At 40.1% G+C, this 72089-nt stretch overlaps 3 protein-coding genes across 3 annotated transcripts; all 3 read left to right on the plus strand.

Annotated features, from left to right (window-relative positions):
• Positions 1–12010: 12010 nt before the first annotated feature.
• pskh1 (protein serine kinase H1) lies at positions 12011–22386 on the plus strand. The gene is made up of 4 exons (XM_063477720.1): positions 12011–12326; positions 12980–13707; positions 14374–15291; positions 18042–22386. The coding sequence occupies exons 2-4, from the start codon at positions 13639–13641 to the stop codon at positions 18357–18359; spliced, it is 1305 nt and encodes a 434-aa protein (XP_063333790.1). The 5' UTR covers positions 12011–12326; positions 12980–13638; the 3' UTR covers positions 18360–22386.
• Positions 22387–24584: 2198 nt separating this feature from the next.
• Positions 24585–52022, plus strand: mbtps1 (membrane-bound transcription factor peptidase, site 1). Its single transcript, XM_063477719.1, has 23 exons — positions 24585–24772; positions 28973–29525; positions 31762–32025; positions 35938–36153; positions 36319–36429; positions 36843–36952; positions 37058–37174; positions 38360–38427; positions 38865–38967; positions 39963–40114; positions 41934–42095; positions 43301–43445; positions 43623–43811; positions 44051–44223; positions 44308–44423; positions 44603–44759; positions 46130–46254; positions 46379–46456; positions 46652–46792; positions 46874–47005; positions 48219–48345; positions 48833–48963; positions 51080–52022. Exons 2-23 carry the CDS (start codon positions 29297–29299, stop codon positions 51277–51279), a joined length of 3246 nt encoding a protein of 1081 aa, XP_063333789.1. The 5' UTR covers positions 24585–24772; positions 28973–29296; the 3' UTR covers positions 51280–52022.
• Positions 52023–56178: 4156 nt separating this feature from the next.
• slc38a8a (solute carrier family 38 member 8a) lies at positions 56179–72077 on the plus strand. The gene is made up of 10 exons (XM_063480508.1): positions 56179–56376; positions 58980–59178; positions 60421–60577; positions 61417–61521; positions 63640–63697; positions 67410–67524; positions 68967–69114; positions 69344–69546; positions 69627–69678; positions 71426–72077. The coding sequence occupies exons 1-10, from the start codon at positions 56179–56181 to the stop codon at positions 71526–71528; spliced, it is 1338 nt and encodes a 445-aa protein (XP_063336578.1). The 3' UTR covers positions 71529–72077.
• The last annotated feature ends 12 nt before the right edge of the window (positions 72078–72089 follow it).

Genomic DNA, 72089 nt, shown 5'->3' on the forward strand with positions numbered 1-72089 from the left:
CTTTGCCTTAGGGAAATTAGGTGTATTTTTCAAATGAGCATAAGTTGAAAAAGGTACTGAGTGCAGGTAATGTATGGCAGTGTTTTATTTCTGGGCATTCGAGACAAATGGTTCAGCAGACTATGCCCCAGATGCCTCCTTATTTTGGATGTTGCCACCTTCATAAGATGCCTTTACTGCCTGCACAGGTCTCTGAGAACAAGCCTTTTACTCCCTCAGCTACAAAGATGGGAGTACAACTACAAAGCCACACCACCCGAACAGGCTTTACACTGCTTTTTTCAGTCATTTCTGTTCAGTTTCAACCACTAGTCTCACAAAATAAGTAGTCCTCTGAGTATTGCACCAAGATGCTGGGTCAAATGTTAAATGGGTGTTGGCTGTCTCTGTTGGGCAAATACTGCACTGGCGTACCTAGTTTTCCCAATACCTAACTTAGAAGAATGCATGCCTTTACCTCTCTTCATTTTCTATTCAAAGCTGATGCTTTGGATTTTTTTACTTTTAGGGCAAATACATACTGGCTAACACATTGCCTTAACAAAGTAAATTATTAAACAAGGCTTAATTGATGTATTTTTCATACCTTTAGAAAAATGGCATACATTGTGTTGCTCTGCAGAAGTGAATGTTTAAGTGATCACAATGCGTGCTTTTTCAGAATAATTTAGGTGTTATTAATTCATATAAAACCAAAACTGAGCACAGTTCCCATATCTTTAATATATTCCATTATACTGATGCTCAAAGTTGGTAAAAGGACGAAATCATTGAGGACGAAGAAAAAATGAAGATTTTGGTTCTAGATTGTGACACTTGGAGTGGGTCTAAAATTAATTAGTTGTAGTTTTCAGCAGAGCTTCAAGGAGTTTTACAGCCCTGAAAATCTCATGTGGATATCTCCTTTACTTAAGAAAACACACACATACAAAAAAAAAAAAAAAAAAAAAATCAGCTTAAGGGACCAGGTGGGAGGGCCTCATGGATTGACCAGTCTCACTCTCTTCTGTTTATTTTGCATTCTCCCAAATACGTGGTTGAAAACAGCCAGAAATTAGTTCATTCATTTTGTTTATTTATTTTTGTAAGTCTTGTTTTGCTGTTTAGCTGGTTGACATAGCATTAGCCCACATTAATAACTTCATGTCTCTGTGTTGCAGTCTCTTGAAACAATAATTCCTTTAACATTAAAAGTAGAGTGTGTAAAATCTCACCACTAGATGTCAGTAGATTGCAGACTGCGGTCAACTGAATTCTGTTTTCTTACTCCGCCCACTTCAAGTACCTAAACCTAGCTACTGTGGCTGCTGTATAACAACTCTGACCACTGTTCATCTGTAGTGAGTGTAGGCTGTCAGTGTACTATTCACCTCCATTATCAGTATGGCAGGTTCACAAGTCTATTTTCTCTGGAGGCTGTAAAACTTTGTCAAAGTAGTCCGATACAAGTCGATGAGACTCACTTCTGTTCAATGACAGCGATACTGAGGTGTGTTAATACACATTAATCAATATATATTTGTTAATACAAGCTTAAAAAATAACCTCAAAACTTACTTACTCTAAATTTATCTACAGCCAGTTAAAATGTATATAAAAAAACATAAAAAAACACTCGGATTACAATTAATTTACTTTACCAAAAGTCATCTAGTGCTCTAACTTTAAAACAGTAGACTCCCCTGTGTATTGGAACTTACAACTCTTTTACGTCTTGTTGATTTTGCATGAAATAAAAAATCTGAATGGTTCCCAATGACTTAATCAAGAAATTTAAAGGATTCCTTTTTCATTCCTTTCAGAGGCCTTGTAAGGGTGCACTTCTGTTTTTCTCTAAGGACTACTGTCCTTCCATCTAAATGTTTTTTTTTTTGTTTTTTTTTTTAACAATGCACCATGTGTCAACAACGTTATTCAGTTAGTGATTTCAAAGGCCACAGACAAAGTCTCCTTTGAATGCAAGATCTTCACACAGCGCCTCACTCCTCACTGCATCAGTGATAGGCTGCTTGAGCAAATCTGGCCTGAAATTAATGAGAAACATTTGGATCTATCTCCAAAAAGCCTGAAAAATGTCGACAAGGCCATTTTAAAGAACCTTGGCAAAATACATAAGTGCAAGGAAAAAGATTTGATTTTTAGTCTGAGGGAACAGCTCGATAGTATTACTGTCCCAGTCTTCACCAAACACCTGTTAGCATTACCAAAAAGAGTACTCAGTGTATCTAAAAACAGGGACGAGTACAGAGAAGCTGTGGAAAACTTCACTAAAGATCTGGTAATACACGGTATGGGTGAACTAAACGAGACGACGAGCTGGTATTCGGCAACATTTGACTTCATTATACAGAGGTTGAGCCAAAAGATCTGGAACCAAATTTTGTCCAGCAATTTTGAAATCTCCCTCGAGAACATTGAAGAACTCAGCTTGACGGTATATGATGAGCTCCACAAAAAGTGGCTGCATCCTGGACAGCTCATGAATACAAGCAACCCATTGATTGACGAAGTGATTTTCCAAACCTTCAAAAAGCACGCCATAGTGAAGAGACAAAGTATCATCTCTTGGGCTTCTGCTTGTGATTTTGTGGCAAAACTATTAAACTAGGTTAAAATATTCAATTAAATTGGGCAATCTAAATGTAGTTTCAAAAACCAAGAGTGGTTAAAAATGGCCACTCTTTTTCTCCTGTCTCCCTTCCCTCATTCCCAACTGGCCGCGGCAGATGGCCACCCCATCCCTGAGCCTGGTTCTGCTGGAGGTTTCCCCCTGTTAAAAGGGGGTTTTTCCTTCTCACTGTCGCCAAAGTGCTTGCTCATTGGGGGTTGGATTTTCTGTGCATTATTGCAAGGTCATGACCTTACAATATAAAGCACTGTGAGGGAAGTGACAGGGTTTGGCACTGTTTCTTAATTTAAAATGTCCAATTACAACAGGACATTTTAAGTTAAGAAACAGTGCCACATCAAAAAATTAATTAATTAATAAAAGAAAATGTTAAAAATAAAATGAAATAAAAATACATTTGTGTTTTGTTTCATTTGCTGTGAATTTGCTGAGAATAGAATATCAGTTTAGAATGGTGTGTCTCAATATAAAGTATCATAGCATCATCCTGCAGACTAATTTGAAATCGATGTCATAGTAATGTCATTCTGCATGTGTGTGCAAACTTTAGCAAAGTATAATCAATTTTTCAGGTTAGGTGGTTACATTTGTTTAAATATTCTACTTTCAGTGTTCCAGATTTGATATTTTTACTGAATGGTCTTTTTATTTTATTTTATTTATTTATTTATTTATTTATTTTACAGTGTTTGTTCTGTATGCATTGCTATTTATTAATCGTCCTGTGTTATATGGAAAAGTGTCTCAACTGTGCCAGAGTAATAGCTTGTTAGTCACATTTGGTTTTACCAGTAGGGGCTCCCATATGAAAAAGTGCATTTTTACAGCAGTGGTGGACTAAATGTCCCTAAATAGATGTGGTCCTCCTCCGCATCTGAGTCTACGGTTTCTGAATACTGTCTGCTCTCTTTATCTCTCTCTGCCTGTGGATCCCTCTGTGCCTGCCTCACTACACCTGTCCTCTAAGCTGGCTGCTAATAAATTAACACCTCCACACATTGCACTACCTAAGGAGTTCTTAAGTACTTCATCACCAGAGTTATTTCTTATTTACTTTTACTAAACTAAAAAGTTTATCAGGCTTTAAGTTTAACTGGAACATGTTTCTTTTGTAGGATACCTAAGACACTACTTTCTGAACTCTCTGAAATCTCACTCCAGTGGTATCACAAGACAGTAGTTGACCTAGAGTTGACTGCGTGTGTCTGCCCTTCACTCTATTAACAGCTCTGTTGCTATTCATTCATTCAGCACATCTTAAATGCCAGTGTAAAATTTCCACCCACCCGGTTTTTACCAGTCAGTTCTTTCTGCATTTCTTGCTTTCTTTCTTTTGGCTTATCTCTTTGTGGAGGCCAAGTTGTCATTTTCCATTTGGTGTCTGATGATTAAAAAGAAAAAAGCTACAGATATCTGTCAGTCTGTTTTCTGGTGTCATCTGTGGATGAGATATTAAAGAAAAGAGCAGTATACCTTAGTGGAGTAACAACAGTTGTTGAAACATCCATAGAACAATCCCATTTCATTACAAAAGGCAATTTTCTATTTTTAACAGCATCCTGATTCAGATCAGTTGATCGCTTTTGTCACAGTTCCATGTCATCACAGACATTGTGTTTCATGTGTGGCTTCAGTTGTGTGGTGAGCCTAAATTTGCAATGTGAAGTGACTGGGTTCTTGTGATTTTTTGACTGATTTTCTCCGTTTTAATCTCGTAAATTCTACATTTTAAATCTTGGAATACTGCCCCCATCCCCCTCTCTGTATCTTTTCCCTTTCCCTAGAATGGCCCTAATGTACTCAGTAGACACTTCCTTAGGTACACCTTGATGCTGCTGGTTTGGACTCCTTTGGCCCTCAGAACTTTTTTCCCCTTCTTTTTTTAAACAAGATTTTGGAAACATCTTGTCCATATTGCCATAATAACATTGTGTAAACTGCATATCCATAGTGTGAATTTTCTCACTGTCATGTTTAAGGAACCAGGTTCAGATGATCTGAGCTTTGCAACACAGCACATTAACCTGTTACAATCAGCTATCAGACAATGTGGTCAAAAAGGCACAGACATAGCCACAATATTCAGGTAGGGTGTGGATTTAAAGATTACCATTTGGTACCAAGAAACCCAAGACAATCCAACAATATTACACCATCACCAGAACTTGAACCATTGCTATAAGGTAGGATAAAACAATTTTTTCATGTTGTTTGTGCCCAATTATGACCGCGCCATCTGAACTTCAAAACTGAAATTACACTCATCAGACCTGGCAAGGTTTTTCCAATTTTGGTGATTGCATGCAAATTGTAGCCTTATGATCTTCTGCTGCTGTAGTTCATCTATCTCAAGGTTTGATATATTGTGCATCCAGAGATGCTCTTCTGCAGAGACAGTTTTCCTCTGACCTCTAGCATTAACATTCGCTCACAATCCTAATGCTGCTAACTGCTAAGCTAGCATTTGTATTTGTTAGTAAAATCAAAGTTATTGATGCAAAGCTGTGAGTTTTCTAAAAAATTAACTCTAAAAAACTGTCAAAAAGACAGACTAGACTTGCAGGAAGTCAAAGAGGCACCTGATTTATTAACTATGAGAGACAGAAAAGAGAAAGAGAGAGCATGAAAGATACCAACAATGACCTGAAAAAGACAATAAAAAGGCAATAAAAACTGAATAAATATATAAGAGGGAGAGAAGTACAGTCAATCAGACAAACCTGACTTATATAGCTGACTGCTAGTCATTTCTATGAACGTAGAACAATTTTTTATTCAAACTTTATCGATATCTGTTCCTGTCCAGTCTTCTTGTTGTGTTTACACCTTTCTTCAATCATACCTGGTTATCTTCATGCGTGTATGGCTACAGAGTTCAGTACAAGCAGGTTAAACAAGAATTTACTAGTTGGATGTTTTCGTGTTGTGAGCATCTTCAACTTTCAGGGACACCGGGGACCTTGAATCTGTTATATGGTGATGAGATATTTCCCCAGCGATTTTGCAAAACTCTCATAAAATGCCAATAAAAAATAGACACAGAAGCACTTACTGGCCATCAGCTGGACTGTAAAAGTTAGAACCAGGTGTCCCAGACATGCACTATTCAACAGGGACCAAATAAAAACCCTACAATATCTGTGACACTTACCATGTAGATACAGTACCTCAGGACAAGAATAAAATTCCTGTAATATTCTCGTGATATGGAAACTAATAGCTTGCGTATGGTGGTCAATAATATCCTGAGAAGGAGTATGTTGTAGTTTATGATATTTTTATCTCCTGTGGTGTCAGTATAGTAGTCACGCAATATTCCTTGAGGGAGTAATGTGCCTGTGGTAATCAATAGTGAGTTTACTATCACCTGATTGTACTGACGGCGTACAGTAGTGATCTCGGTCTGGATGCAGGGGGAGTTACAGAAACAGAAAAATCCTACGACAAGGATCAAATCTGACACAGGATGTCATCTTCTAGAGTTTCTCCTTTTGTCTCGCAGCATCGGACTACTTCTATGCGCTCACTGGAAACTCTCACGGGCTCTTACTCATCCTCTGCAGAAACATGCGGCACACACTTTAAAGCTTTTCTTTCTCACAAACCTACACCCAAATGAGGGGGAACTATCATGGGGATATTAATAGAGACAGAGACACAGATGGAGTCAACGGAGCTTTTAATAGAGCATCTCCTCCTTCTCTGTAGTGATAAATAATACAGCAGTCAGCAAATTTAGACCTAATAGATGATATTGACCTTTGAAAGGGGAAAATAGTGTGAGTAACAGGACAGCACAAGTGGAACTAGAGAGAAAGAAAGATGTGGGTATGGAGCGCTGGGAGAGTAGTGATGGAGAGGAATATACACGAGTGTCAATAGAAGCAGGGCACTCAGACAAAGCATCTTGATCAGAGTGCGACAAAGCGGTGATCAATCACGAAGATGACGACGTAGCAGAGCGGGCTGCAGCGCTGGAGAGGCCCTGACCTCAGCTGCACTGCAGATAGAGCAGAGAGGCTGGATGGGCAGCAAGAGCCCTCAGAGGATCTCTTTCGTTGCTTTTATCTCTCTCTCTTTGTCTCATCCTTTTCTCCCTGTCCCTGCCTCATGGCTGCAGCGGGTCTTCTTCTCTCTCTCCTTATCTCCTTCTTTCCGTTTTGATTACTCTCTGCTGCTTCGTCTCTCTACCCCCTCTCACCATTCCTTTCTTCCTATATTTCTGTCTGGTACCCACCATCTGTCATCCGTTGTCTTCCTCCGTCACCCCCACCCTTCTCCCCCACTCATTTTCACTCCCTCAATCCAATTCAGGGAGCTTTATTGGCATCATAAGATGAATTTTACTGTCTCTGCCTCTCTTTCTGGAACATTTGTCTTCCTATTACTAATTCTCTATTCTTTTAATGCTGCTCCACAAAACTCTGCTGCACCCTGCACAAGTTGCACAAGCCATGGTCAAGTGAGTCTACAGCACTGAGTCCAGTATGCTCCATCGCATCAATATCAAAGCCAAGGACCTGCGTTGTTTATTATACTGCTCGTGAATCAAGCAGGGTGAAATTGAATGTTACTCATCCCAGTACAGTGGAGGCATGTAAAGAAACAGTTATTCTAATAAAATGGCTTAAGAGTACTTTACAGTCTGAGGCGGCCTTGGAGTGACTTTTATGCTAGCAGTGACACCGTGTGGAAAAATCCTGTACTTCACTGATGCAAAGCTCAGCATATCAGACTACAGCTGATATGCATTTTGTCCTGCAAATCTATATCTGTAAACACAACCAAAGCATATAATTAACCACATGAAATCAGTTTAAAACAAAAACATATGCATGCTTTCATTTAATTTTGTAGAAACTGCACGGCAGGGAGAGCTCTTCGACATATGGTTTAGTCCTGTATAAATTATGTTTTCAGAGTGGAGGCAGAGTGAAGTGGCCTGAATTTTATCTGCATGCCTGCATTGAATTAAATGCCCAAAAAATAGCCCAAAGATCACCAGGGGTTCCCCAAAGTGCCTCAGTGGGATACCATCACATAAAGGAATAATAAAACTAACTATAATGTATAATTTTCACTTGCTCCACATCATTTATATTTTGCTCAGATGTCTGCGGAAAGCTGCAGCAGCTATAACATCACAGATTCTCTCAGATGTTGTGACTTGAGGCATGTCCATATCAAATGAGGGTCAGATACTAGTCATCCTATGTGTAACTCCTTTAGTTGGAAGCATAACTTCTAAACTTTCTTTTACTGTTTCAAGAAAACAAAAAAAAAAGTCAGAGGGACTTCTTTCTGTATCCAGGAAGTGACGGTGAGGACTTAATGGGGTCGAAACAAGCCGAGGGAGGTCGTCCGATTTTACAGAGGAAAAAAACAGAAAAAAAGGGGAGAAAAAAAGGTTGGGTGGAAGAGGAGAGATGTGTACAGTTAGACACAAACAGGTAAAGTGCACAGGAAGCAGAATGATATAGCTTTCAAAATAAGAGTAGACCAAGAACAATCTCCTTGAAATGTCAACATGCAACTATTGTTAGAAGATTTGCTCATGACCGAGAGCTCAATAGAGCTTTTAGTTCCTAATGACCACAACCACACACACTATGCGTTACTTTTTCATATTTGTTTGGCATCCGTTTGTGGTCATTTTGTGTCACTGAGTGTGTCTTTGTACTCATTTGGTACCACTGGGTGATCATCATGCAGCTTTCTGTGGTTGCTTACAATCAGTTTATGGTGATTTTGTGTCTCTCTATATTTGTTTTGCATCTTTGAGTTAATTTAGTGCATCTTTACAGTCATTACGTGTCACTTGTGATCATTTTTATGTTTCTTAAGTAGGAATACACTAAACGATTAGATCACGATCAGTGGCAACAAGCCAATCTAAGGGGGCAATCTATTCAATTTTGTGTGTTTGCTGAACCATGCCACCAGCACTGTAGCATGGAGAAAGGTAGCTGCCAAAGGTCTTTTTAGTCCTATGACAAACTGAGGTGATGCTGTAAACTCTTTATTATTTCACTCCTCTTGTCTTATCTGTTCCACTCCATGTCTGAGGAGGAACAAGGGCAAATCATTGACTGTAGAAAACATGGACGACGCGACTCCGCCTCCTCCCATTGTGCAAAAATGAAGCCAAAATACCCCGCTTGTGGAGGCTGCCATCTTGCAAATTTGGAGCCAGAGTCTGCGCAGTAGTGACTTGAGGTGGAGCGACTGTGTAACGCTCCCGCCCACACACCCGCTGGACGTGACCGCAAACACGCCCCCCTACACTTTTTACGTAGCCCGGCTGCTCGAGTTTTTTGCTGGTTTACCGCGACTGACGACTCGTTTAATTAAGGTAAATACAACCATGTCACTGTTATAAAAAAAAGACACACAGCTTATCATCTTATAGTTCTAAAATCACTTTGTTGTTAATTCGTTAGCTAGATTAGCCGCTAGCATACGCGCTGTGTTGGAGGCTTGTTGCTAGCTAGTTAGCGATGCTACACACCTGCTACTCTAATAGTCTGTGTTATTGAAGGATTCAGCACTTATGTTTGTTTTTATCCATTTTTAGACAGCGATGAGATCAGCTGCACACTCTACAGAAGCCCAGAGTTACTGTTAATATCAAAAATATAATGCTGTCCTTTGAGATTTTAACATAAGACTGTGAGTGTAATGGATCTAAAACTGTTTAAATCTTCAGAGCCCTCTACATCCTGGTAACATGGAGACTTTTAAAAACATCAGCAGAACGTTTCAGTAGTGTGGTCTAATTTGTTCTTTTCATTTAATAATAGAGTCCATATTATATCAACAGCTACATTCACCCTGGAGAGAAACTAGTGAGGGAGACCATCAGGACCAAGCTGGGTTTCCTGGGTGCAGAGGTTTGGAGAAACTTCTTCCTTTTCTTTCATCACAGCTGTCCTGTGCCAGATGTTCTGTTGACCGACTGAGAGAGACTTCATTTAAGAAACACCAGGAAGACTGAAGCTCATCGCATTGATCAAGCAGGACTCACGATCTTCACCAGCAGCTCCCTCACAGGGAAATCTTCAGCATGCCTCTGTAGGCCCGATCCAGGAGATGGATAAACCCAGCATTTCATGAACACTGTGATGGAGACCTTTGGTTTGTGTAATGTTATAAATACTCGGGTACTCCCCAGAGGCTCTGGATTTTTACATAAAGATATTATATTCAGTCCTGTAGAAAGTTATATATTTAAAAATATATGATCCTCTCTGGTTACTCTGGTATGAATAACTCTGAATCACTTTATGGTAAATAACACACTATCTGCAAAAAACTGTGAAAGAATTCCAGATGACAAGTTTGTAGTTCAACATACAAGTGACGACCTTTGACCTTCATCAGGTTTTATTTAATTGTGTCAGAGAAAATCTCATGTGCTCTTCATGCAGCTGAGTACATCAAGTGTTTAAAACAGAAGGTGTGCAGGTCTGAGATCAGCAGCTTTGTGAAACACCAAACTGAGGTCCTGTTAATGCTGATATATAGTGACACAGTTACATGAGTGATTAATCCTTTTGTTTTTTTGTCTTTAACTTTATCAATAAAGCTGCAGCTTTCACTACAGCACGTGTGGTACTTTAACCTTTGCACTGTTTTCATCAGTTCATTTTGCAGTTAACATGTGAACATGTTGGATGATCTGTCTGCTGTCACTGGGTGGTGCTGAGGTCTGAATCTGAGGGCAGCTCCTGTAATCACAAAGAGAACAGAATCATCACAAACTCAAATATAAATTTTATCCCTCAAAATTGAAATAAAGCTGATTCTTCTGTCCTCACACACTCAGGATCTGAAGTTCTCTTACATTTTTTCAGTATTACAGTACACTACAGTACTTTAATCCATAGTTCCTGATTAATGAGGAGTTACTGAAGTACAAGCTTTTAAAAAAGATGTTACTGTCTTTACAGATGTGGCAAGAGACTGAAAACATGCTGTTGTTTGCATATATTTAATATTCAGCTCTGCACAGGAGCTGAAGCAGAGTGCAGCCTGTTGCTTTTACAGTATAATACTTGTAATAAAAGTACAGTAACATTAGTGACTGATTAGCCCGGAACGTTTCTCTTGATTTCTTTAGTAAATTCATTCACCTGCACAGATTAGCTAAACGAACCCTGACAGCCGAGTGCTCATCTTAGCTAGCTAGGTCTCAGGAGCTAGCTAAGGACGGTAGTTACGGATTAGCTTACAAACACGATTAACTTACCGAAAAAGTGCAGCGGGGCCTCGGGTCCTTCTGTCGGGTAGTCCAGTTTACTGAAGAACACCTCAGACTGTCAGGTTAAAACACTCGGTCGTCTTTTCGTAGCGTAAACGCTGGCCCGCCTCTCAGAGCCTACGCTCTATCTGCTATTCCCGAACAGAGATACGCAAGTTTCTCCGTGACTGCAGCTGTCAGTCAAAGCTGCTATGATGACGTTACACCCCAATTTAGCATCACCGCGGTAGGAATTAGAATCAAACTTATGGGAAAGGAGACCCCTTGGACATCAATCAGCATGATGAGAACTATTGATAACAAAAGAAAGAAAATTATCTAAGGAGAATAAATTTATTTTAGTCTGACCCCAGTCCCATCCGCTAACATGGAGGAGGCGGGGTTTATGACCTATACTGCAGCCAGACACCAGGGGGCGATAGAGACGTTTTGGCTTCATTTTTGGGGAGCTGTGGCGTCGTCCATGTTTTCTACAGTCAATGGGGCAAATCAGCATCACCATAAAAGTCAGCACAGCACAGCAAAGACTTTTACACTGCGCTGAAATAAGACTATAGTGCAAATGCATGAGCTGACTTTTACATTTCATTCATCTTTGTCCCTTCTTGTGTTTGAATTTTTAAACACAGATCTACTAAATTTTAATTCCTGGTTGTATTTACAAAGTTAGGAAAGCAATTTGAAAGTCAAGCTTGATGTTCCTTTATATATATAAAAACGTATTTTCAACATTTACCTCAACGTAAGCAATATAGTTTTCTATAGTATAGTTTTCTAATTTTACACTTATTTTGTATGGGTACTTGGTATCTGCAGATACTAGATTTCAAAAGTATCTATATTTTAATGCAGAAATTAGAATCACCTTACACTTTCTACACAAGGAATTGTTTTCTTTGCTCTCAATGCACTTAACAGAATAGACGGACAATAAGAAGAACACAGTGCAGACATGAAGACTGTATATTTCCAGATTTATATGTGTAGAGGTGCATACTTATAAAAATAAATAATGAGTGGATGGCTGGATACTAGTCTTTTATTTAACCATAATCTGCTTTATTTTGAAAGTCTAGACCGGAACGCCGGCGCCTCTTGACGCTTCTCTGTGGGTGTGGGAAGGTGGTCCTGGTTGAAAAACACCGTCCAGAAAAGCAACCGACGGGATGACTTTGAGTGTTCTTGTACACTTCTTTAACATTTTGTAACACCATGAAAACAAATTAGCAAACTCTAAAAGTGACAAAGTGTCGCCAAGAAAGGCCGTGATGGATTTGAGTTGTTTGTCCTCGGGAGTAAAGTTGGGAAACTACGAGGTGAAAATGGAGAGCCCAGCTGAGTGAGAGTGGGGTGAGGAGGCTGGATTTGGCAAAAGTTGGGAGTCCTGCCTTGCTGCTAGCAGGCTAGTTAGCGTGCTTAGACACTTCGCTATCTCGGGTAAGTCGGGAGGTGAGATTCAGAGTAACTTTTACGCTTTTAATGTCTGGGTTCTTAGTGAAAACTTTTAGAGACTACCCTAATGTTACTAAAGGTTGGAGAAAATCAGGTAAAGTGGGTTTTATCATAAAAAAATAAACACGAAAAAGGCCTTCACTTAAAAAAAAAAAAAGAAAAATCTCAGACAAAGTTAAGTGTAGTTTTGCTTTAGGTTTCTTAAGTAAATGTACCCATTTTCAGTTTTATTAGTTTCAGCCTGTAACGTACTCCTTAATTCTTGTTTTGTGGTAGGTTGCTAAACATTTTGTACAAACAAAAAATAAAAATAAAGTATATCAACCAGCCTTCCAGCTCAGATATGTGACCATCTGTGACTGGTGCTCTCTTTTCACAATGGCAAAGCCTGTCACATGTCGTCTTAGTCATTCCAAAACATGTATTAATAGCTTTGATCATATATTTCTGCTGGGAGTCTCACAGTATGGCCTCATCAAACAACTTCCATATAAAAGTATACATAATTTTAGTGTTAAAATGAGTGACCACAAAGCATGTATGTTAAAAGATGCCTGCTGTCATATCTGCATTTGTTAAACACACAAACTTGTATTCATATTTCATTTTGTGCTTAATTTTTTCTTTGCATTTCACAGCCTCCCTTCACTGTTCTTCAGCTTGTGATTCTCCAGGGGAGCTGCTTCATGTGTGGCGAGACCGCTGCTGACATTGCAGCTTTTCCCAATGGATCATAGCTTAGTTGATGGTGGTCTTATTTTCCGTGGAAGTTTTGAATGAGTCCTGAGGACAACTTTGCATTTTTCCCTAAAGGCAGCCCCGGTTAAGCCTGCTTTAGAGAAGCTGGATAACGCTCAGGCTAACGGCTCCCTTTCGGTTCAAACTTCTTCTTTTTTTTGCCATGAGCATCCACACCAGCTGTATCCATTCCATTTTCTCTGTACATTATCCTATCTGAGATGCATCCTTGATAACATCTGACTGTGTGGCCCTGCTACAGGCCTACTGAAGCACACTGAAGACAACTAGTACCAGAGAGTTGCGTAAGCTGCAGGCCCATTCAAGATGTATTCATGAGTACTTGGGAGTTGTTAAACCAGACTCAATCGCATTCATGTACTGTGACTGCTGATGCCAGCTCACTGGTACTTGAGTGGATGTAATCCGCTTTATTCATGAACCCTCAAGCTGAGTCTGGGTGCAGCCTGGATGTTGCTGTTAAATCGGCTGTTGCGGTGATGAGGCAGGGCTCCTGGTGGCCTGTGTGGCTGACTGGGCAGTGGCCCAAGGTGATGTGATGGGGTGCCGGAACAGTAAGGTCCTCCCTGAGCCTCCAGGGGATGTTCAGTTGGACCTGGTCAAAAAGGTCAGTAAAGATGCTGTAACTGTTAACGGTATGGTTATGGCATATGTAATCATTGTTTTTAAAAGTAAAACTAAAAAAATTATATGCTTAATCTTTTTGAATGTGGCTAATGGGTAAATGGATTTAGTCCCTCTCTAATCAAAATTTACAATTGGGTCTCATTCATCCAATCACACATTCATACATAACTTTTATCTGTGGCACACTCTTATGGGATGCATCAGGGCAACTCGGGGTTAAGTATCTTGCTCGAGGATGCCTCTCTCATGTGGACAAGAGAGAGTCGGGGATCAATGCAACAACCTTCTGATTGGCAGACAACCTGCTCTATCACCTCAGCCGCAGGTCTTTTGTTACTTTACACTGAACATATTTGGTTTTGAGACTGCTTAGTGGGTGCAACAAAACATTTTAATGGTCTTTTTATTTACCAACTGAAAAAATTATTGATTTATTCAGAAATGCTGTAAAATATCTATTGCTCCTACTTACTACACAAAAAGCTGCAGTGTGGAGACTGGCTGCTTTGAACACATCTAATCTGTAACTGTAGACATTGTATAGACAAAGAATATAAGTATAATTTAGTATAGTAGTGTTTTAGGTGGTTTCTTTCTTCCATTGATCTTCTGTGTATATTGATGAACTGTGCTGTGTATTTTTCAGGTTGATCCTCAACCTCAGACAGATATCTATAAGCACTTCATACGAGGGGATGGCTCTGGAAGCAAGATGGGTGTGGCTGGTGGCGGAGCAGGTGACAAAGCAGAGATCACCTCCCCACATCAAGCCCAGTCTCACACTGCCACTCCCACCGCTTCAGCTCACCTCCCTAAGGACCTGTCCGAATTGCCGGATCCTCAGCGAAGGAAAGTGGCGAAATACAGAGCTAAGTTTGATCCCCGGGTTACAGCCAAGTACGAGATCAAAGCTTTGATAGGCCGGGGGAGCTTTAGCCGTGTGGTCCGCGTGGAGCACAAGAGCACCCGACAGCCATACGCAATCAAAATGATCGAGACCCGGTACCGTGAGGGGAGGGAGGTGTGCGAGTCAGAGCTGTGTGTTCTGCGTCGTGTTCGTCATACTAATATAATCCAACTCATGGAGGTCTTCGAGACAGCTGAGCGTGTCTACATGGTCATGGAGCTGGCCACTGGAGGAGAACTTTTCGATCGGATCATCGCACGCGGCTCCTTCACAGAGCGGGATGCCACGCGGGTGTTGCAGATGGTGCTGGATGGCGTCAAGTATCTCCACACTTTGGGGATCACTCACCGAGACTTGAAGCCTGAGAACCTGCTCTACTACCACCCGGGACCTGATTCCAAGATCATCATCACTGATTTTGGTTTGGCCAGTAGCAGGAAAAAGGGAGGCGAGTGTTTGATGAAGACCACCTGCGGCACACCGGAGTACATAGCGCCTGAAATCCTAGTGAGGAAGCCGTACACAAATGCTGTGGACATGTGGGCGCTTGGGGTGATTTCCTACATCCTGCTGAGTGGAACCATGCCCTTCGAGGACGACAATCGCATGAGGCTCTACCGGCAGATCCTCAAAGGGAAATACAGCTTTTCTGGAGAGGTGAGGAGTTAAATCTGTTGTTCACATTTCCCTTACACCAGCACACTTCGGTCGTATTGGGAATGCATTCCTCGGACTGCAGGGGGCTTTGTCAACAGATTTCCAGGAAGTTCAGCTTGTGAGGTGACACGGTTGTAACCCAGATACATACACTGTGTTTTTTTTGGACTTCAAATCCTTCACAATTCTCCACTTTTTATGTGTCATTTCACGTAAACTGGTACCTTGTACCCTGGAGCACTCTCAGTAATTTGTCTTTTCTAAATCAATACAGCGCTCCTCAAAGTGTGCACCCAATAATTTATGCTTTATTCATGTATATAGTCAGAAGTATGCTGAGTAGTCCATTCCTTTGTTTCACAGTGTGGGATGATAATGTTACCAGTGAGCTTTTCAAAGGGGCCCGTGGTTAATGTTTGCCCCACATACAACCACTCCAGCGTGAATAATCGCTGAGTAGTTTTGTAATATTTAATGAGAAGCAGTTGAATCATCTGAGTTTCCTGGGGATTTGGCCAGATTTTTAACTTCTCAAATATCTGACAGGTAAGATAAGGCCAGATCAGGGATGTTTAATAATTGAAAACACTTCCAAGGAGCCAGTATTTTGCTTCAGCACAGACTCTGGCTGAACCAGCTGTGCTGCATACAGAGAGTTTTCCTTGAAATAAGTAAATAGAGCTTTTCACTAGAACTGACCTTTACACATTTTGAGGATATGTTTGTACTTTATAAACAGTTCAGAAGACCTCGAGAGTAACTAGAAGAATATCTCTGGACATTCACAACATTTCTTTGGCAAAAACAACAAACAGCAGAAACTACTTTCTCGGGACATTTCTAGGACAAATTATAAACACAGTGTTTATAAAATTTCCAAACAGCTGTCTCTATACGTCCAAAAGATACGGAGCAACATTTTTCATTGATCTACCATTAACTCAAAGATGTAGCTGAGGTTATAGCGTCTGTGCTCATTAGCTAGTTGTTGTCCATGGCCAGTTAAGGAGCGCATGGTGGGATTATAAGATTTTTTTTCTCATAAAAACAGCTGCCTGCTGTAGGCAAAACTTAGTGCTATGAACCTAAATCACATTTCATACGTCATTTCAGCCTTTTTAATTGTAACAATATTCATTTTGCTGTTTTATAGTTTTCTTCTTCATAAAAGTGTTTTCATTCAATGTTTGTTCACCATAAAATATTGTGTGCATGTTTTAAAGCATAATGTTAAACAGTTTCAGTTTTCAAAAGATTTTAAGTTGAATCTAATGATCATCCGTGTTTGCTAGCTTGCAGTGTTTTGTGGTGCATTACTGCACTACAATTTGCAGGAACATTTATCAGCTAATGATCGTAACCCATCCTTTAGTAGCCTGTGAATGTCTACTAGTGGTCAAACCATTCACAAGGTTTGAACTGCTTCCATATGAGTGCAGAGCATCGGCCTCAAAAGGGCTAAAGCTATACCAAATGGGCAGTACTTTTGCAAGATACCAAATCAGACTAATGAGCCTCACTTATGTGAATTCGTCAGGGTTTGCCAGTAATGCCAGTAATGGAAAGTAGTCAGAGACCTTCTGTACATGTGGTCACATCAATATTTTTGAGAAATCCCAAAGCTGTTCTTGAAGAAAAGCTTGTCCTGATTGGAGGAGCTGCGGTAGAGCAGGCTTGAATGTGCTTCCCTTGGGGACGTTGGTCTTTACAGCTGTGATAAATAATATTCTCATTTACAGCTCCATTCCAGGATATAATCACAGCCCAGTCATTGTTATAGGGTGGGGGAGAATTGTATTAAGGTGGGTTATATGTATATATGTCATGTATTTTTAGCCAGCACTGGTGATTTACCTGCTGTGGGATTTGGAGTGGGGTAGTTGTCTGCTGGGAGACTGAAAACACAGCTAGTTGCCAAGCAGGACATTATGTATAGTGTGTGTGTGAGAAGAGGCTTGCAGTATGGATGTTCCCAATTCCTGTCTAAGTAGAAATTAGAGTTTAACAATCACCAGGAACTTGCAGTAAAAAGAGTCCATGTCAGAGTTAACGTTAAAAAAGGCTTTTACCAAGAGTAAAAGGCTTTAACTTTTAACATCTTGAGAACAGCCACTCAAAATGTATGCACTGGGCAATTTTAATTTGCTTAAAAAATAACTTAATAACTTATTGTAGATGCTAAAAAAAACCAACCCAATATGAATGAGCCAAAACGTTTACTTGGGTCAAATGACCAGACTTCGTTTTTACTAGTACTGCTCATTGCTGCTTTGTGTTTCTGCTGCCATCTTGTGTCCACTGGGCAAAACCCTGCCAACATTTCTCAAGATTAATGCTATAGCTACTCATTTCATGCCCTTTGAACCCAAATTTTTTGCTTTGGAACTTTTATTGGGGGACCGAAAGTGGCTTCCAATGAAAGTGTCCTCCATATATTGTTGGTGTAAATATTTTGCACATTAGTAGGCTTTTTCTGTTGGACAACCACCAATTTGTATTTCAGAGAAAATTTGTTGGTTTAATCAGATGTGCAAATCTTTTACAAGCCTTCTGTATATACTGTTAGGTTAAGGAGATGCATGAAAAGTGAAATGTTTTTGCTTCAGTCTGCTTCAGCTCTTATCATTAGTTTCAGCTAGTTGTACCTAATATACAATGAACCTCTTGTATAAAGTATATAAAGAAATTTGGTAAAATTCAACCAGTTGGTTTATTTCAGTCTTTCTCCCTTGCCTGTCTTCTCTCTGCAGCCATGGCCCAGTGTGTCCAACCTTGCCAAAGACTTTGTAGAGCGTGTTCTAACAGTGGATCCCAGTGAGCGACTTACCGCCGGTCAGGCCCTTAAGCACCCCTGGATCGTCAGCATGGCAGCCTCATCGTCCATGAAGAACCTGCAGCGTTGCATATCTCAGAACCTCCTGAAACGTGCGTCCTCACGCTGCCACAGCACCAAGTCATCCCAGTCCACGCGCTCCAGCCGCTCAACCAAATCCAACAAGGCTCGGCGGGTGAGAGAGAAGGAGCTGCGAGAGTTGAACCGGCGCTATCAGCAGCAGTACGACGGCTGAAGCAAGGCCCGACAGCCAGCGACTGTAGCGGACCTTCTTTTTTTTTTTTCTTTTTCTTTAAACAACACAGCAATGACTGAAGCTTTGAGTTGCTGCCAGTGTTTGGGGGGCAAAAGTGTCTTGAAGTCCCACATTTCTGCCTTAAAACAAGGATAATGACTTGACTAACTCCAAGACTCTAAAATGACAAAGCTGAAAAGTCACTGAGACTGTAGAACAAGTCAGAAAGATGACAAAATCATTTAATGTCTATGGCAGTGTGTTGCAACTGCTCCATCCACTCTCTCACATTTACTTTTAGCAGGATGGTGCCTTTCACTTTCCTTGTGTTCTCCCATTCCCTGTGTCGCTACATATTTATTTATTATTGTTGACATGATTATTAGTCTCCATTCAAATGGTCACTGGATAATGACCTTCCACAAGGATCTGTTGAACAGAGTTCTGGATACTGACATTACTAAGAGGAAAGAGATTCTTCAGAAGAGGAGGGAAACACATTCCTCTCACTCATTTCTGATTGCTGTGAATTTATTATTGTGCTAATTGTATAGAGCTTGATTTGAGATGTGGTTAATCATATCGAGCTGCAACATAATCGCACCGTTTTAGGCCAAAATGATTTAGTCAGTCCAAAGCTTAGCTACTCTTGCCATTATTGTTAAGATCCTAAAACTATCAAAAGATTGTGAAGCTTTTTTTTTTTTGCGTCGCTGTTAAATCTTAGTTGTGTTAGGCAATAATAGATTACGCAGCCTGTGTCATTTTGATTTAACATTGCTCGTAAAGTACCAGCGATGAGCCTTTCCTTGTTGTACAGCAGGGATTTGTCTTAATAATGGAAAATGGCCATTGAGTTTTCTTGATCATCGGCACATGAATCTTAGTCACAGATTGGCGCTGCTTTGGGTTTCCATGAGCTTTTTATACTGTCTTTAGAAATGTAGCCTAGCTTTAAAATAACTGTGTAAGATTTATTATGAATTGATTATTTTCACCGAGTAATTTCCAGGTGTTATGACACTCTACCATTAGCTTATTGAGCTAGCCAAGTGACAGAAATGACATTGTCCTGCTGTGAAAGAGCTTAACAAAGCTATGGCAAAATAATTTAAAAAATATTCTTCGAAGCATGGTAAATTTAAATTGCATTCCACAAAAGTGCCACACATTAAATTGCAAATTGTTATGATAACAGTAGAGTGACCAAATAACTTTAGATAGGTTAGCATTTTTGGAGCTTGCCTGTTCTTTCAAAACTGAGTAAATCCTAATTCTGAAACTCTAATATCTTTATGTAAGCATATTTAAATAAAACAAGTAGGAAAGCAGATATCAAGAAATCATTTTCTCCAAAAACTTAATTTCTATTTTTGGTATTATATATGTTGTAACTGTAACACTTTTAAGACATTCAGATATCTTTTAAAGGTGTAAGTCAGTTTAGTAAGTATGTAGTTTGTTTCCTAAAACTTAAGAAGCACTCTGTTTACAAACTTCGTACATTTATTCCACTACATTTAAGTTTTGATGCAGCCTTGTCTTAAAGTCCCACCAACGTTGTCCCAAAATTTTACTCAGAACGGGAGACATATTACAGAGTATGCTTTAGAAAAATATGGAAGGAAAATGATGAAGATAAACAGACAACTGATGCTAAGCAACTGATATCTAATGTTGGGCTTGCTCTAATTGGCTTGGAGAAAATCATTTGAAAAACCCACATATAGTCATAGAGTTTGTGGAGATAAAAGGGGTTGTGTTTTGGTTTTTCGTAATGTATTTAGCTTTCAGTGGATGTAAACAACACTCTAAAATGAAGGAGATAAAGGCTACGTTCACACTGCAGGTCTTAATGCTCAATTCCGATTTTTTGATCAAATCCGATTTTTTTTTTTTGTCTGCTTGTTCACACTACAAATAAAATGCGACAGCAAACGCGCTCTAGTGTGAACCCTCAAAGCGGCCCGCATGCGCAAAAGAAGACGTCACACACAACGCGCTCTGTTTAGACCCAGAGCAAACAAGTTTGTTTGATTGATGGCCCTTAATATAAAGACTTCGGACTTTACGTTTCCCAATTTCTGCTTTAAGTTATTTTGTTATTTACATAATAATGTAAATAACCTAATAATTATCCTTATTGCTGTTTTAGAGGAGCGGTGCTTCATAGGATAGTTGCAGATTTCTGTCAGAATCTGCAGATTATACAGTACAAATAAAATGTTCACGTTTCTCCAACGCTGTCTTCCCAACAGTTTCACTGACATCTACACTGGATGGCCAGGAAGCATTCGCGATGTCTTATCCGGAGCTGATAATTGGCATCTGTCTTGTGTCAGTGACGTAAAAGACGGATTTAATGCGACTTGACCATTCAAACAGCAGTCGCTTTCTAAAACATCGGATATGTATCGGATTCAGTACCACATACGAAAGTGACCCAGATCGGATTTGAAAATATCGGATTTGTGCCGTTCACACTGTCATACCATGATCGGATATGGGTCGCATAGGGTCAAAAAAATCGGATGTGATGCGCTTTTGCCTGCAGTGTGAACGTAGCCAAAGACTCTGTAGCCATGCAGCTATACAGTTTAATGCACAAGGCTTTTTTTTATACAGAGACATTTTCAACTTAAGTTATAAAACATTCAAACAGCTCGCTACAAGAACTCTCGTTCATCAGATCTGCAGTATGAGCTGCAAAGAAACTGTAGTTGTTAGTTTTTTCTGATGTTTACAGTCTAAACCATTTCCACTAAACTTATGAATATTTAGCATCCTTGCGCAATGAAGTATTGTGACCAGTGCACAAATCAGAGCTATGCTGATGAAATATCAATACCTTTAAAGGAAAAAGTGAATTTTTTTTTAACTTTGTTGATGAAGACGGTTAAAATGATGACTATCCCCAAGTTGATAGGGAAAAAGAATCCCAGAAGTATTACAACCAAAAGACTCACAAGTGAGATTGAAATTGTTTGTCCTTTTTGCTGTTTTTCTTTCTGGCAAAGCACTTAATGTACAGTACTGAACTGAGATTCATGATTTTCTAGTTTGTTTGTTTTTTTGTGTCTTTTGTTTTTTCAGAAGCCTTCCAGAGGAAATTTAATGGTACTTTGCGGTCTTTCCGTCTTTGCTTTTTGAGGATTTTGCTGTGATCTTTCCTAGAGTTTAGAAGTGTGCTGTTGTGAACTTTTTAATATGTACTGGAAGCCTGATCGAGCCATGTCCGCTGACCTCAGTTTTTCCTTTGCTTTTTGTCTTTTGGCTTTCACTTTTGTTCCGTGAGGCCTTGTCATCTCTCTGATGCAACTGTTTCCGTCGTCTTTGATCATTTTTAGTCTCTTCCTTTGTCCTACTGCTGTTTTTCTTAGTATTCCTCTACAGGTAAAATGCTTTTACATATATATCAATTAAATAGAAACTGTAAAACGAAACTCTAATTTTCACTCTGTGCGCCCTAAAATGTTGTATTGATATCAAATGCACAGTCTGCAGGCTTTAAAGAATTTGTGTTCTTTACTGAGATATCAGCTGTAGTCGTGTTAAAAGAATGCTTTGAGTGACCTCTTGAATGATTTTTCTTTCCAACATACAGTATTGAGTGTGTTCATTTGGTCAAAAGTGAATCAACAGTTAAAATAAGTAAAAAAAAAATAAATAAGAATTATAGCTACAGATTATGAATTTGGACTCAAAGGGATTTCTGTAGTTGAATTAGTCATTACTGAGTGCCTGTTGTGTGTCATGTTCAACAAATGACCAAATCAGTGCATTCTGGAGAGTGTCAGCACGTTTGTAAAAATGTTTCCTTTCATGTTTTTATATATCTGTTTCATTTTATGCCAATGCTGTCTTTCTAAATGAAGTAGCCAACTCAGCACTGTTACATGAAAACAGTTCATCTTGTGTTATTGTGTCAAAATAAATGATAAACTTTGATTCCTCTGCCATTAACTTTTTGAATTTTTTTTTTCTTTAACTCATGAGTTGTGTGTGCCAATAAAGCACCGAAACCTGACTTCCTGCTTCTTTGCACTTTCCATATTTGCAGATGGGTCAAATGTTTGCTTGTTCAAATATATTGAGAAATCCAACTATTTCCAGGGGCTTCCCTGGAGTAACAAATGTTACTGTTGCACGCAAATGATGAAGAGGCCAGGGCCAAGAGGTCAGGAAAGAGGTTTTTAATCTCAATGGGACATTCCTGGTTAAATAAAGGTTAAATAAATAAAAAATGAATTCTTGCTCAAAGCTACATACTAAAGTACTAAAATGCTTTTAACAGAGGCAGGAAGCCACAGTGGAAATGTACTAATACTAACTAGAGAAAATTGGAAAAACAGTGGGTGGTCTATCCTTTAAGCTTTGGTCCTGTATCAGAGGCCTGGGAGCTTGAGGATCCTCTGCAATATCTTTGCTGTTCCTAGGACTGCGCTCTTCTGGACAGAGATCTGAGATGTTCCTGGGATCTGCTGAAGCCACTCACTTACCTTGGGGGTCACTGCACTTAGTGCTCAGATTACCACTGGGACCACTGTTACCTTCACCCTCCACATCTTCTTGAGCTCTTCTCTGAGCTCTTGGTACTTCTTCAGCTCCAAATGTTCCTTCTTCCTGATGTTGCTGTCATTCGGTATCGCTACGTCTATGACTATGGCCATCTTCCTCTGCAAGTCCACCACTACTATGTCCGGTTGGTTAGCCATTACCATTTTGTCCGTCTGTATCTGTAAGTCCCACAGGATCTTAGCTCGGTCATTCTCGACCACCCTAGGGGGCGTCTCCCATTTTGACCTTGGGACTTCCAGGCCATAATTGGCACAGATCTTTCTGTATACTATGCCAGCCACTTGGTTATGGTGTTCCATGTATGCCCTGCCTGCTAGCATCTTGCACCCTTCTGTTATGTGGTGGATTGTCACAAGAGCATCTTTACACAGCCTGCACCTGGGGTCTTGCCTGGTGTGATAGACCCCAGCCTCTATTCATCTTGTATTTAGAGCTTGTTCCTGTGCTGCCATAATTAGTGCTATCTTTCCGCCCAGGTTTGTCCAGCCACTGGTAGGATTTCTGGATGTCAGTTACCTCCTCTATTTGCCGGTGATACATACCATGCAGGGGCCTGTCCTTCCATGATGGTTCCTCCTCTTGCTCCTCTTTCTTGGGTTTCTGCTGCCTGAGGTATTCACTAAGCACTCTGTCAGTTGTGGCCATTTTCCAGATGTCTCGTCCTGGACTTTGGTACTGACACTCACTAGTCCCCGGCATCCTTCCTTCCGTTTAGCGTATAGTGTCAGGGTGCTGGACTTGGAGTGAAACCCTCCATGCATGGTCAGGAGCTTCCTTGTATTAAAGTCAGTGGGTTCCATCTCCTCCTTCGGCCAGTTTATTATCCCAGCAGGGTACCTGATCTAGTTGCTCTTCGTGGTTCCCATTTGCACGTGGGATTCCCAGGTACTTGTAGCCATCCTCAGTGTCTGCAATGATGCCTCCGGTAGCACGATCCCCTCAGTTCAGACAGTCTTCCCCTCTTTGTTACCATCCACCTACTTGTCCAGTCTGAATGACATTCATTCCCGGATATTCTGGTGGTGTGAATCAGTGAATTGATGCCTCATTCATTCCTGGCATACAGCTTGATGTCATCCGTGTAGAGGAGGTGGCTGGTGATTGCTTCATTCTGTAGTCGGTAGCCAGTCTTGTCAATGGGGATAGAGCATCTCCTTAGTAGATCCAGCAATTGATATATACAATTAAAAACAATGAAAACAGTACATTTTAAATGTCTAAATATTTTCAAGAGTGCTCACAAAGCATCAACATAACCCACTAAATAAAATCCTAACTTAAGAATAAATACAGCAGTTTATTCACGTAAAGGTGAGGGAAATAAGCGTATTAGAGCATGTACTGATACAGCACCATTATGCTACCTTATCTGCCCTATTTACTGTTGTTTTTCGATGGTGAACAACTCCCACTGCTGGCAAAAACGCAGCATGACCGGGAAGAATGGACTAAAGCGAGGCCCTTTGGGTTGCCAGGTTTGATATTAAAAAGTGCCGCATATCATGATACAGGATGCAGGAAAGAATGCACTTTCGATGGCAGTATAATTATTTGAGTTCCATATCGACGCAAAATATGTGGCAGTATAGCGTTTTAGCCATCCTAAATGTATAAAAGGGCTAAATGTGACCGGAGGTTAAGCAGGATAAGAATAACAGTCTGGCATCCCGTGAAAGCCAGACGTCAGTGGTCTGCGGCTGTAGTGAGTTTGCAGCTAGCTTTTGTTCGAGGGGACGTAAAATTAGCAAGCGAGTAGACGTCGACACATCAACACAAGGACATCAAACGACACGGACCACCAGATAAATGTGAAGCCTGGGATTTAACTGTGTTGTGTGAGTATATTTATCAGTCAAGCTACCAGCTGGCGCTGCATAATAACACCAAGCTAGCTAGCTAGCGATTTACATGTGATAGACTGCTCGGTCTGAAAAAAATCTATTAGCATGTTTTCTTGTTTACAGAAAATAGTTTCAGATAGCGGAATGTAGCTTTAGGAATGTTTATCCGTTCCTTTACGGTAAATTACTGCCCGTAAAATGATTGTCCTTCTTGGAGATATTCCGCCTCCAGCATATGTCTGCTGATGCTTGCTGTATTTATTATGATACAGTCGTGGGATACAGCTTTACTTTGTTTATGGCCTAGTTAACAAAATTGCTTGGGTTTTAAGTTTTATTAATGTAGCATTACAGTAATGTATTACTGTAAATGTAGTGTCGCGATAGAAAAAATAGAGTAAAATGCTATTTAACGTAAGGTCGAGAAATTATAGTTTAATCCCGCAGACACTGCAGCTATTGTGTACTGTCTCTACTGTATACTCTGGATTTTCGAGCGTGTGTGTTTGTAGTGTGCTTTGTAGCGTGTTTGGTTAGTTCATGGATCTCTACATATTGCAAAATGAATCCTTACCTCAACGTTGGGATCTCAAGGTATTTAAATTCCTATCCAAACAACTGCTGCAGGTAACCTCCAAAACTCCCACAACTGTTTTCAGTATCTTGCCTGGTTTACACTAAATTTCACCAACTGATAACACTGCTATGTATCTCTTATCTTTACACTAATTGGGGTGGGGGTGCGCTCTACCTACTAATCTGTGCCTGGAGGCTTGATGCCATTTTTTGTGGCTTGATGTCATGTTGACACAAGTGGTCCCAGCTTGGCTTTTACAGCCCAGCCCTAACCAGTGGTGGGACTATTTTTACAGCCCTGCATCTAAACCAGTAGTCGTTTAGGGTAGTATTGTTGTCTCCTACATGTAGAGTTCCTGCCCTGAGCCGGAACTAGTGACTGGCCCTCCTCCTGTGAGAGTAGACCAGCCACAGACTTTTATTTACACCCCCAGCACATGTGTACAACCATATCAGAAGTACTTGTATGGTTTTGTGTAACTGCACACAGATGATGAAAGTAAAGATAACAGTGGGATGTGTTTATGTCTTTTACAATATAAATCATAGGAAACTACATGTGGGTTGACTGTAATTATAATTTTGCATCCTCCTGGGATCACATAGGAATGTCTAGGTTAAAAAGAACCATATTTATTGTATGCTTGACTGAGTATAACAGTTCACTCCCTGCACTCCGATCATTGACCAACTTCATAGATATTATGAGCAAGATGGTACTTAAAGTGAACTTAAAAAAAAAAAAAAAAAAGTTGCAGGCTTCTTGTACAAGTTTGCATGTTGTCACAGAGTGAACAAATTCCCTTATATATTTAATGTCACTATAATCACAGCTTTATTTGTTGTTTTAAAATCATTCCTGAGCATTTTCTGAGGTTTTTAGGGAAACATTATCCTATTTGGGGTGACAGCTGCTGCTGAGGAGCAGTGGATGTGTTTAGGTGGATTATTTGTCCAAATAACATTCATATGAATTCTAATTACAGCAGTGCATTGACAGTCTATGAGCTGTGTTCATTCACCAGTGAGACAGAGTAATGCTTATAAGTGGTCTTTATAGAGAAGTGTGTGTGTCGCCAGGAGAAGCAGATGGTTTAAGTTATGCTTAAGTAATTTGATACTTAAAGGTAAGAATAATTGGGTATCGCCACCATAAGTGCACCATGAATGGGAATATAATTCACACTTGTTTACACTACACACTCGTGCAAATCTACTTTTGTCAACTTTCTTTTTCTTAGAAAGTCCAACCAACTTGTTGTATGCAAGCTGACAGCTTCATAAATTTTTTACAAATGTGGTTTGGAGTAGGGCTGCACGATTTTTTTGCTTAGAATTGAGATCACGATTCTCTCACGATTTTCTTTTCCAATATAAATATTTATCGCACTTATTAACTGCACATCAACTTCGTAACAGTTGAAACTGAACATAAAAACAATAAATAAACATAAAAACAATAAATGCCTCACATTTTGTGGTTGCTGCAAAATGTTGTACTGCTTGAAATTCCGTCTCCACTGTTGCTCGACACTGCGTGTATAGAGCAGGTAGTGCAACAATAGAAAAATAGTTGCGGGACGGCACTGTGTAGCGTTTGTCTAGGGTGTTGATCATTTTCCTAAATCCCTCGTTTTGCACAGTGTTGATATATCTTTGGTCAGGTGATAAGTAATAGCCTCCGTAATTTCTTTGTGCCTGCGGGAGTTCGACGTGTATAGGGAAGCGCTGTATAAGGTTCCCGTTATTGATGTTTGGGTGGTTGACCGGGACGGATTTTCTCCTGTCACTTTCTCGTCATCCCTGACGTGTTCTCCGTTGTTTTTCCCTGCCAATTTGAGGATCACGGCACAGCTTCTGTATCACGTGGTATAAGGCTCCGCCCTTGTCATTTGTTGAGCAGGAAGAGTGAGCGCTTGTTTTCATGCAGATTACGTCCCGGATCAAAATGCGGTACAATCGCCGTCGTCTTTTTTTTTTTTTCATTTGGAAATGAGATCGCACATAAGTATGAATCGAGATCGCGATTTTCTAACGATTAATCGTGCAGCCCTAGTTTGGAGGTTTTAACATGTCTTTCTCCTGTGATAGGAGCATTTAATATTAATTACAGTCTGACAATAGAATCATCCCTGACAGGCTCACCACATATTGTTCTCTGCATAGCTGCACATTTGCCTATGAAACATGTTGCACACATTCCCAGCGCAGCCATGAAGATCAGCAATCAGAGAGCAGCTGGTCCATGGCACACAGCAGTCATTGAGCAGGCTGTATTAATACATTTTTCTAAAAGAAATCTTAATCTGACCATGGATTCATGCTTAAATGTTAAGCTGCATCTTTGTGAATCAGACAAACTAGACATTTTGGTATTTCTTTCAGAGAAACCCCCACCCCCGTGTGCGTCTGATGTAAAGAAATTGGAATGCTGTTGTGGACTCCAAGTCAGCATAGAGCTGAGTTTGAAAACTTAATATGTGTGTCTGTTGCCGTGTATTTTATAACTGATTTGCCTAAGACTGAGGATAGAAGGAAATTATTTTGTACCTTCCTAGGATTCTAATGCAGCCTGGGTGGAGATGCATACCTGTTTAAGATCAGTTAAACAGTTTTGCTGTTTCTTTTGATGCCCATTGCAATTTCTGTAAATCTGTAATTGCCCCGCTAAGCAGCTGTACTATGGACTTCAATGCATTTAACAGCGCTTTTGGGATTCTTTTGAAGTTTAAAAGAGCTTAAGATATTGACTATATTTTGAGTTGTTTCAATGGGCATTTCAGTAAAAGTCAAAAAGCCATGTTATCCTTATAGGTCAAATAAAGACTTTATGTCCGTGGAGTGCTCCATCGTACAACAGGGCTGTTCCTTGCGGGAAGCACAAACTCTTCACGAGTGGCTAAATAATGAACAAGCGTTTATGCCCCCATTGTAGTTACATAGAACACCTCCCTTCCTTCCCCTTTGCACACAGCAGGTTAAACACTCCTTTCTCTGAACACTGCATGATGTGTTCGTTTTATTGAACGCTGGTATGGTAGAAGTAGAAAAATAAATGATAAAAAAAACCACAGGACTTGCAGGATTTGCATTGAATATATACATTTATACACAGAAAAAGACCAAGAGCAACTGAATAGATTCAGCACATGTAGCTATTGCCATATCTGCATTGCATATTTGTTGGCAGACATTGCTGCACTGCTTTAAACTTTTTTTTTCTGTTTAAAGGCTGTGTTTCCATGTATAACTAACACGTCACCACATGTAAATTAAGATAAGATAATCAGGTGACAATCTTAAATTTTAAGGTTTCTAGTGTTGTTGTTAGTATGTTGACAGTGTTCATGTGCACAGTTTTAAGTCTTGGATTTCTGCCATCAAATGCAGACTGTTAAACAGCCACAGCTGTGAAACTAATAGGCATATGATTACATATGTTTGCAGGGCCACAAAATCAATTCACTGTTAATCTCAGCAGCTGGTATTATTGCTGCTGGTCTAATGGGAAGTTTTGAGTACCTTCTAGTTGTTTTGTGTTGTAATTTTATTTAAATGTGACAATCTTTTGTCTGACCTACTGCTTTTGTTTTTTTCCCTCCTCCTTGTCTTACACAGAAAAACAAGAGATTGTAGAAGCAGCACTTTCCGTTTCACTGCTCCAGCTCTCCTCCCAACCATCCACAGCTCTGGATAATTGTCCACTTCTCCCAGTCATCAACATGGCATCTTTGTTCCTACTCGGACAGTGCTGCTGAACCGCCACCCTGGACCGCCACCATGGAGAGAAAACGCAGAAAGAAATTAATCTAGCTGCTCAGGTCACTTGCATTATGGACTCATTTGTGGAACTGTGGACCTGAAATGCTCTGTTCCAACACCTGCTGACTCTTAACCAGCCGGTTGGCTGTTCCCACAGTTACAAAGAGCTCAGTCAAACTAATGGTTAACACTACTTCACAACTCAAAATGCTCCTCCTTTCTGCATGGGTGTCCATGCTTTTGGGGCTGATTGCAGGCTTCCTGCCTGTGGTGGGGATGGATGGGGAGGGAGGAGCCAAATCTAGTTCAGACCACACCCCCAAAATGGATGCCCTTTCCTCACAGTCTGTCACAAACTGTTCCCAGTTAACCCTCAAACTGGAGTTCTCCACCAAAGTGGTGGAACATGGTAAGAAATTATTCTTGATGATGTGGTTTCAATGTAATTTTATCAGATGGGGAATACAGTGTTTAAAACAAGTATGGTAGGTGTATCCAAAGCCTATTAAAATGACATCTCTAAGTCACTCCATTGCACTCAGTGACATGTTTCTTCATTATTTTCATACATTTTGCATTAAGGGATGTGAAAACAATTGCTATTATTAGTCTCTGCAGCTGTTCCTAGAAATAAGATAAGTGAATGTGCAGTGTTTTTCATAATGAAGACGCATGTCAACATGTCAGTGAAATGATGTGGCTCAGTGATGGATGCGAAGAACTCTGTTTTAAGATGTGCTTGTTAGTTGGATGAAGTCTTTCATAGATGTGGAAAATCACACAACTGTCTCTTACACAGTAGAGTCAAGTGGAATAGTTTGTACTCATTAATGAAAGGGGCTTTCCTTTACCCTTCTTGTTGAGTATTAGAGAGAAGATTTATATCTCCTGAAGTCTTGTAGCACAAGACTAGGGCTGTGAGATATGACCAAAATCTCATCCCGATCACGATATCACAAAATGGTGCATTTTCTGTAATTCAGTGAACTTTGGGCAACTCGACTTGTGTGAAGTGTTTTAAGCTGGGCGTCCGTGTACCTGGAGACAAGTGTTTTGAACGATGCATGAAACAATATATTTTTAGATATAAGCTGTAACGGCCGCCATTTTCTTTGCGAGTATTTATTGCATGGTGTGCTGCGGGGAAAAGCCTGTTCTAACGTTTGAGTCTAAGGTTTATTTTGAGCACCTGACGGCTCTCCTTCAGGAGTCACATCATATCTTCTTTCATCTGTAAACTCTCTCCATACACTTTCACCTGACTCTTGCATAGGTGGTAGAAGAGGTTTGTTGTGTTTGAGTCCGTGGTTGCGGCATAATTTGCATAGTACAGTTTTCTGGTCCATGTCAGACTTTTCATAACCAAGCCATATCCATGCTACAGAGGTAGCCCCTCGTTTAGGTCCTCGATTTGATTTGACTGGTCCTTTTGTTTGGAGCTACCTGGTTCTGCCTCATCTTCACTGGCCATGCTGGTATTCTCTGTGCTTGCATGGTGGCCATCCAGACACTGTTGCCGTAAACAGTGTATTTTGCATGGACAAACGATAGCTAAATGAAACGATAGATGTTTTGATTTCGTCATCCGATATATTTTGTCATATCGCACAGCCCTACACAAGACTTCAGAAGACGTTATTCATTTCGCAAAGAAGGAGCAAAGCACAGCTGTGACTCCTGTAAAACAAAGATCTGCTGTCTTTAACATGCTGTATTTGTCCCATTTAATCAAACTACTTATGATAAATTTATTGGTGTGCTTTAGATTTACTGTTGGGTTGATTTCTTTACTTTTGGTGAAGCCAAGCTAGCTACCCACTTCTGATAGTGTGGGTTCATATTTGGGATTGCAAGTGATATTGATATTATCTGTTTTTGGGGGAAAGTATTGAAGTGTAAAGTAATCTTCTATACGGACAGAACTTTCATGCTTACTTTAAATTACTCACTTGAGTCCATCAGGAAAAGCTGGTTAGAGAAAACACTACAACTTTAATTTGCAGCCATTGCTAACATTTAAATCTAACAGTTTCAATTCAATTTCTTATTCAATAGTGGACCAGCCCTTGTTTTTTGTAATAAGAATAATAATAGACTAGAAAAAACACAAGGAAGATATCGCACACCTTTTTCACAATAATTTCAAAAGTCAGTTTGTGGCATGTATGAGCATGAATTGCATCCATTCATGTCCTTCATTCCTTTGTTGCAACCTCATCCATTCAATTCTCTTAAAGCATAAATGGATCAGTAACTGTGTAGTTACATAATCCAGGTATTGTATTTTGTGCCACTTGATATCCAGGCTTTGTCCTTCTAAAATTGTGGTCCACATAAACATAGAAATTTAAAACCATTTTTTGTCAGTCCAGCTTAGAAAGCAGAGAGTGCTTTTAATGTATTTCTTAATCAACTATTCATCTCTGACCAAATTATTCATATTAACTAACAAGACACATGTTTGCTTTGCCACTAATGTCTTAATGTAGTGTTTGGTCACAGTGGAAAGGTTGTATTTGTATTGGTTTTCACACCGCTCCATGGATAGGTGGTCTAAAAAGATGTCTCTCTCCTGAATGTACGCTTCCTATTTGTGGATCTCATATTCTATCTGTTCTTTACAGTATTGTCTTCTCTCTCTACAGAGTACATAGTAGCATTTACAGGGTATTTCTCAGCCAAAGCTCGCAGCCTGTACATCAGCAGAGCCTTGCAAGGTGCTGGGAATGGCGAACTGGAGTGGCACATTGTTCCAAGAGAAAACCCAGCTTCGGACTTCCCGAGCGACTTTGAACTGGTCCACATCCGGCAAGCTTCCCCCAAGAGCCTGCTGACCTTGGAGGACCACCCTTACATCAAGAGGGTGACGCCGCAGCGCAAAGTATTCCGCACGCTCAAATACATTCCCTGTAAGTCTGCCAATATGGTGTTATTGTGTGGGAAAAGGGATCACAGTGTTTCTAAGGTTGGCACGTCTGTCCAAGAAATATAAAACTCTGTAATGATACAGAAAGCTGTTTAGCTGCTGAATTTCACAGAATGTCTCTTTGTTTGTTCAGTCATGGGATGCTTTTCTACCTCCACTGTTTTAGTGGTGCTAAACAGGATTTGATATCTTTATTTGAAGTGCAGGCCAATTTCAGGGTGTAGAAACTGGACTCTTTCGCTCTGTGTGTGTGTGTGTGTGTGTGTGTGTGTGTGTGTGTGTGTGTGTGTGTGTGTGTGTGTGTGTGTGTGTGTGTGTGTGTGTGGACGGGTATTAACATCTTCATGGGGACCAAAAATTGGTAGTTTACTATACTTGTGGGGACAAACAGCCCTTGTGGGGACCAAAATCCCGGTCCCCACGAGTTTGAAGGCATTTTTGAGCCTCAAAATGTGGTTTTAGTGTCAGGGTTACAATTAGGTTATGGTTAGGTTTAGGGTAAGGGTCAGGGTTAGGCATTCATTTTTGATGGTTAGGGTTAGGGTAAGGGGCTAGGGAAAGCATTGTGTCAATGAGATGTCCCCACAAGGATATAAATACACACATGTGTGTGTGTGTGTGTGTGTGTGTGTGCATGTGCATGAGGTGTTGGGGGATGGGAGGAAGAACAGAGAAAGTCTGTTTGTTCACCATTTGAGGCAGTAGGTGAGTCAGTGTGGTGGGGCTTGCCTGTACGGGGGGCACGCCCTGAGCCTGGCACTGGATGAAAGACTTGAGTGTGCCCCCAGGCTGCATAAACAGACGCTTCAGTATGGAGCCCACATGTAGTGCAGCTTCTTATTATTGAAAATGGTCAACTAGTGGCGATTAGTTTTAGATATCAAGGAAACTAGAGCAGGGCGGTATGACCAAAAATATTTATCACGATATACATTTGAAAATTTGCGATAACGATAGAACTGACGATATAATTGACACTAGACAAATTACTTTACCACAACTTAATTAGTGCAAAAAACCCCAATCAATGTATTTTCACTTAAACAAGCAGCTGTTTTTTATGTGCATTAAAGTTATATAAAAATTTAACAGTGCAAATGCAAATTCCTTGCTGACAGTTTAACCAAAAGGCATTTCCAGTGGAAACTGGCTGACATATCCTCAGCATAACCATGTATAATATCCACAAAACTTAAAAAGAGGTTATACACACACAATACGGTAATATTATGTTGAAGCACAGTGCGTATCACTCTGCGAGGCTCCTGCCTACGATAGCCGTAATGCTCCGACAATCCATCAAGCGGTGCGGGTTCGTAGCTTAGCAAAGTCGTACTAAAACATTTGACAGATTTTCGAGCGCCGTGTACCACATAAAATCGTTTCAAGGTCAGTAAACACAACCAGAATTCATACATAAGGCACACGGGATTATAAGGGGCACTGTCGATTTTCAGAAAAATCAAAGGATTGATTTTAAGTGTGCCGTATTTTCCAAAAAAAACATGGTAATAACAACGGCCCGCTAGCATGCGCTACCAAAAATAGTGCTTTGTTGTGTATCTGATGGACGAAAGCTAAAGCAGTTCCACACCACTGAAGTTGCAGCATTTTTACAAACCAATTCTGGTTCATCCGTTTCATTCAGCGATCCGCTCTCGCTCTCCTCATTCTCCGTCGCCGCCATGCTTTTTCCGCCATGTGCGTATGAAAACAAAGGCACTGTGCATGCGCGTTTTACCCATATTCTATCGCGATATTTCATTTTCTTATCGTTGCCCAACATTATACCGGTATTACCGTGAATGGTATGATATGGCCCAGCCCTACTAGAAACCTGAATTCACAGCATCTTTTTCAGTCATCTGTGAAGCACAAACATGTGTAAAAGATGAAAGGTACTTTCAGCTGCAAATAAAGTTTGATAAACTGAAAAGGCATGCAGCTGTTTGAGGAATATGTTAATCAAAATTAAAACGGAGTCATCTGGGAAGCAGTAAAGCATCGTTATCACATGTTAAAACTGATCAGCAGCTTGATGGGACAGGCAAAAAATTAACTAAATACAATCAATAAATGTATGCCACATGCAAGCCTCAAAATTCAAGACTGTTAAATGAGATAATTATTGGAAAGTATCTGCCTCAAATTAAAAAGAAAAACCAAAAAAAGTTTTGCAGTTGCTGGTGCATGCGAAGTTAACTGGTGATTCTAAATTGAATGAGACAAATAAAGTGCTTAAAATGTATAGAATACAGCCTCTGTGGTTAAATGTGGCTTGTAACTGAATGGGCTGTAGGAATGGATAAATCCTAATCTATTTTCATAATATCGATACAGTTTAATGACGTGAAACATAAAACATTTCTCGGTGTAATCGTGCTAAAGTTTGCAGCACCTCTCTCACTGTCTCTCCATATGTACTCCCTCACTCTCACAGTGCTCCTGCACAATGGACTGAAGCAAAGTCATTGCTAACTTTAAAAAAAATTTAATAAAAATTGATTGTGTTTAAAAACACTGGACAAAGTTAAAGGCTGTTCGGATGTGGGTTGGTGGAAAGAAATCACTTCCTTGAAAGGAGATGAGAATTGTTGGACTACACTGTGATTTTTGCATTGTAATGTTAGTCTGTATTAAAAGCACCTGTTAAACCAGAAAAATGACACAGTAGCACAAACTTCCTTGAGGGCTATACTTTCCTTGCCTAAGCTGGTTCAACAAAACCCAAAACCCCAGTTGGAGTTGACGGGTATTGTTGGGTATGATTATCAACTTTCTGCAGAAAACCGTCTTGATCTTGATGCTGCTGTTAATTTCTAAGGTTTCTAAACTAACTATAAACTGGAAACATAGCCTAAGTTATTACTGTGATTTAGCCAAACCACCTTCAGGACACAGAAAAACTGTTGACTATCAGGTCAGCATAGCTCACAAAGCCATTTATTTTGCTTCATGGTGCACCCCTCAGATCATCACTGGTTGTTTTTAGGTGGAGGATAACAGCTTTTAATAGAATTACTGTCTGATAGCAGGTAAAGATGTAAAAAACCTTCTAAATAAGGCATACACCAAAATCAATGTTGTTTTGTTGAAGATAACTCAAACCCAAATACAGCAGTACGCATCTTTAGCCTATGTGCTGTTCGGTGGGGTGCACATCTTCTAGATGACACAATAACTATGGAGCAGTCTTTCTAGCCTTTAGGAAGTGGGACAGCCTTTTGCAGCCCCACTTCCAAGAACTGATTGAGGCTACCCAGTAAAATGGTAATAATTTTAAACATTTATTTCAGAAAAGTGGTTTTGTGTAGTTTAATGAAAATTTAGCAGCTCCTGACTGAGACAACAACTCTGTAAAAAGAAAAAAAAAGCCTGGTCTTATTAAATAATAGTGCTTTTGACATCTTGGTTATTCCTTTTGCACATTACTCTAACTCACAGTTTGAATCCGTGAAACCTACTGAAATAATTCATTAAAAAGAAAAGATAAGAAAAAAAAGAGATCAACTCTGTACTCTCCTACTTCACAGGGATAAAAAGCCCTGCAGGGCACTGCTCATGCATCCTGATGACCCACTGATGATTGGTTTTGTCGATGTGATTCACATTGCGAAAAGATTGGCTTAAGTTAGGCTGCTGTGATCAGCCTCTCAGCTAATAGATGTAAGAAGAAAGGGGGATTGAAGCCAGATGTAAAGAAATCACTTCCAATGAAGCATCAGAACATGATAAGCCTGACTGTGCTGTCTGCAGTGGCGGGGGGGCGGGGGGGCGGCTGAAGGTGATGGCAGTGACGGGGTGTTTTAATGAAGGGAGGCCTCAATTCTTGTCCTAATGTGGCTTTACAGCAGAGTGAATGATAGTTTGTCTCAATTGTGTTCTGTCCCAACAGCACCTGAACCTGCTGCACCCTGCAACGCCACCCGTGGGACCCAAAAATGGCAGTCATGGCAATCATCCCGCCCTTTCAGACGAACCAGCCTCTCACTTGGCTCGGGTTTCTGGCATGCTACCGGACGGCACTCCAGCAGACGTCTGCTGCGGGCCATTCCCCGCCACGTCGCCCAGATCCTGCAGGCAGATGTACTCTGGCAGATGGGACACACCGGTAAGAAAGGGACCACTGACTGAGTCTCTGCTTTTATGTGCATCTGCTCCAAAATATCATAAAATGAAGGATCTTTTAAGTATTTCTTTTAAACTTTATTTCAGAGATCATATAGGTCAACAAAGCAATTAAATAAAGTTGTTTAAATCTCTTTTGTGTGTGCAGGTTCTGGTGTTAAGGTGGCAGTGTTTGATACAGGCCTAAGTGAGAAGCATCCACATTTTAAGAATGTTAAAGAAAGGACCAACTGGACTAATGAGAAGACACTGGATGATGGTGAGGATCAATAAATATTATGGTGAATTTCACATAACAGCGAAGCAAAGGTCGTTGTAAAAGTGTAATTTCCAGGGGGGAAAAAAAAACCCTTTTAGGCCTTTTTAATGGGGTGAAGTCAACAAATGTTGTACATAATTTTTAACAAGTCATAAGTGCCTGGAGGTGTTTAAAGAATGCTGCCAAGTTGCCAGACTTGCTTCTAGAATGGCTTTAGGAGAGCTTGGTGATTAATAATGGCAATGATTCATCCGTCTGTGCTAATGGTTAATAGTAATGTCACTGCATTTACAATATCTAGTGGACTGCATTTTATTTTTTCAAATAATGTAATATTAAAAGTCACAAACTTTCTGTCTGTGGAAGAGACAAAGAAAGAAAGATTATTATAAACTGCTTATCCTGTTTTTCAGGTCTGGGCCATGGTACATTCGTAGCAGGAGTGATAGCTAGTATGAGGGAGTGTCAGGGTTTTGCTCCCGACTCAGAGCTGCACATTTTCAGAGTTTTTACCAACAACCAGGTACATATAATATACTACAATATACAATGTACTGCTGGTGTTGGAGTGCATTGCTGTAAAATTCATTTATACTATAAAATGTATTTGTCCCTCCCCACCTCCTAGGTTTCGTACACCTCGTGGTTCCTTGATGCTTTTAACTACGCCATCCTAAAGAAGATCGATGTTCTGAACCTCAGCATTGGAGGACCTGACTTCATGGACCACCCCTTTGTTGATAAGGTGATGCACACTTTGGGATATAACCTAGACACATGGTTGCTTAATTAAACAAGAATGCAAAGCACAGGAAAGTTGTCTCTAAAATAACCAGGTTGATCAAAAATGCGACCACATGGTTTAAAATTTGTCTAAATATAAAAATAGTCCCCAGTCTTTCTTCCTTTATGGTTACACCTGTTTGACAATGCTCTAATGAGCCAGTGAGCAATAGCCAGGTCAACTGTAAGCTCAAACGGGTCAAACCAGACACATAAACGCATGCATGACAACATTCGGACTGCTCTTTCAAGTTTTCAGTGCTCACTGATTATTACAAAAATAATATGTCAACCTTCACAATAAGTGCTGAATAGACTAACATCTGTTTTGTTGTTACAAGATCAAACGCTTTTCCTTGATTAAAGGGCAAGATGTGAATTATGTACTGAATATAATGCTTAACAGGGCAGTGTGGGAAACAGCTCTGTCTCTGAAACCTTTTAAACAATCAGTCATCCTCTACTGTGCATTCATGTTAACTAATTAAAGCCCCTTTTAGACATGCACTCCTGAACTTGTCAGCTTCATGTCTGAGTATGAACCCTGGTCACTGCTCTCTAAAAGTTGTTTTAGTAATCTGGGTAGCTCAGACTTAATAACAGATCACTTGCAACATGCCAAAAGTCTGAGTTTATGATGGCAAATTAACTTGCACGATTATGTGTTGTCCTGCATTTTGAGTTGCTTTGAAAAAGATGATTGTTTTTGAGAAGGTGCTAAACTCTTTTCCCATATTTCAGTAGCAACACTTGTCCAAAAAATTGCTCCTCAATTTCACATGTTTTACGCTTAAATATCTTGACTTGATGGTAGGAACAGTCTGTAACAAGTCACAATAACAAGTTACTTACTATGGACATGGCACAACACGGTAATTTAATTAGTCATTCATAAGAATTTGCCCCGGTGAGGAGATATGAATGATCAGTATGTAATGGTGAACTTTACTTCACAGGTTAGCTGCCACACACAATAAGAGTTTATAAGCTACAGTTTAATAATGCACATAAATATGTTCCCATAAACACGTGTAGGATGAGGCTTCCCAAATTATCAAAGGAGCTCTCAGAATACAATCTGACCTTATGCGTTATGTGCTGTTAAACCTCACACACTCCATTTTTCTCTTTGCATGTTTGACTGCAGGTTTGGGAGCTGACTGCCAACAGAGTGATCATGGTTTCTGCTATTGGCAACGATGGACCTTTGTATGGGTATGCTAATATTGCTATAACAGCAGCACGCATGCTTACAGGGTTCATCGTGTGCATTAACAGGGATGAGCAGAAGAGTCTTAGTTTAGTTTCTCTTCTACTCCAGTGTTCTGGTTAAAAGTGCACATGGTTCCACTGAAATCCAGCATTTTCCACGTCACAGCACCATTAGTGTAAATGGATACTTGCCTCACGTTGGAGTATAGTCACTATAAAAGACTTTTTCTGTTCCTGTTCGTCTGTGTTTAATTGCAAGCAAATGCTTACTTACCCTAATAAGTTTTTATTACCCTATTTAACATTTCTTTTGATTCTTTTGTCACTACATAAAAATCACTAAACAGAGGAAAGCAAAGCAAGTCCTAATATTACATTTTGTAAACTGTCAGTTAAAGTTTTTTTTTTATTTTACACTAAATTAAACTGATCTTTCTCAGAACCCTGAATAACCCAGCAGACCAGATGGATGTGATTGGGGTTGGGGGGATTGACTTTGAGGACAACATTGCCAGGTTTTCTTCGAGAGGCATGACCACCTGGGTGAGTTGCTGCAAGAAAATACACCTAGAATACACACTCTGACACACACCATCATCTTGGCAGACATCTACTCCTGAGATCTGCCCTCTGCTTTTTGAGCTAGCCAACCGTGTGGTAAGCTTCTGATCCCTCATCCACATCCCATCATCCACTTACTGTAGAGTGTCACTCTCTCTCTCTCTCTCTCTCTCTCTCACTCACACACACACACACACACACACACACACACACACACACACACACACACACAGAGTTTTTTATCAGCCATAGGCCAAAGCAGACATCTGCTTTAGGATCTGATTAAGACTTCATTCACCGATTCAGTGATGTTCTGTGCCCCTTCTATCAGCGCCAGCCGAGCATAAAGAGGCTCTCACTCCCACATGAATCAAAAACACCCAAAATGACAGGCTTTTTTTCCCCCTACTTTCTGTCTCTGCTTCAGTGTTTGTTTTTTGCTGTTTGACTTTCATAAAAGTAATTGCATGTAAAATCTAAGCTGACGCTCATATTTTAAACAGTAGTTGAGCTTTGAGAGACTGGCTTTAAATTGCCTTGCTGACTTCAATGAGTAGGCGTAATAACATAAACTGAAACATAAGTTTAAGCTCATGAAAAACAGCCCTTTCAAATTTAGAATTACAGCTTTAGGCCTCGCTCTCTAGCAAACAGGTGGTGTGTGAGTGAGATGTATACAGTAAGTGAGCAGAGAAGAGCACTTCATATCTCTCTAAAGGCACAGTGGAAACTAGCTATGCTTAAGCTGCTGTCCTCAAAACTGTGTTGATACAGCATGAGCAGATAGTCTCAATATGTGTACTTTTTTGTACTCTCTGATACTGGCCTCTATTGTTAAGTGCAAAGATCAAAATATTTGAATTGGCTGATCATTGAGAATATTTTCTTCTGTCTTCCCCCAGTTACTCAGGCTTGCAGCAGTTTTGAGCTGCTTTTCATCCAACCATGTTCTGCATCTGTTTCCCATTTGTGTTCAGGAGCTGCCCGGGGGTTATGGCAGAGTGAAGCCTGATATCGTCACCTACGGTTCTGGTGTTAGGGGCTCAGGGATGAAGGAGGGATGCCGCTCTCTGTCTGGCACCAGTGTGGCTTCTCCTGTGGTGGCTGGTGCTGTCACACTCCTGGCCAGGTGAGTTTGATAAACTCACTATGTTATACTGTATGAACCCAAGGTATTTTACTGGCTTTCTTAATCTGACTTTCTTAGTTCTATTAGCCTTAATAACAGCCCCTAAGTTAAAGACATGCATGTTAAAGATAACAGAGAAAACTTGCCCAAAACAACTTGTATTGGGATGAAGAGTGCTTAAAAAAAAAAAAAAACTTTTACGATAAAATGATTCAGGTTAAAGTTTTTTATAGTCTGGTTATTCCAGATGGCTACTCTTATTTCGCTAACTGCATTAGGGATCTATATCAGGCACAGTGTGCCAGCTGAACTAACCACCTGCATATCCATCTGTGCACACAGTCAGAGTCTGCACAGTTAACATGATATGTAGAGACATAATAGGCAGCATGCAGCACAGCAGGTTAAATTAAAACAGAATTGTCCGATAATATAAGCTTCACCTTCAATCCCAAAAGGTTGATTCTGTTCATCTGGACGTAGTGTAATAGAATCAACCTTTTGGTATTTACTTACCTGGATGATTGAGCATGCATCAAGACATTCACCTTCAATCTTGTAACTCTTTGAAGATCACTGTAAAGTACCTTTGGCTTGGTTTTTGAAAGCATTTCGAAGTCTTGTGGTTAATGCTAGTTGCTGCCATGCTATGTTTTTTTGTGGGGGGGGGGGGGGTTGAGTAAAAAATTAAGATAAAGTGTATGAAACTGAAGTGCTGAATTATCACCTAAGCTGGCAAGCTTAGTCACATTACATTCATAAACTGTATGGGAGTAATGCACAGATATGGTTACCTGTTAATTTGCGCTAGATAAGAGGCTAATAAATACTAGAATTAGACTCACCAACACAGAAGCACTTCTGAGATGGGCCGTCCCACATATTATATCAATTAAAATAGCACAAACATGGTGGCAAGGGTCACTTTGGAGGCCTAGCAGACAGGTCACTGTCAGTCATATCAGCCACTTTAACCCTCACTAGTAACTAAATGGATGATATTTAAAAACTTCCCCTTTTTTGTACTCAAGGTTTAAGTGAGATTCTTATCAGCGTAGGATGACACCAGAAGTTACTAGTAGTTTAAGACTAAAGTTTGATGAGGTTTAATTACCTCCAGTGTCATAATGCCATATGAGCAGACAGTGGTATGTGTTATGAAAGTCTTTTGCAACAGCAAAAGACAGAGCGTGCACATAGCAGGTACAGATGCAGAGTATTCTCATCAAGAACAGATCAAGCTGGCTAGTTAATGAGGAGGCCATTCGGTTCTTTACAGTATGGGGGGAAAAAAAACAAAAAAAATATTGAGTAATGTTCTCAGGTAATCGAGTCATGAATGCATGCCTTCTGGTGCCAGGACAGTCATTAGACGCTGTGATTACTTTTAGATGATGTGTGGAGCTCTCTGAGGCTCTTCTGTTGTAGCTGAAGTGATGATACTGAGAAGCAAATGTGCCATTAGAGATGGTTGACATCAGAGGTTACAGGGACATAATACTGAAGTGAAATCTGGTTTAATAACCATGGTTTTGTAATCCTACATGAGCCGGCAGTGAAATGTGTCCCCGTTTCACTGTGTCCTCGTGTTGTAGAGCTGTAACTGAGCCCATTTGTGAGCTCATATTGCTGAAATCAAACATCATCCTTCCCTTGTTGACAGCAGTCATCCCTCCCTTTCTCCCAGACAAGACAGACGCACTGCCACACACACCAACCCATCCCTCATCTCTCCCCTAGCAGTGTCCTGAATTTGAAGCTTAGGAATGTGACACCAGCAGATTCACAGAAACACAGCCTGTCCTCTTCTGTCCTGCAGCACTGTCCTCAACCGGGAGTTGGTGAACCCAGCCTCCATGAAGCAGGCTTTGATTGCCTCAGCTCGTAGACTGCCCGGGGTCAACATGTTTGAACAAGGCCACGGGAAACTAGACCTGATCAGAGCCTACCAGATCCTCAACAGCTACAGACCTCAGGCCAGGTAAATGTCTTATCGCATTTTCAAAAATGAGCACCGACGAAGACGAGTTAATGGATTCACAGCCCGTTCACACACAGCAACAAGGAGTCTCTTCAGCTTCATTTTAGTGTACATAAATATTTTCCCACGCTTGTAGGCGTATGAAAAACAATTACATAACACTAAAGGAGGCCAACCCAGTGTTGTCACAGCCTTCACTCTTGGGAGGAAAAGGACTGGCTCACACTGGCAGAATTTGAGTCGCTTTTTGAAGAAATACATGACTGACATTCAGTCTGCAGAGTATCAAATACTGGCAGTTGGCTTGCAGTGAGGCTCCTGAAAGTTTGGAGCTTGCTCCATCCTGAAGGACAGAGGTAGACTTAGTCTGCTAGTTCAGTTTTCATAGTCAAAGGTGGGTCGATAGTTGGCTGAGTCTTCCTTTAAAATCTGTCTCAAACTCCACTTCTGCAGACTGAAGTTGAACCCGTACATTGATCCGTTATTAAATATCAGACTGCGTCAGGTCCATGCCACGAATATGATCATTTGGGCTGTCGCCATCTTGATTTTGAAGTAGTAGAATTTCATTCAACAAAACTGGAGCAGAGATTTCTTGGATAGGCTGTACCACACAAAAAAACATATTAGTTGACTGTTGATGTGTTTTTAAAAAATGTTCTATATTAAATGTATATTGAACTGTTTTTTTTGGTTGGTTGGTTGGTTTTTTGTACCACTAATTTCATTGTTGAAGTTGTTCATTTTAACTTTAGAGTCTGTGGGGATTTATTCTCTTTTATAACTGAAGCATCTTTATTTATTTTTTTGTTTGCATTGGTTTAATTTTTGAGCAGCAGAATTTCCATGCCTCAAATTGATCTGGTGCTTTATATATTATTTAGCTTTTACATTTAATAAGGGCTGACATCACCTCAATTTTCTCTGCACCATGATTGGATCCCAATATCCAAATTAGTCTGCTGGAGTTGAGCTAACATGGCATGACCCCGGTCAAACTTTCTATGTTTTTCTGTAGAAAAGTACTGGGACACAGTGACATTAAACATACAGTCTTTGGGAATGTGCTTTTTTTTTTCTTTTTCTTTTTTTTAATTTATTCTTTTATAATATTTTGTTTTAGTAACTAGTTCTTGTATACCCTTGTTTCTGCATCTCTACCTTCCTGTTGAGTGTCATTATAATTTGTGCTTTTCTCCTCCCAGTCTTTCTCCCAGCTACATCGACTTGACAGAGTGCCCATACATGTGGCCTTATTGCTCTCAGCCCATCTACTATGGAGGAATGCCCACCATTGTCAATGTGACTATTCTCAATGGCATGGGTGTCACCGGCAGAGTTGTGGACAAAGTAAGCAAAGAATCACCACACAAACTTGCATTTCCTGTAAATAAATGGCGCTGAAGTGCTTTAGAATAATAAGTATAAGAATAATAAGGAAAGTTGTATCACAACTGACCGGGATTTGACATCACGATGATCTAATGGTTTTCTAAGCTGGCTTAAAAGTTTCTCCCTTCTGTTTAGCCCATCTGGCAGCCTTACCTTCCCCAGAACGGCGACAACATCGATGTGGCCATCTCATATTCACCGGTATTGTGGCCGTGGGCTGGATACTTGGCTGTGTCCATCTCTGTGGCCAAGAAAGCAGCGTCATGGGAAGGGATTGCACAAGGTCATGTGATGGTCACAGTGGCATCACCTGCAGAGAACGACGTGAGTCACTGTACTGTCTTCTAAGTAGCTTTAGAGCAGTGGTTGCCAACCTCTTTGTCTGTTTTCTTAAACTAATATGAGCTCAGGTATCTTTTACCAGATGTGTTAACTTCAAGTGTATATTTAGTAATTACATAGAAGTTATTTACATGATCTCAGATTAGTTTTTTTTTTAATAACTAATCACTTCTCTACAGACATTACTCATCTGCCTTCCTGATCTTTTTCACTCTTTGCAGTCGGAGGTTAGAGGGGAATTGACCTCCACTGTCAAACTGCCCATCAAGGTAAAGATCGTGCCGACGCCTCCACGCAGTAAGAGGGTGCTTTGGGATCAGTACCACAACCTGCGCTACCCTCCTGGCTACTTTCCTCGCGACAACCTCCGCATGAAAAACGACCCATTAGACTGGTTCGTGTGTTCAAATAAAGCCTTTTCACTGAATCTTTTTAGTTTTCCTTTTCTGTGCTTTTGATTAATATTCTGCCTTTTCAGGAATGGGGACCACATCCACACTAACTTCAGGGACATGTACCAGCACCTCAGAAGTATGGGGTACTTTGTTGAGGTGCTGGGAGCTCCCATCACGTGCTTTGATGCCAGTCAGTATGGTACGAACACCGAGACTAAAAATTGCACAACAAAATGTGAATGTTTCTACTCCCAAATGCCAAATGAGCAATGGAGCTCCAGGCAGTCGTTACAGGCTCCCCCCCCCCCGAGTGTTGATTGTTTATGGTTTAGAAAAAGATGACAAACTAAAGGATTATTTGCTCATGTGTCCCTTCAGGCACACTCTTGATGGTAGACAGCGAGGAGGAGTATTTTCCTGAGGAGATTACCAAGCTGAGGAGAGACATCGACAACGGTCTGTCGCTCATTATCTTCAGCGACTGGTACAACACTTCTGTCATGAGGAAGGTCAAGTTCTACGACGAAAACACCAGGTATTAAACTCAGTGGTATGACAGTGATGATTGAGATAAGAGAATAAATACAGGCTTATGTTTTGTAAATAAATTTATGCGCGGCTTTTACTTTTGTTGCTCAGCTGTGAATTTAACAGAATCCCTGACATGTGAATTTTGTTGGATTTTCTGGCAGTGAACATGATTTTGCACATGACAAAAAGGATTGTTAGTCATTGCTGGTAGTTTAAATTTCATTCTTTTGATGTAGTGTTTTGTTTTATGTCTTGCGCTGTGCAAAAACACAAATGTGGGAGCTTTTGAATGCTGGTAAATGAGATATAGTTAATGTGCTTCACCAGGATGGTGCCAGTTCACAGCAACGAGAAAAATCATCAGTTGTAGAAAGTGGCAGATTCCTCTGTAAACATCAAATGTATTAATACATTTGACGTAAACTGCTGTCAACTTTTTGAAAACAATTAATGGAAAAACATTTGTAAGGGGATGCAGTGCATCAGTCTAGAGCAGCTCTACACCCTTAATAATTGCAGAAAAGGTTGATAATTGGTGCAGAGTGGTTTGGATTAATTTTGCTCTTAATAGAATGACTTGTGCGGAAAAAATGTTTTGCATCAGTCAGTTACACTCTGACTGATTTCTCTCATTTGAGAATCTCTATGCATGTTTTTTCTATTTCTGTTCCACCTGCACACTTCACTGATTAAACAGCTGCTTCATGTCATATAATGACTGCATGGTAAATTCTGTTGGGTACTGTATCACAGTTTCTTTTCATCTGCATCTATGCATCCTCAGTCTGTACATCATACAACCTCTTGAGTCGTCATGCAGAGATTACAATTACTCACCAGTGATTTCTACTCCAGTTATACCCTACCCAAGCTGTCACTCAGTATCCGCAGGATTAAAAGTCTTTAACTCAGTTAAATATAGGCTTTGCGGCTTCCAAATATTATGTTGAGTAATTCAGTTTTAATTGAATGGCATTGGTTCATGTGAGAGCTTCATTCACAGCTGCCTTTTCTGGGCAAAACAACCCAGAGACTGTACAGGGAACCTAAAAAGCAATTCTTGTTTTTATGAACTACTCTGCCAATGTAAAGTTTTGTCTGTATTGATATTTAAAGTATTTTTTTAGCATTACTATTATTTTATGAAAGATATTCACAACTTGGAGAAGATTTTAGTTAAACTGGTTTTTGATTAATTGTTCTCAAAGTTGTTGTTTTTTTCATGTGGCTTCTTATTTTCTTAGATCAGTCCTCTGCTTGTCAAGTTGAAAATATAGTTTGTTTAACCTTCTCATAACCGTGTGGGATTTTTTATTTTTTTTGTCTTGCCTTAATTTAATGATTGTGGTGTGATTTTCTTTATGCAACCTCTAGGCAGTGGTGGATGCCGGACACAGGGGGCGCTAACATACCAGCTCTGAACGACTTGATCTCAGTGTGGGGGATGGCTTTCAGTGACGGCCTGTACGAGGGGGACTTCACCTTAGCTGATCATGACAGTAAGACATAAAAGCATACTTTTAATTTTCACACATGTGTCTGTTTAAATTAAATTTTATTTCATGTGTTTATTTAATTTTTTATTGAAGATAAAGCTTATTTTGTCTTTTTTCTTTCACTCAGTGTACTACGCCTCTGGCTGCAGTATTGCTCGTTTCCCAGAAGATGGAATAGTGATTGCCAAGAACCTAAAGGACCAAGGTGCCAGCACCCCTTTAAGAGTGTTTAACCTGGTTTAATGTTGGCCAGCAGCCATGCTAGCTGACAGGCCACTTTTTAATCTGTGTGTCTTTAGTTCAGATGTAACACTGTGTGTGTGTGTGTGTGTGTGTGTGTGTGTGTGTGTGTGTGTGTGTGTGTGTGTGTGTGTGTGTGTGTGTGTGTGTGTTTTCACAGGTCTGGAAGTGTTGAAGCAAGAGACCGCAGTGGTGGAGGGTGTTCCCATCCTTGGACTGTACCAAACGCCTTCTGATGGGGGAGGTCGTATCGCTCTGTACGGAGATTCAAACTGTATAGATGACAGTCACAGGCAGAAAGGTAGCTCCTCTGCGTGTTTTTGCACAGGTACAGAGAGAAAAATTTACTTACTTGCTAATTATTTAAATGTATATTTCACAGACTGCTTCTGGCTGCTAGATGCTCTGCTTCAGTATACTTCCTACAGTATGACCCCTCCAAGCCTCAGCCATTCACACAGCAGAGTGGCACCTCCCACAGGTGCCGAGCACCCACTGCCACAGAGACTGGAAGGTGAGGAGGGACAAGGCCTGCATACTACACTGAGATGGTTTCTACTCAGTTAAATTTTTCTCGTCTTGAGCATTAGCCATATGTGTTGTAGATTCTGGGTTTACCTCTACATTGTCTTGACAGTGACGTCACATAAGGAGAAGAAAATGGAAAAACCATACAGTTTATTTTAATTACATCACTTAAGCCATTTAAAATCACTTCATTTAGATTTCTAGTGCCTTAATACTATACTGCATGTTAAATAATCACATAACACCAGAAAACCCTCACCCTTAAACATCTTAGACGTGATTTATACTTCTGCTTCAGATCTTGGTCGTAACTTACGCCAGCAGTCCCCAATGTCAGAAAATATTTTCACGGACTGGCCATTAAGGTATCACGGATAAATGCAACAAAATAAAATGATACGACCAGGACAAAAACTGTGGTATTTTGTAAATATAATAATAAACGCGAATTCACTGTGTAATTGTGTAACTTTATTAGCAGCGTTCTCCTGAAATGCGCCAACAACATTGAGAGTAACATCCTCCTCTCTGCCCCTTAATGCTCTCTGGTTGCTATGGTAACACGTAAATATTTCTTTAAAAATAAGACACACAACTACAACATGGGAAAAGACCCAGAGAAACTGAGTTAACGATAACCCCCCCCCCCCCCCCCCCCCCGAAAACCATAAATTTCACACCCGAGCTTCAACTCTCACGGCCTGGTACCAAACGACTCACGGACTGGTCCGTGGCCTGGGGGTTGGGGACCGCTGACTTATGCCATGACCCAATTGTAACCCTACACCCTGCAACCCAACGTGCACCTCCCGATAAATGCATACAACAACCTGAATGGTGTGGAAGGATGCCGTATAGGGATGAAAGAACAGGATGTAGATTTCATGTGCATGTCTAAATCAAGCTTCAGTCGTGCTTTTCGAAGCCTCTTATTTTAGATTCACGCCTGCAAACATGAAAACTCCTTGGATGTAAAATCAGTGATAGAAAGATTAAAAACTGATCTTGTTTGGAGTTGTTTGATTTGCTATATCAACAGTCTTACAATAGGACTCGTTGGGACATTTTCAAAGTTCAAGGTTTTTTGCTCCAGCTCTACAAGTGACCTCAAGGCTCTCACACTACATCTGTAATATGAGTAGACGTTTTACTTGACGTTTTTGGTACTCTGCTTTTTCTCTTTCTGCAACTGCCTTTAGGGAACCATCTCTACCGGTACTCCAAAGTTTTAGAGGCTCATCTCGGAGATCCGAAGCCCCGCCCACTACCGGCCTGTCCCCATCTGTCATGGGCAAAGCCTCAGCCAGTCAATGAGACAGCCCCCAGGTAGGTTCCTCAAGCAGCTAAATTCTCTGGTCAACGAAACTGCATGTCCCAGTGCTCACTTGTCACTCAGACTTTATTTTCTTTGTATTTTATTTCATTTTATTTTGACAGCTGCATTAGCTTATGCTGAATTCTTTCCTGTCATGTTTTTCCGATAGTCTAGAGAATATCACAGTCTAATTTTCCTTCTGAGCATGTTGCTGTCAACATTTTCATCATTTTTCCTCCTTAGTCACATCACTGTATACAGAAAGAACCCAGCGGGGGGTGGGGGGCCAGATTTAACTGTCACAGTGATGCTTTGAAGCAGCTCATTTGAACAGTCAAACATGGATTTGCTCTCTTTCCTGTCACCAAATAGAACAAGTGTAAATATGAACTTAAGAATGAGGGAGGCAAGCAAAACAGACACGCGTTTGGATTCAGTTTCTCACACTCCTTTGTTTTTTTTTGTTGTTTTTTTTAACCTCTTTTTTTGTGCTCACAGTAATCTATGGAAGCACCAGAAGCTTCTCTCTGTGGATCTGGACAAAGTGGCTCTGCCTAACGTGAGGGCATACCGTCCCCAGGTCAGGCCTCTGTCACCTGGAGAGAGCGGGGCCTGGGACATCCCTGGAGGTAAGACATGAGACATTTCAAAATTTTTGAAATGCAGCTTTTATCTTGAAAAGAATATTAATGAAACGCATAAGGATACATTTATTTCTTTTTAATCCATGAGACTTGTCCTAAAAGACAGACAAAACACTTTCAGTTTTAAAAGTACAACTCTTACGACTAGTCACCCTATACTTGGTCACACTGTCCTCAGTTTAAAAAAAAAAAAGAAAGAAAAAAAGAAAAGAAAGTACAATTTCCAAAGTCCGAGCTATTTGAACTGAACATCTCTTTCATGATCAGCAGACCTAGCGTCACCTTTAGCACTAAAATACCTGTGAAAAGCATCAGTTAGGTCAAAACTCGATTTATTGCATCGTGATTTGCATTTAGACTGATGTGTCTGCATTGCTCTGACACAACTGCTGAAAGTTGCCTGATCCTGTTGGACTCCAGGCTAATAAATAATGAACAGTGGCTTCTATTATTAGGAAACAGGAAAGAAAGAAGACTTCAGACCAGAGTCTAGTAAAATGTGATGAGAGCTTTGAAAAATGAGGAAACGTTAGAATCTACATTGGCAGAAGGATGGCTTTTCTTTTAGCATTGTGGCCAGTGCTACAGCCCTTTTCTTGTTGTTTCACAAAGGTTTTATACTGTGTCTGGCATGTAACTAGCAAGAAGACCAATCACAGATTGCTACAATGTAAAGATAAATTTCTCAGAAGATCCACTTCAGGGTACAACATGAATATGCAAGATTCCGTATAGTGCTCTAAATATTAAGCTTGACTCAAAAGGCGAAGCAAAGCAAGTATCCAGAGAACAGCAAATAAAGTTGGAGAATAACGTCTTTCTTCCAGCAGCTGGTAATGCTTTTCATTAATTCATTGGGACAAGCGATGTGACGTAATTAAGGGTGTTCACACAGAAGAAATCTATCCTGAATGTCGAGACTAGAGAATGAGAAATTTCAGTGAAGTTTAGATGTTGGTAAGAATGACAGATGAAGTAACTGTTAATGATGCAAACTTCTCTCAACTGACGTGAACAAATGACATGGATACCAGTGGAAATAAAAAAATAAAAAAAATACTGTTGACTGACATATGACAGGGGTTAAATACATTACAGGGTTGCTTGCAGTGTCCAATAGTAACTTACAATGTGGATATGAAATGGTTTGGCTGGTGGAGGAAAAAGCAAAATAAATTACTGCCCTATTAGACCATCTACAGCAGAAGAACAGTATCTGAAAGTCATGTCCATAAGAAATTGATTATCTTGGCCTTTGGTGGATCCATCTGCTGCTTGCCGACGCCTCATCAGAAATGGTCTCAATGGAAGGGTAGTTGTCAAAAAAAACTTTTTAGGGATGGGGAAACAAGGAGAAAAGGCTGACATATACCCAATTGCACAAGAATTGTGCTGAAAATCAACAACAGATAATAATAGTATGCAAGTAGAAAGTCAGGAAAGACTACAGCCTTCTGTAAAACACGGTGGAGAGACTGTCATATTTTGGGGCTGCTTTTCAGCCAGTGTTATTGGGGAGCTTAAAACTAAGTACTGAAAAAGTACCGTCAAATTTGATCTACTTTGCAATCATTACTTAGCATGACAGTGATCCCAAACACACTGCCAAAGCAGTAAAAAAAAACATACCTAAATAGAAAAGACCCAATGGAGCACAATCAGTCATGGGTCGGCCTCCCCAGGGCCCGTGAGATCATCTTCACACAGAGCTGAACAAAAGGCAGCGAACATCTGAAAAAGAGCTTTAAATGTCCTTTAAGAAGCCTGGAGAACAATTCCTGAAGTCTACTTACAGAAATGGGAAAGGTTGTTTAAGAGAGTTCAGGATATGTTGAAGGATGAAGGTGGCTTGCTGGAATTGTACAAACTCTGTATTTTAGTACTAGTTTTATATTTGCATTTTTCAGTAGTTCTGCACCTATTTCCTTTTTTCAGTACTGTATACTAATGTGGTACTAAGATTTCTAATGTTTAAAATACTTTTAGTCAACAAGCTTCCACAGACAACAATCATTCATCACTTCAACATCACCTAACATTTTATTTAAACAATAATGAGTGAGAATAAAGGTGGTGACCTCTGCCCTCTTATTCCTTTTAGGAATAATGCCTGGCCGCTACAACCAAGAAGTGGGCCAGACCATCCCCGTGTTTGCCTTCCTGGGAGCGATGGTCGTCCTCTCCTTTTTTGTGGTCCAGCTCACAAAGTCCAAGAGCAAACCCAAGCGCAGGAAACCCCGCATCAAACGGCCCACGTACCTCCAGCAGCAGCAGACGAGTGGGAAGAACCCCACAGTTTAGCTGCATTGTTGAACTGCAGCTGGATTGCTGGGTTTACCTGCAAACTGAGACGCTATTAAAAGGAAAACTTGTGTTGATGGAGGTTTGGAATTACATGGAGTCTTAATGAACTGCTGAGGCAGACATATGGCTGTCTTTAGACTGAAACCTGGCGGGCGTGAACCTGCTCCAGGAATTTTTTGGAAGCAGAAACATTTTTTGTGCCTCCTGTCTGTTCGAAGCTGCTGGGGGTGTTTTTATGTATTTGTGGACCATTGAACAGTGTTACACACATGATATAAAACACACATGGTCCTAACAATGCCTGCAGACGTAGTGTCCACATTTCAGTTTCTCTTCTTTGACCCATTTCTTTATGAATGAAATGTGTTTGACTTTTATATTTATTGAGTTTGCCAAGCCCAAACACATTTACTCTAAAATACAAGACACACGTACAAATACAAAGCTGTTAGTGGAGATCCAAACAGAAACACACACACAGACACATGAAGTGATGCTGATACTTTCAGCATGAGAGCCACAGGGTGATTAAGTTTTCTGTCAGTGGTCCTGCCCATATCTGTTAAAAAGCAGTCTTTTTATGTTTTGTTTTGGGTTTGTTTTGGTTTTTTTTTAATATTTTATATGATGAATGAACTGTGGTTGGGCGTTCTGTTGATGTCATCCTTCCTGATCTCATGGTCAGCACAGTAGCATTGACAGAATTGTATCTCATCAATTAAAAAGCATAATCAAAGTGACCTGATTCTTCCTTTTAACTTTAATAATTTTATTAGTAGCTGTTTTTTTTTTTTTTCAATAATGCATATTTCATATTTTTAGAGCAGTTTGATCTATGAAACTGCACACTTTCAATCAATGAAAAACATTTTTCATTCTTGTTAGAATTACCCACAATGCAGCTTGGCAGTTGACTGTTCAGTCACAGGTTATGTTTATGCCAGTACTGGCTAATATAGCACCGAGCCAGCAGACTAAAAGAGGCCTGGAATAAGAGGATGAGGATTACGAGGTGGATCTGACTAAGAAACTGAGGACCCTGTGCAGTCGTGGGCTAGCAATTTCGATTAGTGTTGGCCCACCCTAAAGCCTACCTGACTTTTTGACTCACATGGGTAGCATAATGTCCAAAATAAACATCATCTGGTATAAATAAATAAATAAATAAGGAACCTGTTTACCGAGGTCATAAATTAGGCAACTAGAACAGTCACCCCCTGCTGGCCATTATAAGGAATGCAGGTTTAAGACTCTTCTGCATGGCTTTCTTTTTTCAGAGCTGGAATTTGTCTCTAAGATATGATCTACAGTGGAGCATCTACTAAGCCAACTCTTCTGAAATGCAAAACTTGCAGATTTTTTTAAATGTAAAAATCTGTAGTTGTTAACCCCAACCACTCCAGGGAGTTCATCAGACATGGCTGAGCACTCTGTAGTCAGGCTTCATATAAACTTGTCATGCACTCAGCAGCACTCCTGACACCTTAAAGAGAGTTCTTTGAGGTGAGGTGCAGATTTGCTCACCAATTAAAACATTTTTAAGTCTTACATTTATATTAGTAGGGGAACAAATGGAAAAATACATGCACATATCCATATTTAGATGTGATAAAGGCAAAGAATCAGCAGTGTGCAAACTGCTGTTTCTTTTCTTTGCTTCCATGAACAACCTTTTTGAACCTTTTTGGTGGTTCCATTAGTGGTTTTACTTATTTTATTTTTTTTGCCTTTTTTATGTAATGTCCACTGCTGCCTGTTGGGACCAGTAGAAAGACCGGTACAATGGTTACAGCTGTGCATCATGCATTTGCTTCTTTTTCTGTTTCCATCCTGTGGATGCAGTTGAAATGTATGCTCTATCCCAATAATCAAGGATGGTTCAGTCACACACACACATCTCACAAAGCTACCTACATGAAAAGTAATTTCTTAAAAGCAAAATACCTGGAGAAATGGCGCAAAATCAATAAAAGGTTCCAGAAGGTTTTTGTAGGGGGCATGTTTGATCATTCAACAATAAACATTTGGAGGTGGCAGACAGAGGTTTATTGATGTGCCAAAAGGTCACCATCCACAGGTAGATTGGGGGACTATATTGTTCCTGTCTTTACCCGCTCTGACCTTTAACTGCTAGACCACGTAGATGTCCTGGTGACTCGAATCCTAATTTGAATAAAAAATAAAACTGAGCTGCTTAATCAGCATTAAAAATGCCATCATAGCTTTAGTCTTTGTATTACTTGCATTTTCTTGCACATTTTCTCTTCACTGTGCTGCAGGTATCACAAAGAACTGATGAAACCTACGTACCTAACATTTTGGCTCCAGTCACCACGAGCGCTAGAGAGTGATTAAAAAGTGGAGGTTAAACCTGTGACATGAGGCAGACTGCTGAGAAGAAATAATTGCATTCCTTTCCGAGGAGTAATCACAGATTGACTGGACTAATTCCACACCACTCATGGGTTTAGTATTGGTTATGGGCTGAATTCAGTGATGCAGGCTGATTTCATCAGAGGTGCTGTATGCCGGTGTGCTGGGGGCTCTGAGCTTTGGCTCTTTATCCGAGCCTAATAGGCCAGATCAGCCTGTGAATCTGTCACCAGTCTTCTTGGATGATGGCTCCACTTAAGAACTAATCTCCCTCGGAACCTTGGGAAACTGGGAAATGACCCCGGAGCCAGCTTGCCGTGCTAACAAGATTTGGGAAAGCTGGTGGTGAGTGGAGGTCACATGCCCTTGTTTCCTCCAAGGTTCCCAGATGCCAGGACTTCCTGTTGGGTCAACCAGGTTGTAGGGTTATATTCTGAACGAGCAGTTGAAACATATACTGGGGTGGCTCTGAGCTGAATTCTCCAAATGATCCATTGGTTCTTCCCTTATCACATCCTACTAGCATCCAGCATGACACGCTGGCTAAAATCTAAACTCCTGCTCCTCCAGCTCTCCCAGCGTTTCAGCAGCCACTTTCTATATAAGCTTTCCTCCTGCGTGTTTAAGAAATATGCACCAAATCATCTGAATTACCCATCACATATACCTGGAAGCTATCAGAAAGCAGCCAGTGATGACGTCTAAAAATATGCTGCCAAACCTTTGGTTAAAAATTTGAATCAGATGATTTCTGATACTTTTATGTGCACACTAGGCTCCGTTACTAATTATTTTCCCATGTGTGTAGCTGGTAACTCAAAATTCAGGGCCATGATTCTTCCTCACATCTTATAGCTGCTTTGTAGCATTTTCCCTGTTTGTGCTGTGTGCGTTCTTGCATCTGTAGCATTTCTCTGCTTGGAGCTTGTCCAGGCCTGTGATACCTAAGCTGTGTAAGGACCCCCATTAACACAGCTCCGCTCATTCATTATCTTCATGCCCAATCCTGGTGGCAGGCTCGTTAATTTTCAAAGGAATTTGTGAGATCAATTTCCTTTTCCTCAGTGTCTGAATCCCAAACACATGGGTTATGCATGCAAATCAACAAATTGCTTCTAGCTTCTGCCTCTCTCCTTTCTTTCCCCCCCAGAAAGCTGGCTTTAAACTCCGGGGTGCAATCTGTTACCCTGTGACTGCACCACAGGAAATTGATTTGTGTTGCTTTTTCATTTTCATCCATGAAATTAAAAGTCAAGAAACTCAATTTCACAAGTGAAATAAAGTGACATATAAATTTTGGAAGGGATGAGTTCAAACAAAGTGGGTTTGGCTTTTGTACCCCTGAATCAATCCTGTGCATGAAATTTACAAGTTGATGCTCCCATGTTATTCCTGCTGGACATATGTAGGCTATTCAGAACTGTCTTCATGTTTACTTCCCCTTCCAGACCAGACAACCTGCTAAATGAGGCACCGCGAACAAAAGCAGACAAAAGCATCAAAAAGAGGGAATGAGAGGGAAGACGGAAAAGGGGATACAATGGCGGCATGTTTAGAGAAAAGAACGTGCAAGAAAGCTTTCAAAGAAAGACTGGCATCTTCCATTGATCCTCTGCTGCAAGCAGAAAACACTAATGGAGAGGCCAGATCCATAGGCTACGTTCACACTGCAGGTCTTAGTCTTCCTCATCCACTCTGTTTCCAGACTTTCACTGTCTTTACCAGTCAAGGACATTTAGCCCTCACAAAGACCCCAACCTCCAGGATTCATTCTAAGATGTTCCCTAGCATAGATATTCCAGCCTTTTCTTTAATTCTGTCCACGCACACATACTGGCTGTTTGTTGTTGTGTGTATATATTCAGGTTACTGAATTGAGAAGCTCAACTTTTTTTCTACATAACCAGTTATGCAGACAGACTGGAACGCCACATTTAGCCCTTATTACGAACATATTATTAAGGTTAGTTAGACATTTCACGCTATTGCTGTTCAGTTAGAGCATATTTCATAGCGTACTACATTTTCTACTTTACTTTCAGGACCTTTAGAATAAGATATAGACTGAGAAAATATGTCATTTTTTATTACACAAGGTAAACACAAATGTAAAAAATACATTTGTTTTCAAATAATGTGCCACATTGAACACTTTCTAAATAACTCCTCTGGCAGATTAAATATTACTTCTTTTTATTTTGATTTTTTTCCTATTTTTTTTTAAGCAAAATAAACCAAAACAAAGAGGAAAGTCTTGGGAAGATAACAACAACAACAATATGAAAGTGATCCATTGGATTAAGTTAAAAGACGGGTAAAAAGTTTCCGAGCAGCACCTGAAGGCAGCAGCAGCAGCAGCAGATCCACCCCTCCCTCTCCCCTCCTCAGCCGGCCCACCTTGCTCAGTGGGCGCCCCCGCCACCCCCATGAGCGACAAGCCCAGCATCCAAGTGACCTGCTCCTGTTTGCAATCTACGTGTGAGCACCGCAGTATCACGCTGTGAGTCTCCTGGCGGTCGGAGCATGGAGGAATTGGCCAGAGAGAGCATCAGTTTTCTGGCTTCAGCCTCGGCCAAGCCACCTCTGGACGTTGGGCCCCGGCTGGGCTCCGTGGGGGCCATTTTCATCATGCTTAAATCCGCTCTGGGTGCTGGGCTCCTCAACTTCCCCTGGGCCTTCGAGAGAGCCGGAGGAATCCACAGCGCAGTCACCGTGGAGCTGGTGGGTATTTATTCATTTTAGAAAGACATATTATAGAAAGATTCACACTTTGAAATTTTCCCCCCTGCATCACTGAGTCCTGTCTAATACAGAAAATTACTTTAAAAAAAAAGATTATTTATCAGCAATAACAGTTTTATATTTATTGATTCTGGGAGGTTTTTGAGTGGAAGTGATACATCTTATCTCCTTTAAACTGGGGCCCTCTGAGATTAATTAAAAACACTGTGATCTTCTCCACATGGCAGGAGAGGCCATGTTAGACTTGACCCCAGGACTTTAAAATTCACTTTATTCTTATCTCAATAAAAATATTCTCCTCACTTGGCCTCTATAGTGATCCAAAAGTTTGTAAAGAAATCCCCACAAAGTCTTCTTCTTATTAATGTGCAGATTCTGACACTTGTTGTAATTTTGGCAATTTATTTAGCAAAGCAACTCCACAGAGCAAAGATTGTTCAAGACTTATTTTTTTCTTGTTTTACCCTCTCTGGGTGCTCTCTGCACTCATAAAACTCGGTGAAGATTTTAAGCATATTTAAAGCTGCAGCCATTCCTTCTTGGCCACTAGGGGGCAGAAAAAAGACAAATATACAGGTGCCACAATACTCACACTTAAAATTTAACATGTGTTAGTATTCAGTGAACGTTTTGCATGTAATTATATGTGACTAATAAAATTCCAATATTTGCTTTACTTTTAGCTCTAGTTTGGTCTTTAATTAATGGTAGATGAATTAATCCGGCCCACTGGACAGCTTTAGAAAATATAAAGAAGTGCATAGATTTAAAACTTTCACCTGTACTTTAGTTTAACAGATTTTCCAATTGATAAAGACTATCGACACTCATTGGACAGTCTGAGCAATGAACTAACTTTTTCTGTAATTTTACACATTTATCATGTAGTCTCATTGGATCAAAGTGGGCTGTATATGGCCCACGATGTGTATAGAGTTTGACATCTCTGCTGTGGATCATTTTCCCCTCGTACATGGTAATTATGGTAATGATGGTTGAACTGAACTGTTAAAATCAAATCCTCCATTTGGATACTGTTGAGGCTTAAAGTTAGGAGTGTGCACAGGCACAGTCACCTGCAGCTGGTAGCACTGTTTATAGACTGATTGAAGACTTTATCAGATACACCGTGTTAGGACGGAGCTGGAGTCCTTCTTGCTTTGCGAAGTGTCTGAATTCTTTGTGGCATAAATTCAACAAGGTGCTGGAAACATACCTCACAGGTTTTGGTCCACATTTACATGATCGATCATGCAGTTGTTGTACACTTGTCATTTGCATCGGGATCAGGTGACTATGGAAATACAGTGTATATTGTGTATATACAGTGTATAAAGTACAGTGAATATTCTGTCATGTTCAAGAAAACAGTTTGAGTTCATCTGAGCTTTGTGATATCGCACGCTATCCTGCTAGAAGCAGCCATCACAAGATGGGTACACAGCAGTTATAAAGGGATGGACATCAGGCAACAGTACTCAGGTAGGCTGTGGCATTTAAATTGATGGTCATCTGGTACTAAGAGGCCAAAAGTGTGTCAAGAAAATATCCCTCACACAATTACAGCACCACCACTTGCCTGAACAGCGCATGATGGAGCCATGCTTTGATGTTGTTTATGCCAAATTCTGACTCAGCAGAAATCAAGACTCATCAGTCTAGGCAATGTTTTCTGAGTCCGCTGATGCCCAGTTTTGGTGAGCCCAGAACAGGAAAACTGTAGCCTCAGTTTTCTGTTCTTACCTGACAAGAATGAGACCTGGTCTGGTCTTCTGCTTCCAGGTTTAACATTTTATGAATTCAGAGACGCTCTCCTACATAGAAGACAAGTGGTCATTTGAATTACTGTTTCCATCCTATCAACTTGAAACAGTCTGGTCATTCTGTTCTGACTTCTCATATCAACACTTGGTGCTTACTGGATATTTTTTCTTTTTCAGACTGTTCTCTATAAACTCTGGAGATGGTTGAGTGGAAAGATCCCAGTTGATCAGCAGTTTCTGAAATACTAATCCAGCCTCTCTGGCACTAACAACCATGTATTTACAGCCACTTAAATCACCTTTCTTCCATATTCTGATTTCTCAGTTTGACCATGAACAGGTCATCTTGACAATGTCACCATTACATGTCTAAGTGCATTATTGAGTTGCTGTGACACCCAGTACATTTATTAGTTTTCCATGGGGTCATTCATTAAATACATTTGTCACACTGCCAATAAATTACATGCATCCACGCAGGCATTTAGTAATTGTATTAGTGTCACTTATGTTATCCATCAGAAGAGTATGCAATACATTTAAAATAAACATGAGGACCTGATCAGAAGTTAGTGAAACACTGATGCTTCCCAAATGTGCACGGGCAAAAAGAAAACTTTAATGTTTCGTGATTATCTTTTTTTTACCAAGCACCTTTGGACTCAGGACCTAGAGCTGCATGTGGACAAAGGGTATTCAGTTTGACTGAATTTAGGCTTTTGTCATTTAAATGTATTGAGCAGAACACAGTCAGTCAAAATAACACTTGGAAGTTGATTTAACATTGTCTTATTGTCTTGGTTTTCTTCACCTGCTCAGGTTTCCCTCGTGTTCCTGATTAGTGGCCTGATTATCCTGGGCTATTCCTCGTCCATTAGTGGCCAATGCACCTACCAGGCGGTGGTGAAGAAGATATGTGGTCATGTCATTGGCCAGCTGTGTGAGATCTGTTTTGTCTTCAACCTCTTCATGATCTCTGTGGCCTTTCTAGTCATAGTGGATGACCAGCTGGAAAAGTGTGAGTTAATGTTCACTTTTATTTTTCAATCTTTCATCATTTCCTAACTTTACTTTTTTTTTTAAATCATTTTCCTGTTATCCAACATTGTTTGCCAGCAGGAGTTATTCAGAGTGTGTTGAATACTGTATTTAGTTTGAACTCTCAGTGTTGTGTTGTGTTTGAATGGATAAATGCAGACACAGTGGTACAGAAATGTGTCTGTTGGCTCTGTGTTGCAGTAACATGAAACCACTGCAGCTCGTTGCAGGTTTGATTCGACACATTTCTGGTGGATTTTAATGTCAGTTTTTCAGCAAATGTGAAATGTCACAGTTGTGAACTAGAGATTTATAAATACGATTGAACTGTGTTGAGTGACAGATTTGTTTTATGTTGCTAATAAAAATGAAAAATGGGGGATCAATTTGCTTTCGGAGGCAGCCTCAAGTGGCTGGAAGAGGAAGTGCAGACTTTTGTACTACATTGTTACATTAATTTTACAGCCCTGATATTGCCTCTTGCATACAGTTCAGTTTGATACTTCAAAGAAGTGAGCATGCGCTAAACGTCAGTTAGAAGAGTGAAAACAATTCAGAGAGTGATGCAAATAGACAGTACATGCATAAATGTTCAACAGTGTTTTTCAAAACCACAGAGCAACTGCAGTTTTGGCAGCCTTGCTCAGCTCGTGTCATCTCTAAGATGAAATGCAGATTTAAAGTGATTAAATGATAGGGTCCTACTGTATATAATCTTTCTGTCCAGATTACAGGCACTGAAATAGATTCATAATTCATATCCTCTAAAACACAGCTTTCTTGAAGGGCCAGTGGGAAAAATATATAAATCTGTACACTTGGTTTATAAAATCCATCCATCTGTAGTTTGTGGAGCCACAGATTCATTTTTTGTAAATGGATTTCTAGACATATTTTCCTTTTTTAGAAAAAAGGAAAGTGATTGAAGCACAAGAATGTGTTTTTGATGGAGGTTTTTGGGCACATTTACCACTGTGCTCTGTTTTGAATTTGACTTTTCAGCACTTTCATTGTGCAACATCTTTTTTTAGTTTATTTTTTTTAAACCAAACATTCAGACTGAGATAAGCAAGCAGGGAAATTGGTAGAAGCAGATTGCTGTTCATGAATCAGACAGCACAGTTTTATTTGCATTTTCTCTGTTTTAAAAAAAAAAAAATGCATTTAACTTACACATCTGTGATATATGTGTGTTGTTACGTCGCTGTTTTGTGTCTGTCAGTGGGCGACTCCCTGTATGAGCTGGTAACTAATCTTCCGGAGTCAGAGATGCCAGAACACTTCTACATGGACCGGCGCTTCGCTTTGGTGTTGCTCTGTTTCTTCCTCATCCTGCCATTATCCATCTCCAAAGAGATCAGCATTCAGAAATACATCAGGTCAGGTGTTACATGTGGTAGCACTTATAGTAGTTAATGTTTTTTTTTTTTAATTAGGTGATAATGACAGCTAATGGACGGTTCAAATTTATCATTCATATTTCCTGCTGCACCTAGCTGTATCCAAAAGATTTTAGTCACAATGCCTGAACTACCCACTGAAAAACACTTGATTTCTTTTTGATTATTTGTGTGAGACTTTTCTTTTTTGATTATTTCAAAAACCTCACTGTGCTGCCACCCAAAGGCCAAACTGTCAAATTAGGAAAAATGATCACGATATAGGAAACCAATAAGTAATGAGGAGATTAACGTTATCAAGATTGATGACCTTTTACCTGCTGGCAGCCTTCATGACAACTTTAACATCTTGGCTCATTACTGCTTGGCTCAGCATACAGTTTCCTATTTACTGTAATATTAATACAAAATCCTATTACAAGCTCCCTTCTAATATCACCATTCACAGCCCATAAGCTGCTGTGTAAGTTATAGTCAGTTGCAGACCTAATTTTGAGGTTTCTGTGTGGTGGGTGAAGTATAAAAGTTGTTTCTCAGGAGTAGCATAGCCTGCAAAACCGGTGTTCAGATTTGTTAAAGTGTTTTGGAGGTGTGCTTACTCAGCTTTACGGTGCCACAGCGTTTCTTTTCTTAAAGAAGAGGATTATGATCCTCATTTATTCAGAGCATACAGGTCAAGCATATCTCTATATGGATAAATGAGTAGAGAACATGACCCTGGTCAGCCTCCAGTAAGCCTCTCATTCATTTTATGTTGGGCTGAATGTTCCAGTCTGATTTCTGTCTGAAGCAGGCGTTTTGTCTCCATCCTCTCACAGTGTTCTGGGTACTTTGGCTGCGACCTACCTGACCACAGCCATCATCATCAAATACCATACCATGCCTTCTGTTCTGGTTCACGACAGCCCTCTCCACACCAATGGGTACGTACGTTTGTGTGTGAGGGCTACAAATAATGGGTTCCAGGGCTCCAAACAATCTGTTTGCTTCACTGGTCACAACAGTAAGTGAAGTGAGGTTCAGACTGGTCTTCGGACAGACTGGCAGCATCGAGAGTGCAGTGAATCATCAATGCTGTGGTTGATTCGCTTGTTTTCAGTTCTCCAGCTCAATGCTTGTTTTTTTTTTGTTTTGTTTTTTTTAGAACTGTGCTGATTCACTCTTAGATAATATTTCATGTAAACAATTTTAAATCCTTCACATATAATGGAAATGCATTATCCACTACACCATGGAATCACTTTTGTTAAAAAAAAAGAAAAAGTGAATACAAGAGAGCAATTTTTCATTTTTAATTTTCAATTATGTGTTTCCCCCCCCCATTGTCAGACTGGCTGTTTCCCCTCCTTTACTTGTTTTATATCTTGCTCAGCTAAACGAATTGTGAACCGTGTGTAAATTTTGGATACAAGTGTAACTAATGTCAGAGTGAGGCTTTGATATAGACATGGTTATAATAAAATTAAAGGAGAATGTTGGTTACAACAGCCTCAAAGTTCTATAAGGTGACATTTTTAATTGATCTGGTGGAAGGAGGCGACATGGTAGTGTTACGCCCCGCTTAAAAACAAAGTGTTGTCTGGGGTGGGGGTAACACAAAGTGAAAAAGAAAAACTACTGAAAAAATAGGTGTTATTAAACATGATTTATTACACAAAACTACTAAAGTAAAAATGAACACAGGAAAACTCTTTTCTTCACGGTCTCCATGGCCAAAACAACAAACAAAACACCCCCTTTAACTAAGAAAATACACCAAGAACTCTCTAGCCAAAAACAAAATACAATGGCTGAGCTCCCTGTCTAGCTAAAAACAGGAGAAAACAATTGAAACAAAAATGGCAGAGAACCCCTACCTGCTTCCACTGTGAATAACCATTAACACTGTAAAGGCACACCTTTACTCACGACAAAGAAAGAAAGTCAAAGTTACACAGAGTTTAAATTCACACACAGCTGCAGCCTGCTGCCCAAACCACTGTAGCTCACAGTTCTGGCAAATGGGGGAAGTGGAAGGGGCGTGGCGGTTTGAGATGGCAGTCGTGGCTGATGAGCTGCAACACACCTCAGCTGCGGCTCATGAGGCAGACCTGGAACACAGGAAAGGGAGAAAAAAATACTCTCTCATAGAGGGAGAGCCACTAGAGGTGAGCGACCGTAACAGGTAGCATGCTGGTTAACACTGCTGCCTCACAGCAAAAGGGTCCTGGGTTTTTCTGTGTGGAGTTTGCATGTTCTCTTTGGGTACTCTGGCCAAAGACATGCATTTAGTGAGGTTAGGTTAATTAAGTTGATTCTAAATTGGGCATAGGTGTGAATGGTGAAACTAATATATATACATATATATATATATATATATATATATATCAATGCCTCAATGAACTGAAGCATTGTTTTAAAGAAGAGTGGGATAGAAATCCTCCACAACAATGTGAGACACTGATTAAGTCATATGGAAAACAATCACTTCAGATTATTGCTGCCAATGGAGGTTCTTTTGAAAACGTTCCTCTTCACAGAACTCTATGCAGACACATTTTTTAACTGGCACCCAACACCAGGGGGTGCTGCAGAAAGGGGTTTCTTGACTGTTAGGTAAGCATCAGCAGTCCTGTCATCTAGTTCTAATAAACATATTCTAACTCTTCTCTTAAATGCTCTTTTCAGTCTTGATGATGAAGTTTTCATCTTTTAGTTATCATCTATGTGTCGTAAATATACTTCATCACCAGAGCTAGTCCACATATTGAGGTTGCATCCAGGAAATATGGCTTTTGTGAAGCTTCCTCATAAATCTGTTATGAATTGAGGCCACCAGGACAGACGCAGTTTTCCACTTGAAGCCCTGTGTTGCTCTGTCTGGATCACTGACTTAACTCGGCAGCTCTTATCACCCATTTGCCTGTGATTGACAGAGTAACTCTAGAGTGAAGAGTCTCTAAATGCCATGGCATTATCAGTGGTGCCCCAATAATAGACTAATTCTTCTTCTGGTGGCATTTGTGAATCCATGAAAATGACTCTTGTGTTTCCTCCTTAAGGATGAACTCCTGGGCCGCCATGTTCAGTGTCATCCCGACCATCTGCTTTGGTTTCCAAGTGAGTGCAGCAGTTTAAAATATGTTGATGTTTATGTTCATCTAAAACTTGGATAACATGTGTTTCCATCGTCATGCTGCCTTAAGGCTGGAGGCCAGTGCAAGCACAGCTGTCTGTGGAGGAGTACGTAATGTATCAGCAGGAAAAACTGCTTGGAAGTGTATATATGTGGCTAAATATACAAGTAATTTCTAAGCAGGTAATGAGGCACGTCTTCATAATGTTTCACCTGAACGTCTTTTAGTCATACTGCAGACATTTTGGACTTCAGTATTCATAAAGGCTTTAGATATGTGGCTCTGATGTTTCTGCCTCCAAAACCATTGAGCTAAATGGTAATAAGCACAACTCATTTGCCTCTGCAAAACGATTAGGACATTTAGAAAAAATAATAAATAATAAGTCAGGAAATTAAAAACAAAAGGTAAAAAGGTAACAAAGTAAAGTGGAAATACATTGGCAAATAAATGATCTCGCTGTACTGGAAAGATGGCAAACAAACACCAGGTTATTATCATGTGTTCTGTGTTAGTTTCTGTTTCAGCTTTTGGGGGTGGGGGGGTGTTAAGTATGACGTTTTGTTGCTTTGCAGGAGAATTTGAATTGTTTGCCTGAGATAATAACAGTGGAGGAATTAATTTAATTTTGTAGCCAAATTTCTTGAGATAAGGTTAAAGTTTGCTCTTAATTTGAGTGGAAAAAAAAAATCTGAAGTACTGCTCTTACAATCAAAAAGCTTTATAAATGGCTCAGTGGTTTTAATTTAGCTGACATTTGTAGATGTATACAAACCAACGTAATGGGAGAGAATGCGTTTAGATGACATGTGATAATTTGCTATAATTGAAAATATGGGTCTTATGTTTGTAAATGATACAGAAACGGCTGTCATGTCACATTCAGAAAATAACAAGAAAAGTGTTGTTTTGTTGTGCTTTTAAGGCTGAGGACACTGAGACTGAGGCAGCCGGGGCTATTAAAGGCATTAGGTCCATATAATTTTGACACTTTATACCAACATAGTGGATCATAGTCTCCAATGAAGAAACATCAATATGAATGTAAATACAGAGGGTTTACAGCAAGATGCAAAGCAATTGTTTGGGTCTTGCTGTAGAACACGAAGGGCAGATTAGATTTAGCCAGAAAACATCTGAAACAGTTGGCACAGCTAAAAAAATAGACTTTTAAAGCCCAGTTTGCCTTCTATTGGAACAATGGAAAGAGAAAAGTATTAAGAAGGAAAGAAACAGCTCATGATCTGAACAATATAAGATTATCTATCAAACATGGTGGAAGGAATGTTATGGCATGGGTATGGATGGCTGCCAGTGGAACCAGGCCACTAGTGTTTTTAGAAGTTAGATGAAGTGTGAAGTGGAAAAAGACTATACTGATTGCTCAGATCAGCCAAATGCTGCTACACAGATTAGATGGCTTTTCACAGAGCAAATGATTCAAAGCATATCTTAAGACTTTGATGACTTGGGTGGCAGATTTAAAGGGTAGTGCAAAATCAACCCAAGTTTCTCAGGACAAAGAATTTAGACCAGAACATTTTGTTCAATTACTGAACAGGAAACTGAAGGCAGAGAGACACAAAATGAGCAGCAACTAAGGGCAGCTGCATTAGAGGCCACCGAGAGTATCTCAAGAGAGGAAATACAGCATTTAATGATGTCCATGGGTTCTTGACTTCAGGCACACATTGACTGCAAAGGACTTTCAAGCATTAAAAACAATCCCTATTTGAAATTATGTGTCCAGTTACTTTTGTGCCTCTGAAGATGGGAGACTGTGTATAAAAATGACTAATTCCTAAATAGTTGAAAATTTTTGTTAAACCCCTTGAATTAAAGCGGAAAGTTTGCAGCTCAATTACACAGATTGTTTCATTTAAAATCAACTGTTTTGGTGAATGTAGGCAAAAAAAAAAAAAAGAAGTGCCATTGTCCAAAAACAGATGTGACTGTGTAAATGTTGAAGCAGTCATCCTGTAATTTTATCTTGTATGAAGCACCGTAGTTGCAGTTGGATAAGAATAGAAATCTTCCATGTCTTGATTCTTTCTTCCATAAAGTCTCAGGAATCAAAATAGAGCTTTATCGTTAAAAAATAATGCTAAACTATAGTTGGCATGGCCCTCACTCTTCCTGGACAGCCTCTCTGCATCACTGCTGCGGCCATCAGATAAAATTAAAATGCCAAAACAAGTCACATACTTTTATGTTCACACAGAAGCTGGCAAATCGGTTTATGACAGAGATTTGGGGAATCACAATGTTACAGAAATAAACCAAAGCAAATCCATCTATATTTACACCAAAGGTGCTTGGAAACTATAGGCCAAGGTCATGAGGTGTGCAGCCTAACCATTTAGCCACTGGGGCGTACTACAAGCGAGAGGGCCAAGCTATGACAAAGTCTGAGATGCACGATGTTTGCTCAACACGTACCAAAAAGAAGCTTTAAAACTGCTGTCAGTGCTTTGTCAGGGCTCTTACTGCATCAGGCGTGCGGGCAGGTGGAGGGTGTTAAATATCTCGACGCAAGCAGAAGTGAGGATGCACATCTCAGCGTTATTGACTCAGTACGTGCCAGATGTTTAGATTTTGGAATATAAAATGAAGCTACTGCGAGGGCTTCATTAGGTGGATCAGCTGTGTATGAAAGCTGATATTTCCCTCAGCAAATGTTTATGATTGATAATGTCTAGCTAAATTTAACATCAGCAAAACGTATAGATTATTTAGCAGTAACTGGGATGTCAGTTCTGGCTTTTCAGTGCTATATACACTCTCACATCGTATCATTCATGTCCATTGTATTGGGCTGGAAACACAGAAGTCGTTTTGTGTGTTTTTTTGCTCTTTGATGTAATATAGAACTTTCTATGTAGCATATAATGGCTCATATTGGAGAGTGGGTGTTCTCACTTAATCTTTAAGGCTTCTCAGGAGAGTGTGTTTAACTTCAGTGTAAAGGTCAGCAAGCTGCCGCTCACTGTGCTCCATGGGAGCGCCGCAGAGTGAGCTTTTCATATTTAATAGCAGGGCAGAGTGCATGGAAAAAAGATCATTCTGTCAATCTCAAGCAGGACAGACTGATGTGTAACTTCCCAAGTTGCCAAGGTAACCCCTGAAGGCTGCTGGCGGGATCTAATAAAAGGAGGCAAAAGTGTGAGAGGATTGATGCATGTCCTCTCAAACAAACACATAGACACGCTCCCTCAGGGTGAGTGATTGCAGGGCAAAGGGTTGAATAGAGGACTGATGAGATCCTGAGAGGAAGGGAGGGCAAGGAAAAAGGAAGCGAGATTTAACACTGCCCGGTGACAGCTGGGATCAAGTAGGGACAAGAGTCTTTATCCTGAAATCTATGAAGGTTTAATTCAGCCCTATTGTGCCACTGACACAGCCCGTGCACCTTCTTTTATTTCCTACCTCAGTTCATCACACTGGCAGTAACATCAGACATAATAAGACCTTTGGATCCCCAGCCTGAACTATGAGATCCAAAGAGAGGAGAATAATCCGACGCAGACTGTTACAGAGACATGCAGTCTGACCAGCGACTATTCCCTGGTAGAAGCGTTTGGCTCAATGTGTCAGGGGATTGTCTGACTGTGGGCACTGTTACTGTTTCCTTCGACTGCAAAGAAGGAGCTATACTTAAAGTGTGATTGAATTTCACATCTTTGTGCTGGTTCCAGTGTCACGAGGCGTCCATCGCCATCTACAGCAGCCTGGAGAACCAGCGGCTCTCTCACTGGGTCTTCATCTCTGTGGTCTCCATGATCTTCTGCTTCGTCATTTACTCCCTCACAGGTCAGATGACTTCCTCTGCTTCCTCTCTCCACAACCCAGATATTTCATATCTCATGTGTTATATACTCTTATACACGTTTTTTATTACTTGAATACTGTTTTTATCTCACTAATGAGGAACTTTATTTTAGTTTTGCAGTTACATACTATACAGCTATGCAGTTAATATACATTACATCCGATGAAATATGTAACTACTCATCAAATACTCAATTTTTGGTTCCTATGTATTGTACTGAACTCTTGTTGAGCCCAATGAAAAAAAGAACTGCTTTAAATTTATAAAAAAATTGCTAGGAAATTTGCACACCTGTAAATCATATCTATGTGGAATACAAAACCCCCAAAACTAAGTGGATCAGATTTTAAGTTTCATTCTAAATAATTAGATCGGTCACACTTCAATTCAGTTTTATTTATACAGCGCCAAATCACAACAACAGTCGCCTCAAGCCGCTTTATATTGTAAGGTAGACCCTACAATAATACATACAGAGAAAACTCCACAATCATATTTCCCCCTATTAGCAAGCACTTTGGCAACAGGGGGAAGGAAAAACTCCCTTTTAACAGGAAGAAACCTCCAGCAGAACCAGGCTCAGGGAGTTGCAGCCATCTGAGGTGCTTTGAATGTGGCTCAGCTTGGCTGTAATTCTGGAAAGAAATTGTGATCACGTACAAGTTTTAACCTCATATGCATACACAAAAAATATGAACTGACAGTAATCCTCACTGTGCTCACAGAGGCCAACAGAGGGCAACTCTTTCGGTTGCAAAAAAGAAGTTGAGTTCTTTAGAAGGCGATGGGAAAATGACCAGAGTTGATGGCCTTTGTAAACACTTTTTTAAAGGTTGATTATCTTATCTGCTAGTTGGAAGCTCTTTTGAACATTAAATTAATTTTGTAATTTGTAGTTCTATGTATAATAAGAAAGACGACAGAGTAAGGGTAGAGTAGGCCATAGGTTTTGACTACCTTTGTGACTGAATGGGGGGAGAGTTTTCAGTTTATTTTGGGACAAAGTCAGCCTGCTTTTTAAGCCTTTTTTACCTGTGACTCTGCAAAATCAATAGAATTTCAGTAACCACCAAGTTAATTTCAAAATAATCTTCAAAATAACTCCACAAATATGCCTGTTTAGGCATTTTAAGGTGACTTCAGAATTGCTTCTACAGGACAACCTTCATATTTCATTCAGGTTCACTCATTGTGACGCTGGGTCTCATAAAAAAAAGCTGGTGATGCCCCAAAACACTCAAGTCAAGGATTAAAACCATTACCTCATAAAGCAATGAGTTACATCAAGGTGGCTTTACCCAAGTTTTATATCTATTTTTTTTTAAATAACTCATTAAATGATTATAAATCATTGTTTGTGTGGCTGCAGATAACCTGCAGTTGGTGGTAACTGTAAACCTTCACACTTCTCCCTCTGTTGCAGGAGTTTATGGGTTCCTGACATTTGGAAAGGACGCGAGGCCTGACATTTTAATGTCGTACACTAGCAGCGATATCCTGATGCTGATCGCGAGGCTGCTGTTTGGCATCTCTATCATCACCATCTATCCCATCACCCTGCTACTCGGCAGGTCAGCGACTCTTCAGTTGAATCTTGTTAACTTGGCTCACTTTTCCATTTAAATGAAACGATTATGAATTAAAGCAAAGTTTCACATTTAAAAACTCTTGCCTGAAGTGAGGGCAAAGACACAAACTGTGACCACCTAAATCGTCTTCACAGGGTGCAATGTTTCGATTACAAAAGACAGTATGTGGCTACGTGAAGATTGTTTAAGCACATCTGTTTCTGCTCCTCAGATCAGTCATCCAGGACCCGCTGCTGAGCTGGCGACAGAAACGCAGCGGCGTGGTGATGGTAGACTTTGAAAGCCGCAGCCGCTACATGCTAACGGTCCTGTGGATAACTACGACGCTGCTCATCGCTGTGTTTGTACCAGACATCAGCAAGGTCATCAGTGTGATCGGAGGGATCAGCGCATTTTTCATCTTTATCTTCCCAGGTAGCGCTCTTGGTTATTGATGCGTGTTATGACCAATGTTTCACGTGTCCTGTTGAAACTTTGTGTTTGTGTTTGAACAGGGCTCTGTTTGATGTTTGCCATGCAGTCAGAGCCGGTGTCCTGTAAGACCAGGTGAGGGAAAAACTTCATTTAAATGTTAATGTAATGCAAATATACAGATGGAAGGTAATCCAAAGAAGAGACAAAGAATGAAGGAAGTTTGCATAATAAGCTGAAATGCCTGCGTGGATGTTTGACTGGATCTTCACGCTTGCACTACATCTCAAGTTGTTTTCGTGTGACAACCATATCATTATTATCATTATTGTTCTTTTTCCTGCATTTATTCTATTTCACTGTATGTGCCGCTCTCTGTACTCTCAACTGCCTCATGGGGATAAATAAAGTTATCTGAATCTGAAGCTAAAGTGATTAATTTAGCAAACATCTAGTCAGGAGCAATATAGACAACTCAGCTGGCTAATTCATAAATCCATAATAATTTGGGATGACATCTGGTAAAATCAAGATGCAAATCAAGAGTTCTAACGCAGGACTGTCACAGTATCAGATTTTTATCATACATAAAATGATAATATTGCTATATCCATTGAGAATTTGATGTAAAAAGTACAAATCACACTTAACTTTTTATAATTTATTAACTTCCTGTTGCCTTTTGTAAGGCAAACAGTTGCTAAATTGATGATAGCATAGAGAAACTAAACTGCAGTGACTCAGTTGTGGCAACTATAGACACACTTGAGAGTCAAGGTGCAGGGCAAACAGAACCTGTGTATTCAATGAAGTCCTTTCATTAGTGGGATTGTTAGAAATCAGTCTTTATTAAGTATTATCACAGCACTGCTCTTCTAGGTTACATCATTATGCATCAGAAATTTGTCTAAGGAAGGCCAAAATTAGGCGTTTTTCTTCGTGCTCTCTGTGTCTCCTCATACTGTGTTTTAACACAGCTACAGTGTTTTCTACATTTATGGTGGGATTGATGCTCTCCATATTTCTTGTTGTTTTCTGTTGTCAGACAACTTATGAAATAGTGACTTAATAGGAGCAACTAAACTTAACTTGATGACCTGGAGACATTGAAGCTGCTGTTTTGATAAAATATTCATAGTATGATTAACATCCTCTGACACAGTTGCTGTAGATGATGATAATCGTGTTTCCAATTTCTACACAAAATGTGTTTTTCTTTTTTTTCGTGCAGAAAGCTGAAACTAAGAGAGATAAATGCATGAATATAATCCTCTAAGCGTGTATGGCTGGAATGTAAAGTTTCAGTTTAACTTTTAATCTTGTGGTTCTAACCTTTTAAGGAATTATTTAATAGTAGTCGCAGGTCTCAGGATGTGAACCTGTCTGTCAGCTGGTTTGCTCATTCAGAGATTCCTCCTCAGAATAAATCAAATCCACAAGCTGTGTCTGTGTCTAACTCAATTATGAACCCACCTATGCGTGGCTGGCACATGCATATTAAAAGGATGAAACTTTTAGAGAAACATTTTCAGATTTTTTTGTTAATTTTAATGACCTCGCTCTATTAATAATGGTGTGATAAGTTGGCAAAACTCTAAGGGCTACAGAACCATTAGTTGACTCCTAATTTTTCTCTCACTTGCACTGTAGCAACATAAGAAACAGTACAACCTATGGCACAGAGTCTGCAAGTAAAGCAAGACAAAAAGGGTAAAATGAAACGTGATAATTGGTTTATTTAGTGCCACGAGTAAAGGTCAGACTAAATTCAGTGCTGCTGCACCATCTGTTTCATTGAGTGAGTTAAGATTGGGTTGAAGGATGTTACTGAAAGTAAGTCCCATCATTTGTTGACCACTTGGTACCACTTGTTGTCCTCCAGAGTCATCTTCACGGTTTGGGGGGTGGTGACGCTCATCTGTGGAGCCTTCATATTTGGCCAGAGCACCACCATCGCTGTTATGCAGCTCCTCGGAAAGATCTGACTTTTCCACGTCCCTTGATGGTCCGAGTGTTTTTAGAAACAGACAGTGGGGAATAAACCTGAAATAACCGATGGTGAGTTATGGCTCTTTAACAACACATGGAGATGACCCTGGATCAGTGATGCAGCCTTTCAAAACTTGCAGCTTATGGTTTTTAAAGGACTGAACCCAGCAATCATGCCTCCCTCCTCAAGTACAGGATGTTACTTTCACTTGGGATAATTATTCCTACTTGCTATATGATTATCTATGTCTATACCTCTTGCCTTGCTGACATGAAATCCTCAGGTATTTTCTAGTTTGTGCTTACAGTCTTATAACACACTGCCACAATCAGTTTAAAGCTCTAAATAAAACTCTACACTTAGCTTTATCTGTACAAAGCTTAGTGTAGAGCTTTATCTTAATATTGTAGAGTGTTATAAAATGACACACAGCACCTTTTTCACATTTTCTTGAATAGAGTCTACTTTAATTAAAGTAAAAATATTCTCAATAGTGCAACATAAATAATCAAGAGCCATTAAAACTTAAAAAAAAATATTATCATGCAGGCCAAAT

The sequence above is a fragment of the Pelmatolapia mariae genome, linkage group LG7 (assembly GCF_036321145.2).
Source record: "Pelmatolapia mariae isolate MD_Pm_ZW linkage group LG7, Pm_UMD_F_2, whole genome shotgun sequence".
Classification (NCBI taxonomy): domain Eukaryota; kingdom Metazoa; phylum Chordata; class Actinopteri; order Cichliformes; family Cichlidae; genus Pelmatolapia; species Pelmatolapia mariae.

Excerpts from the sequence above, each read along its gene's own strand:
- pskh1 (XM_063477720.1), top strand. The coding sequence starts at position 13,639 with ATGGGGTGCCGGAACAGTAAGGTCCTCCCTGAGCCTCCAGGGGATGTT. Across the intron at positions 13,708-14,373 it reads AGTTGGACCTGGTCAAAAAG|GTTGATCCTCAACCTCAGAC; the intron begins GTCAGTAAAGAT and ends TGTATTTTTCAG. Across the intron at positions 15,292-18,041 it reads AATACAGCTTTTCTGGAGAG|CCATGGCCCAGTGTGTCCAA; the intron begins GTGAGGAGTTAA and ends TTCTCTCTGCAG.
- mbtps1 (XM_063477719.1), top strand. The coding sequence starts at position 29,297 with ATGGTTAACACTACTTCACAACTCAAAATGCTCCTCCTTTCTGCATGG. Across the intron at positions 32,026-35,937 it reads CACGCTCAAATACATTCCCT|CACCTGAACCTGCTGCACCC; the intron begins GTAAGTCTGCCA and ends CTGTCCCAACAG. Across the intron at positions 40,115-41,933 it reads GCTGTCACACTCCTGGCCAG|CACTGTCCTCAACCGGGAGT; the intron begins GTGAGTTTGATA and ends TCTGTCCTGCAG.
- slc38a8a (XM_063480508.1), top strand. The coding sequence starts at position 56,179 with ATGGAGGAATTGGCCAGAGAGAGCATCAGTTTTCTGGCTTCAGCCTCG. Across the intron at positions 56,377-58,979 it reads GCGCAGTCACCGTGGAGCTG|GTTTCCCTCGTGTTCCTGAT; the intron begins GTGGGTATTTAT and ends TCACCTGCTCAG. Across the intron at positions 69,547-69,626 it reads TTTCATCTTTATCTTCCCAG|GGCTCTGTTTGATGTTTGCC; the intron begins GTAGCGCTCTTG and ends GTGTTTGAACAG.